This window comes from Cannabis sativa, chromosome 2 (assembly GCF_029168945.1).
Source record: "Cannabis sativa cultivar Pink pepper isolate KNU-18-1 chromosome 2, ASM2916894v1, whole genome shotgun sequence".
NCBI classification, from domain to species: Eukaryota; Viridiplantae; Streptophyta; class Magnoliopsida; order Rosales; family Cannabaceae; genus Cannabis; species Cannabis sativa.
The window spans coordinates 70894185-70966273 of NC_083602.1; the positions used below are offsets into that span (position 1 = coordinate 70894185).

Here is a 72089-nt window from a genome sequence, read left to right on the forward strand (position 1 = left end):
ATTATTTATATTTAATATGATATTTAGTTTCTATTTTATTGTATATAAATTTTTTGGTATGTATTCATATTTTAATGGTGATATATATAATTTTGTTAGCATGATAGCTATATTTTTTGAGTATTAATTTAGTATTGTTTAATTTCTTTGTGGTATATAATTTTATTACTACGGTATATTAATTTTCTGTACTACGATATATCTAATACTGCTATATATATTTAAATGATCTAATATATATTTATTTTTGTTGCAATATAATAATATGCAATACTAAAAAAATTATGTAACTTAATTTTGTTATTATATATATTTTTTTTAAAAAAAAATATGCGATAAATCTATTTTTATAATTTTTATTAGCTAATTTATTAGATTTGACAATTTTCTTAATTTTTTTAAAAAATGGACATTTACTAACTTAGTTACCAAATTAGGACTATTTTACATCTCAACCCAAAAAAACATTGTCTAATGGCCCATAGTCACATAACAATATCAATTAACACTAAATTCTAGATATGGTGGCTGGCAAGGAACAACAACTTTCTAATCGTTACTACTACGTGGATTTAGTAGATGATTGATAAATAACCTATTGAATAAACATTAATCAAATATAATCAAATAAATAAAAGTTAAATCATATATAAATGAATAATATTAAAGATATTGTGATTTGTGTGTGTTTTTTTTATTCTGATAGAACGAAAAAGCAAAGAAAGGCTATATAAGAAAAATATTTCATGTAGACTTATAAAGATGAGTAAGATGTAAAGATTAAAAATATAATGATTCAAATGAACTTTTTAATTTGGTGTTTTAAGTTTAAACTTGTATCCATGGAAGGTGAGAGCAATCATAAATTAGTGGGTTAAAAGATCTTGTTTTTACTAATTCGATACTAAGAAAATTGAAGTTGACATTCATAAAGGCAATTCCATTGGGTGAAATTTTGAAAAACATATATTAGGAAAACATTAGGTTTCTTGCATATACTCATAACACAGTTGGCAACAAAAAAAATCAACATTGAAAAAGATTGGGAGGCATAGAAGATTAACCACAAAGCTAATGTATTTACATATAGAAAATTGGGGAATTGTAAGTACCATATTACCATAAATTTTGAGTCTATTTTTGAGTCCCCTACAAAGCAGAATGTGGCCTTCTTCACCATCACTAACAAATCAGTGCTAGGATCACAAATACTCCAACCACCATAAGAAGGTTCTTCAAGACATTATCAGCATTTGAACCCCGATTAGTCAATGGGAAAGCCATGATGAGCATGACCACCATGAAAGGAATGGAATTCATAAGGAAAACCAGAAGTTGTGCCATAAACAGTAGCATCAGGGAAACCATGAAAGTGCATGTTAAACAATGATGGTATTAATCCACCAAAGGCAGTAGCCAAAGTGAAGTTTCCCATTCTTGCAGTTGCCATGGGGACAAACCCTCCCATAAATCCAAACCCATTATTTGTAAATTGATTTGCATCTGACGGAGGAGTTGTTGGAGGTCTCTTGCTGGCGGGGCGATGAGGAATATCGATACCCGAATAAGATTTCGATCTTGGGTCAGACTGAGTTTTGTCGCGGCCATAGAGGGGGGCCAACTTCTCCTCTTGAATAAGAGCCTTACAAACAGGGAATTCCTGTGATTGTGAGTGGTGATGAAGCCATTTGTATAAACAAGGCCAACAAAAGAGGTAGCCACAAAGAGTAACGATAGGGTCTTGAGCTAATTCAAAGCAAATATTGCATTCAAAATCACCAGCATCATTGGCTCCATTTCCCGAGCACGAAGGGATTTGAGGTGAAACACTTGTTGATTCTCCAAACCCACTTTCCATCTCCAATTTCCCTCAAATCTTTCAAAACCAATTGCCTGAAATGCATTCAAACCACAATCGTTGGTCATATATACCCAAAATAAATAGATCACAAAATCAAAAGGGAACAATACAAATCTGACAAATCTAAAAAACATTCAAATCAAATCCAAAATCAAACACTCAAATCTTCCCCAAGAAAAAAAATATATATATATATATACGTATATCAACTTAAAAGGAAGACGCAATTCAATACGAATATCAAGAAATCAATTATATCAGGCAAAGGAAACGAAAACTGCTTCAAATTCAAATACATAAGATCATAACCAATAAATTAAAATACAAAAACAAATCAAAGCAATTAACAATTAATTAAAAAAAAAAAGAAGAAGAAGGAAAGCAGAGTAGCCACGTACCAGTTGAATAAAAACTACGGAGTATGAAAATTGAATATGAAGATCGAAGAAGGAAATTATGGAGAGAAAATATGGACCCAAAGATGTGTATGTATGAATTTTCTCAATTTCAGAAATTAAATTAGATAAAAAGAAATATTAGAAACTAAAAGAGAGAAAAGAGATTAAGAGAGGGAAAAGGGAAACGAACCACATTCTTCTTGGCCTCAATTCTTTCACGAAGGTCTGAAATATGAAATCACATTGGATCAAAACCCTCTTCCTCTAATCTAAATCGTTGATGTGTGAGAATTGGATTTGCTGCAATTTTTGGGCGACAATTGAGAGGCCATTGAGGATCGATCAATTGAGATTTCTTCTTTCCCAAGAGTTTCACGATCATTGTTACAAACGAAGAGGATTGTTGTTGCAATCGTTCTTCAATTTTGATTTCTTGAAAAGAAGATAGGATCGTTCAATTGGGATTTTTTTTCCAAGAGTTTATCAATTAGTATTTTTACTTTTTTTTAGAATAATAAACTAACGGCGTTACTGAAGACGTTAAAAAAAAATAAAAAGAATCGTTAAACCAAGAATTGCCGTTACATAGACACTTTTAATATATAAAGATATATATTTATATATATTACTAATTTGTTTACTAGTTAAAATATATGGAGACATCAATTTAATTTCAAAAGTACCCTCTTTTCTGTAGGGGTGTTCAACAAAATTTTTAAACCGCTCAACCCGAATAGACTGTCCAAACCAAACCGAATAAATCGACAAAAAATACAACCTGAAATAATACAATAAAAATTCAAATCGCCCAATGAATATATTGGGTGGTTTACAAATTATTCTAAACCGCCTAATTAACCCGAATAAACTGAATTAAGCGATTTATATATTTTTTTTTACTAAAAGTGTATATAATATATTACATAAATTATATTTATTAGTCAAACTATTTTGTATTTAAAGTTTAGACATTTTAATGTTTAACTTAAAATCTAGACTTTATAGTTAATAGTTTTTATTGTATTTAAATATTGAAGTTGAAGTTTAAAATCTATACAATATTATTTACTTTTTTTATTATTTTATTTAATTATTTCATGTTTACTTAATTATATTTATCTTTTATTAAAGTTTTTAAAATTTATTTAGATTATAGCATTTTTTAACTTGAAATATAAATAATGTATTTTTATTTTTTTAAATCTAATTTTTTAAATTAGAAATTAAGAATAATAATCTATATATCTATCTATTCTATATAAAGTGTGTCTATATAACAGAATTCTTGCTTTATGAGAAATTTATGGGTGACTTTTTATTTATATTAAAACTAAAATGATTTATTATTAAAAATAAAATAGTTTATTAATTAATTAGTATTATATATATGAAACTCCAATAGCCAGTAGAGTTTTCCATTGCTACAAGCCACGAATGTACTCCCCCAATCCAACCAAACATCTCGAAACTGTGATGGAAATTTGATTGACAAAATTGACTCCTTCCATTCTCCTATCTCAGAAGAAAATACTTCAATACACACCTTTTCCACATCAAAAAGCACAACTGTGTACTCCATGCTAGTATGCTACAATAGCTATCGTTAAATCCTTCTATTTCCCCTAATTGACAACAAGACTTGGGCATGCAAACAAATCCAACCCTGCATTCTTCATATGAAGATGACTCGGGGAGTGAAACACACTGCTCTTTAATGGGATTGCAAATGCAGATTTGTGGTCTTGGTGATCTTGTTTGTTAAATAATCGGCTAAATAACATTGGGAGCCTGAAATTAGAGATGACCATCGCTTGCATACTAGACTGCACTGCATTACAGAACGGTTGTCAGGGATTTGGGTCAATATCCTATTAGAAATTAAATAGACTTCCACATTCCTCTTTTAGATATTGTTCACCATTTGTGGTTCTTTCTCCTTCCAATCAATTATATGTGTGCAAAAACCTTTCCCAAACCAAACCCATAGACGATTCAATTTTTTTTCTAATTTGAATCTGTTAATGCTCTATTTACTTCTTTTTAACAATTTCTAAAATGCATTCAATCGAATTCTTAAACTTTTTCTCTGGACAGATTTTTTAGAACAATGGAAGAAATGGATTTAAGAAAGTATGACATGATTGGATCATCCTCCAAAATATGTATGAGCATATGAAGATAGAATACCTTATGAATACCTTATGAAGATGGCCTCCTTTTCAACTTGCAATAATTAAGGTATATATAAATTTCTAAACTCTTCCATCTAATTAAAACACTTAATAGTTATATATATACATTATATGATATTTAGTTGATTTATTTGAGTGAATATAATTGCTTGATTTGGATTTTTATCTTTTAGCTAACTTGGAGGACTTTTTTTAATCAAACATCCAGAGGATATTGAATTGGTACAAATAGATTTAGAAAAATCTTGAATTTTGAATTAACCAACATTCCTATCTATTCATACGCATAAGGGTTATTTGGAGCCTAGCTACAAGGAAACTCTCTTGAGGAGGACAATGGAGACGAATAATACAATGTCGTTATGGGGATGTTGAAGATGAGGAAGAGGAGGTTTCTATTAGGATCAATAAAGTGGTGGAGAATCAACATGAGCTTTTCGCCATTTTCGATGGCAGTACCTTGAATTTTCTTCTTTTTTTGATGTTTCTCTTAGGTATTTACTTCATTAATTTTGTTTCTACCTGAATCTGATATCTATTTGGTTAGAGTCTGTCAAGCACAATTTTTTGTGATTGGCATGAAATTAGTTGATTAGATATGGTAAGGTTGTTCCACAAGCATAGAAAGCTCCTGCTGTAGCAGCCAAGAAAGATTATTTAGATGAAAGCTATGAAGAAGAGAGATATTTTGATGAGGTATGTTTGATGTTTTCAGTGTTATACTTCTGCTGAGTAATATAGTTCAAATAATCTATTGATAGTTTTCTTTTACAAAAATAAAATGATTGTGTGTAGAAAATTAAGGTAACAAATGTACCAACTTCTACTCCTAAACAAAAAATCGAATAGTGATGGCTTTGATTAAGAAAGTGGTTCCTCTCATGAGGAGGCAAGAAAATTATTCTTCTATGATTTAGAGGTTCTATTGTTGAGCTTTTATTTATTTATTTTTAATTAAAAGAGTTTGAGTTGTGTGTGTAGAAAGTGAAGGTTAAAAATGTACCAGGCAGGACTACAGAAGATTCTTGTATGATTTTGCTCGATATAAAGAACAAGTTTCTTTTGCATCTGAGTACAAGGTAGTGAACTCAATGTAAATTCTGTCGATTTGCGCCTACTGGGGTAAGCAACAGTTGAGCCAATTGAGTTGCGATTGACTCTTTCCCTTCCTTCGTTTGACCCATCGATTTTTGCCTCTCGATCTATCTTCACAGTTTGAATCAATTACATGTTGTAAGTTTACCAATTTTAGAAAATGTCCTCTTTTAAATTTGATATTTTTCCTCTACTTTAATCTCATTTCTTCGTTTATATGACTGATTTTGTTTATTAGCATAATTCTTCTTTTATTGCTACTTTGGGGATATTTTAATAGAATTTATGTGTGAATGCTTTGTTGGGTAAAAATAATTTCAAAATATAATCAATAAATTTTTTTGTTCAATTATTTATCGTATCATTGCATCAGAAAAAAACTAAGTATACGTGTTTCACACGTAACTTTCTTCTAGTCTATATCTTTATATATTAAAAGTGTTTATCTAACGGTATTTCTTGGTTTAACAGAATATACTTAAGAATATTCTGTTAAATTTAACGATTAGGTTTGATCTGCCGTTAACAAATAAACCCAATATAATTAAACCCAAAAAATTAAACAATCTTTTAAATATTAATAATCTCTTTTTAAATTAAAAAAAATCATCTTAACCACATATCTCTCTAACAAACCTATCTTGGGAGAATATTAATAACTTTTTTTATTTATTTTTTAAAAAAGAAAAATCTTTATATATTAAAGTTAATCTAATGTTTTTTCTGGATAAGCATAGGAAGCAGAAATACCACTTGTATCTTTGTGTGATTGCAGATATACTATTTCTGTCATTGACCCACTTTTTAGCTTTATAAATGGAGATGTTCATATAATATTAACACTTTACAGAATATTTATAGATATAAACTTACATTACAATGCTATGTTAAAAAAAGAACTAAATAGAATAATCCACTACTCCAATAATAAATTTATTTACAATTTTATAATTACACTAATATTATTTTTAATACATTATTAAATAATATTTCAAATATAAATATTTAATTTTTTCACAAAAAATTTGCAATCTTTAAAAATAAAATACATTCAAAATCTTAAAAAGACCAAAATCTTAAATAAAACTAGCAATACGTGGCTCGACACGTACATTCACCTAGTATATATATATATATACTAGTAAAAAATTACGTGCGAGACACGTATACTAAATTTTATGCTAATTTTTTTTTTTATGTTATTTGAAAGTTATACAATTAAAAATTAAAGAAAAAATATTATTAGTTATTCGGTGAGATTATTATTATTATGTGTATAGGAAGAAATTACAAATTAATTAATCTTATAATCTTAACTTTAATCAAATAGGATCTAGATATATGAACAATAAATAATCACGTAAAAATCAAAAATAATTATTTGAATAAAGAATTCAATATACACAGTTATATATATGAATCCCATTAATCAAAAATAATTATTCAATATATGAACAATAATTTGTCACGCTATATGTTTCCCAATAAAGAAATCCACCTCCTCATAGTCAAAAATAAATAATACATGTAATACAGATCTTTGTAATGGAGTACCTAAAAGAAACAAAACTTTAGTTATCATAATCGGAAAAGGTTTAAGTGAACTAAATAATGACTAAGAAGATCTAAATTACAAAATGAAAATAACATGTCTATATGAGTATGATTTTTTTGCTATATGAGCATGATTGATCTAAGAGAAAATAGATAAACCTATAAACATATAAATATACTTAATATTAATTTTGACAAAGAAGCAATTCAATTATAAACAATTCTAAATATCAGCTTGACAATTTCAACACACTAATTACTCATTAAATAACCATAATGTATACTTCATGATAATTTTGTTTTATTTAATATCAAATGATAGAGATTATTGAGGTTTTCAGCCATAGAAAACACACTATGATCAACAAGTAATGCTCATTAATTGTATATTTCAAAGAAACCCTAATTTCCATGAATGTCCCTAATAAGATATAAACAATCAAGTTGTAAATTAAAAAAAAAAAAAGAAGTAGCAAATTTTCAGTTAATATAAGAAATAGAACAAATTGAAGATTTATACAATATTGGAATTTGAACTTTTAGAGGCCATTAGCGAAAGGGCGAAACTCGTTAGATCCCCTAGGAGAACACTACCTTAATAGTCTGAACACAAAAATTGTAGAAATCAAAATATGAATAAATTAGCATCATCAACAAAAGGAAAATTAAAGGGAAAAGACTTAATAATTACGTGACAAATAATTATTGATTGAATTAAAAAGTTAAGATTATAAGATTAATTCAAATTATTATTCATATATTGATTCTAAAAAGAGTAAGAAAAAGAAACATCATTTCTTTGTGCCCAAACTCTTTCGGATTTTACAAACTCTTTGATATTAACAAAATTGCTGCTTTAATTTTTCATCACACTGGAAACATATTGTTTTAGCTCTATTAGACAACCACATTTTCTCTCCTAAAAAGTCATTTTTTTTTTTTTATAATTGAAAGATGTGATGTTTGAGTAATTACATGTATCGTGTAGTTGAAGATTTGATGTTGAGTAATTTACATGCTGTGTAATTGAAGATTTGATGTTGAGTCATTTCACACTGGAAACATATTGTTTTAGCTATATTAGACAACCATATTTTCCCTCTTAAAAAGCCATTTTTTTTTTTATAATTGAAAGATGTGATGTTTGAGTAATTACATGTATTGTGTAGTTGAAGATTTAATGTTGAGTAATTTACATGCTGTGTAATTGAAGATTTGATGTTGAGTCATTTTTTTTGTTTTTATTTAATGATGTTTTTTTTTTTTTGGATTTTATGAGATTTATTTTATTATATATAAATAAGAAGTGATCCATGAATTTCTCATAAACCATTTTATTTTTCTATGAATTTCTCATAAACTATTTTATTTTTAATAATAAATTATTTTATTTTTAATATAAATAAAAAGTCATCCACGAATTTCTCATAAACTAAGAATTCGGTTATATAGGCACACTTTATATAGAATAGATATCTATCTATTTATCTATCTATATAAATGAGAAGTATGAGGCGGTGATGTGTCACCCTAAAATCTCTCTAATCAGCATTATTTGTTCTCTCCTTAATTCTCTCATTTTTTTAATTTTTTATTAGCTTCATAAATATTAAGTAATATAAAATATATACCTCAATTTATTTTCTCCATAATACTCTTTATTTATTATATTTAGTTTGTTTTTTAAAAAAAAAAAAATTAAAGTATCACATATATCACGTTCTCATGATATTTTCTTTTTTAAATTTTATAATACGTTTTCATGATATTTTCTTTTTTAAATTTTATAATATATTTTTGTATAATGTTCTACATATGTCTATTCTATATAAAGTGTGCCTATATAACTAAAATTCTTGGTTTATGAGAAATTCATGGGTGACTTTTTATTTTTATTTAATAAAATAATAAAATATTATTTATATAGAATAAAATAATAATAAAACAAATCCTATTAATATTTGAACTGATATTTAGCATATTTCAACTCTATATATAATCACAACTATAACTCTAGAAATTAAAAATATATATATATAAAATAAATTAAACCTTAAACCGCATATACAATTAGTTTGTTGAGAGAGATCAAGAAAATAACGAATTATATATGGAATTTTTTTTTATCAAATCGTTTAGGTTTTCTCTAGGTATTTATCTTCATTTATATATTTTTTTTTTAATCGCAGTCCACTCCCACTATTCAATGAACAGAGCAAGCAAATTCTTATTGCCGTCTAGATGGATGAGTGAATCTGCAAAAAATGGAGGATCTGACGCAAATTCGCCGTGAGAAATTCAAAAAAATCGTCCCCCAATTTCAGGTTCTGATCCAATTGGGTCTTCTTTTTATTCGTAAATCATCCCCCAATTTTTAAGATTAATTTTTCATTTTCTAACATTTTGGGATTTTTGTCTCCTTATTGAATCTTTTCAAATCTGCATTATTTCTATCAAAATTAATGAGCTCACATCGTTGTTGTGTTATACGGAGACTAAACTATGCCATTTGTATATTCATATACAGTCCCTTTTCTTTTCTATCTTCGAAAGGATAGTTAATAAATATAATATATAGCTTTTTTTTTTTTGAAATAATATATAGCTTTTTTTCACTCTCTAATATGAAATAACAAAAAAAAAAAAAAAAAACCTGAATTATCCATGCGCGTTGGGTCCACATGAGTCAAAAAAATCATAAAATTATCCTTTACAAAAATATACACTGATATTTTTTAAAATTTTTTTTGATGATCTTAAAAAATATTATAAAAATAATATCAAAACAAAAAAAATTACTTACCCTAATTTCGTTTTATCTTAAGAAAAAAGAAAATTAATTTTCTAATTATTTTTTTTTTCACAGGAAAAAATATTTTCGTGTACTCGTGTCCAATTAATGGATTATACTGCAGAGGTGTAGTTTCAACGAAATAAAATAACTTTACTTGTCTTTCATAAGTAAATTTTTTTAATTAAATTAATTATGCACACCATGTCTAATCATCTTAAATGAAAATAAATAACTACTTGCAGGAACACCGCCGCTTTGTCGACACTACCATATTCGATTTATACACAAAAAAAATGGACAATCCAGTTATATGCAGACTCGGTTAGAATGAAAAGTGCAAAATAAATATTTATACTATTGTCTCTGTCGAAGCAAATGTTATCTTCAATTATCAACAATTTAGAGATTAATTTTTAATTTTTTTTTTATCTTACACACATTGTGTTTCTTTTTAATTTTTAATTTTCTTTTAATTCATGGGTCACTTTTCATTTATATATAATAAAATAAATCCCATTAAATCCAAAAAAATATGATTGGGTTTTTGCTGTTGTACATCTACGATTAGGTTTTCTTTAATTATTTATTGTATTCCTTTTCCTATTACAATTCGGACATTCCTATGGGATCACACATAATATTCCGATCCGCACTTCTCTTTTTTCTTCTTTACAACTTAATAACAAAATATATAAGTAATAATAATAATAAAAAAGAAGCGTGACTTTTATCAAAGTTCACAAAACCAAGCATCAATGGCGAAAAAAACCCAACAAAGTTTACTTAATGATTCTAAGTGCTCGGCATATGCATTAGTTTCTAGGAGCAAAGTTTTTTAAAGTTACGTAATAATTTACATATATGTTGCAAACACAATATACAAAAAATAAAGAAGAATATGGAAGAAAAAAGATACTATTATTCACATCTAAAAAGGCAGTGGAGATAATAATAGAAACTTTTCATTTTTTTTTCTTTTTTTTTATCAATTTTTTTTTTCTTTTTGAGTAAAGATAAATATGAAATTTTAATCGTATAGAGTTTTATTTTAATAAAATATAGTATTTTAAAATAATTTAATAGTATTTTGTTATAGAATACTATCACTTTTTGTTAAACATGGTTTTTACTTTTTGTTGACACTACCATATTCAATTTATCAACAAAATAATGGACAATCCAGATATATGCGGACCCGGCTAGAATGAAAAGTGCAAAATACAAAAATTACACTATTGTCTCTATCGAAGCAAATGAAGATTGAAATCCACTAATGACTATCATTAGTTTTCTTATCTACAATTTTTAAACAAATGCTATCTTCAATTATCAATAATTTAGAGATTGATTTTTAATTTTCTTTTTATCTTACACCCATTTAAGTAATGTTTCTTTAAGTATTGGAACATCAATTTTTAATTTATTTTTAGATTAACTTAAGAACATATTTAAATCATCAAGCTTTCTTAAACACTAATATATTGCATTCGGTATTCACTTTTAATTGACAACATTATAAAATATAATATTTAGATACACATGATAATAATCTCACCTAATAATTAATAATATTTTTTCTTTAATTTTTAATTGTATCACTTTCAAATAACATAGAAAAAAAAACTAGCATAAATTTAGTATACGTGCCTCGCACGTAGTTTTTTACTAGTATATATATAATCATACATAATTAAAATTAAAATCTCTAAAAAACTAAACATAAGCTTATTAATGTCCTGTTTCAACATTTTTTCTCTTCATGCGTGGACGTGGATGATTAATAGAGCAATACACTCAAATTCTTTCTCCCATGCAAGTATGTTTGTAAGTTTCAATATGCATTAATTTTTGCATTAAATTTGTATATATGCATAAAATATGTATGAATATTACTACATTATTTAGTTTAGTATACATATTTATGTCATACGTGATGATCTAATAATTTGCTTCTTGGTTGTTCAATTTTTATGTAAATATATATTTTATAGTATATCTATTTTATTATTCTATATGTATGTGATATGTTCATTATGGTAGGGTGTTTATCATATACTATACATATATATTCATAACTACAACCCTTTACTGTGATCTTTCAATATTTATAATATTCAATACTTATACTTATACTAGGTAGGAGTTACGTGCCGAGACACGTAAATATTAGTTTTAGGTAAAATTTAGTTTTTTTTTTTATCTCTTCTTATTTAGATTGTATGTGAAAGTATGATCATACGAATGATTTGTTTTATCAAATTAATATTTGTGCTATTATAATTGGTTGGTAAAATATAATTAGGTATATAAAAATCATAATAAAATAATTAATACTTATTATTTACTTCTAGAAAATTGGGTATATGAAATACTTGCATACACTACTCCATGTAAATTCATAAATAACAAGTCAAGAGAAAGAAAAAGAAGCTCGGCACCAAGAAAAGTCTCAACACTAAATAAAATAAAATTACTGTAAAAAAAAAGGGTAACTTCTGCCTAATCTTCCATTAGTTCAAGTGCTTGAATGGTGAATTGATTGTACTTTGAACTCATTCAGGGTCGGCCCTGGGCATAGGCGGGCTAGGCCTGTGCCTAGGGCCCACCTAGTCCAGGGGCCAAAAAAAAAAATTTTGCCCTTTTAAAATTACACAATTTTTTTGCTGATTTTGGAAAATACCATTTTTTTTTTCTAAATAAGGGCCCAAAAAATAATTTTTACCCTATAGCCCACTACATTTCAGGGCCGGCCCTGAACTCATTGTTCGGTTTGCATCTGCGTACAACTGAATTCTCCATTTTTAGCTGATAATTGCTTCGTAGTTTTTTGGACAAACAACTTATGTTTCTATAAAAAAAATGATTAGTTATAAGTTGTAATGTATTTCTATGTATGAAAATGTATAAATTTTACATATTTATTTTTTTATAGTTACCTCGTCCAAATATGATCTTAATTGAACTGCAGTACATGAGAATATGTTTTCTGCAACATCGCCGAACATCACAGCATCTAGCAACTTTGTACTATCGTCGAGTTGTACATATGTCCTTGCACTAATAATTTATACAGAATATGTAACGGTTTGTATGAATATGCAATAAGTTCAAATATTAATTTAGTTATGATGTGCTTACCGTGGTGTAGGAAGACATCTTTTTCTGCATTTTGGATTTTCACAATCTGTTTCTTCGTTGTCGTTGTAGAACATAAGTTTCTTATTACAAAAATCACACGACATGTAATAAAAATCTTGATTGATATTTTTTAATATGATTTCAGCTTCAATCCAATAATATGCTTTCTGCAAACAAAAAAAAAACTATGTATGTAATAGAATTCAATATTATATTAAGTACAAAAAAAAAAAATCAATGATTTTTAATTAATTTTTTTGTGTATATTAATTACAAAAAAATCAATGATTTTTAATTAATTCAATATTATTAAGCTCTTAAAACACCTAAAATAAATAAATAACTATACTAATTATACAGTCTGAATTGGTTAGTAATAATAAAATAGGAGCAATGACAATCGAATATATAACTTTATTTTTCTTGTTCTAGACTGTTAAATATAATAACCACAAACAAGTAGTGTGAAAATGAGTTCCAATACAGCCCCAAGAATAAACAACACAAGTATGGGTAGGTGATTAGTAAACATCAAATAGTATGAAAACAAACAGCAAAGAGTATAAATACATAATAAACAGCAAAGAGTATAAAGACAAAAATCAAGATAGTAATTAGTAATTACTAAGCAATATATATTATACATTTAAAAGTGTTAAGTAGTACTATATATCTTCTTTTTACCTTAGTTGGTTTTAATTGCTTTACCAAATCGGTAACTTCGTTGTTCTTAACATATTCTCGTTTTGCAGCAGATGAATTTGGAGAATACGGATATGTAGGTGCTTGAATAGTAATATTATTTATGTCTGCTTTGTTATTTTCAGCCCTTGACATTGTAATTTAAATGTTAGCTTACTTATTAAAGTAATAAACAATCAATATTATTTAATCAAAAAATGATATTTAATGAAGGTAAATCAATTTGTTTAAGAGTCGTACCATTGATGAAGAGTAGTTGCTTCGTAATTGTCAGGATTGATTTCGATTGTACTTGATTCACGGCTTGACAACGACAGTCCTGTAGGAAAATAATATTTTCAGCCTATTTAAGTGTACGAAATTGATAGAAATATATATGGTGGTAGTTAGTATATAAGTACCTCTCTTAGTTTGAACAATCATCTTTGTTCCCATTATTATTGGGTTGTTTTCAGTAACTTCAGACAATTTTTCACTAATATCTTGTACCAAAGCACCCCACAGAGTTAAACATATCGGGTGGAAGCTACAACTGTGATTGAAAATAGTAATGGTAATTATTAGTTTTGCTATGTATCATAATTTTAAATCCATATGAAATTATTATGAGTGCTCCAATGAAGATTATCATTATGTATTTGTATGTTATATTATATATACCTGTCATCGATTAGATAAATTTCTTGTATGGTTCGCTGTCCATACACTGTGTTCACCACTTTTGTTGGATTTATTTTGACAGCTACTCCTATGGTATCTAAAAATTGAATGTGATGTTAGTTAAAACTTCGTAAATTATTTGTCATGTTGGTATATCGTTGGGATCCGAAGTTACCTTGTGGTGTGTTGGAGTATTTGTCAGATGACAAGTTCTTAAACGAAACGAACTCATGGACTGGCTTAGAAAATTTCTTCCCTAACTTTAAATTATAAGAACCGGATGATTAATTAAAATTCCTACAGAAACTTAGTTATGCAAAACAATCAAATTAACAATTTTCACACAAAAAATAATATGAGTAAATACATCACAGTAAATACATTAATAAATATAAATTAATATGAGTAAAAAAATACCTGATATTCAAATGGAGAGTACGACACAAATAATCTAAACCGACATTAAATGGCAGCAACCTACAAGAAGAACGACATTGTAAATAAAAAATGACAATGACCATACAAACGCTCCACATCCAATTCTATTCAAAATGTATATTTATTTAATACAACAAATAAATTCCAATTCAAATTGCAGAGACTTCTCAAACACCAAAGAAATAAAAAAGCCAATAGGACTTAGGAAATAGTAAAACATCTAAAGAACATCATTGATTGCATTAAGAAAAAATAGAAAATAGTAATGTAGTACACAGTAATAAAATAGAAAATAATAATTTGAAATGTTAGTATAGACAGACAAGGATATATACCAAGTTTTGGTCTTCAAATAAGAGCTTTGCTGAGGAAGAAGGATGGCCAATTGTGTAACATTAGGATTGCAGACTTTACTGAGAAATAACAGAAGTTTACTTGTGTCAACTGATAGAGGCAAAAATAAATAAGAATGCGTATAAAAGCTTGTACGCATAAAACTGCTTCCTAAATTCATGGTGATATTTATAGGCCTAACTAAAAATATCTAGCTGCTTCAAAAAATTAAAAAAAAAATACTAATTTAAATATAATTGAAATAACTTTTAAATAGAAAACAAATGTATATTTATTTAATACAAAAAATAAATTCTAATTCAAATTCATATTCATATTCATATTTAAACAAAAACAAAAAAACAGAAAAATCTATCTAAGTGGAACAGTTCAGTGAATAAGAATGATTTCAAAAATTTAAAATGAACTGAACTTAAACTATTTTATATTTTTATTTTTATATGAAAGATATTAAGACCTTGCCAGTTTAGAATCGTCCATCTTTATGCAAATATTCAGTATCTAAATAGCCTCACAACTCTCTAATAAATGTTCGGTTATGCCCTAAATAAAACTCTTTACAATCTGATTAGTTATCAACACAAGAAATTTGAAGTGATTGATGTTTGCATGAATTCTACATGCTAATGGTTTAAATATGTTTATTACTTTTACACACAGAATCAGTTAAATCCAGATCATATGTTTATTCACAATTACAGTATCGTCAACACAGTGGAATGTGATTGTGATCATATGAATCAAAAGACTTGGTCCCTGTTTCATCAGTGTTATTGGATTTACACTAATGTGATAATCAGCGATGATGTGTACTTACACTTGGAGTAAGTGTTATGTTTTTTTCAGGACATTAGTAAAGTATATTAGTTTCGAATGTATGGAGTATACATTGAACTGGACCGATATTGCAACTAAGTTAAGATATTACAAACTTACCGTTATACATATCTTTTCAAGTCAATATCAGTAGTTGATCTTAAGATTAAAAAGAATCTAAATCCTGATATGCTTAGGCTCAACTCAGGAGTGCTATTCATGTTCTTTGATTTATTAGTTAAGCCTAGTTTTAGGTCAGGGTGATACGTATATTTTGGGAACATGATAGTATGATTGAGTGGGAGTGCTGAACATAAATATGGAATCTATAGCTTCTACTGATGTTTAGAAGTAAAGTGATGATTCCCTTCGAGCTTAGCAAATAGAAGTAAATGGATGAGCTCTTGTTTAACTGACTAATTATTAGATCACTAAACATCATTTACAGGTAGCTAAGTGTTTTAAGGGGCAAAATACATTGAGGGGTGAGAACGGTAAAGAAATCCCATCTCGATGTAGATCATCTATATAGAGGATCTTTAAATCACAATAAGATTATAACAATGGTTAAATGAGATAGCATATTGATATCGTGGAACATACAATATGCTCTATATAAGTCTGAGAGTGCAATTCTAAGTTCTAAGAGTGGATTCAACGAAGAATTAATAAGTATGAATTTACTTGGTAAATTTGGTTCACTTATTGGAAGCTCAGCATATAGATCCATGGTCCCCATTCTAGTTGAGAACATTCTGCTTGTAATACTCATTAATTGATTCGTGATTGATCAATTATAATTCTAAAGTTAGACTATGTCTAATTTTATGAATTTTCACTAAGCAGGGGTGAAATTGTAAAGAAAAGAGTTTCTAGGTTTATTTATTTATTAATGGACTTTATATGTCTAATTAATAATTAATTTAAATGACAATATTATTTAATAATCTATTTTAGTTATTAAATAATTAGTTTTGGCATTTAAAAGGTTAGAATTGGAAAATTGGCATTTTTGAGAAAATAGAAATAAAATTTGATAAAACTGCAAAATCAAGTGGGGCCCACTACTACACCTTGGTCGGCCACTTATTGTGGAGTTTCAAATTGATTTTTTCATTATTTTAATGCCAAATAATTCCTAACCTAAACCTAGTAGTTGCCTATAAATAGAAAGTGATGGCTCAGTCAAATTACATGCTTTTCATTAGCCTTTCTGACAGAAATTTCTCTCTTCAGAAAAACTGAGCCTTCCCCACTTTCTATACCTGGCCGAAACCCTCTCTTCTCTTTTCCCTTCATCAATTTCGACCCTAGTGAAAGAGTGAGTGCCCACACACAGCAAGCAGTAACTCAATCATAGATTGGAAGACTGTGAAGGATCAAACTTGAAGAAGAAGGACATTCGGGCTCAGATCTTATGTATACTCTGCTACAGAAAGGATACGAGGGTTAGTGATCTGAGCGGAAGGAGACATTAATTCCGCTGCATCAATGTAAGGTTTTCCTAACTTTATATGTGTTTAATTTATCGTTTTAGAAAGTTCATATATAGGGTGTTTAAACAACATACTTGTGAGTAGATCTAAGATCCTGGTAAAATAAATTCCAACAATAAAATCTTAATCCATTGTCTAACCTAACATGCCAAAAAAAAAAAAAGAACCAGGAGCACACGCACACTCACCGTGGCCATGAAGTTTAGTCTGAATTCTGTACTTGTTTTGGGGATCCAATGCAAGCCTTGCTTCATTATCGACTAAACAAGCAACTTTTTCCTGTAGTTAAAAATTCATCAAGTATATTACGAGTGCTCTTCCATCAGTGTTAGTAGTAAGGCATCAATGGTTCAATCAATGAATGTTTATAATTATACCTGCTTCAAAAGCTTTACTTGCTTAGGCTCCATCCCAAAATAAGAATTTGACTTCAGTTTTATTCTAATGGTGAAAACTGAACTTGATATCTCTTTCCACATTATTAAATCCACTAAAAAAAATAAAGAAATAGAGACTATCATTAAATACCCAAAATTGAAATAATTGAAAAAAGAAATTTGGATAAAAGGATGTTGGAGCTATACTTTACCAATTGGGTTCGATTGAGCTTCCCCAGCAGTGATATCACGCACACATACCCTTTTCCAAATTTTCAACTCTAACCCAAGTCTCATGCCCAAAACCACTATCTTCTACACATGAAACCACGCCAGTCCCTTTTCTGTCTAACCCCTTATCACCATCACTGTCAACACTCTCATTTGTTGGTCCATAGTGGTAGAGATTATGAGGGTGAAAAACAACATCAACCCCCCCAGGAATTGCCATAAGCTGCTCAATATCACCACGAAAATTAGAAGGGTATGTGGAAAGATCCTCTGTGGGAGAAAACTGACCTGGGTTTACATAAATGGAGACCACTATGAGATCAGAATGGTGTTGAGCTTCTCTAACGAGTGATATGTGACCCTGGTGGAGATAACCCATTGTGGGTACGAAGCCAATGGTTTTGCCTTGGGATTAATTTTTGAATAAAAATTAATAGATTAATAGATTATTGATTCAAAAATTAATCTCAGAACAAAATTCTTCCCTTAAGAACTCTTAAAAGATTAATTTTTCCTCTAAGTTCTTTAGTTAATTCTCGACACAAAACCTTCTCCAAATGTATAAATAAAGCAACAGAAACACCTCAATAACAATTAATTCAACCAAATAAAACAAAAATGAATGAGAACCCTAAAACACCAAGTGCACAAAAACATCATACACTCCTCATCATTTCCAGGATAGAGATCCAACAATGGCAGAATATATATACGAAAATCTAATAAACCACAAAGTAGAATACGCGTACTCCAAATTCCAAACGCTTAGGAATTAATTCCAGTAAACTTCTCAACAACCAAAAGAATTCATCCCAAAAAGCAGAGCAAGAGAGATAGAGAGACAGAAAATCAAAAGGGCATCCATGAATGAGTAGGTAGAGTAACTAAATTGACATACCTGGATGAAGTTCTTGGGCGAGGCGTCTGGAGCAGGAGCAGCAGAAGAAGAAGAAAGATGATACGCAGAATGTTCTTCAATCGTTGACTCCAACTGAAAGTGAGAAAACGATTAAACGAAAAGACCAGGATGAAGTTCTTGGGCGAGGCATCTGGAGCAGGAGGAGCAGCAGAAGAAGAACAATGATACGCAGAATATTCTTCAATCGTCAACTCCAATTAAGAGTGAGAAAACGATTCAACGAAACGACCAGGATGAAGTTCTTGGGCGAGGCATCTGGAGCAGGAGCAGCAGAAGAAGAACGATGATATGCAGAATATTCTTCAATCGTCGACTCCAATTGAGAGTGAGAAAATGATTCAACGAAAAGGAAAGTTTAAAGGGAAAGGAAAGTTAACAGCGTTAAAAGGAAAGTTTAAAAAAAATGGTGGATGGTTCCTTTTGGGGTTAAATTTAACAGAATATTCTTTTATTTGTAAAGTATATTCTGTTAAACCAAGAAATACCGTTAGATAGACACTTTTAATATATAATGATAGTAAATTTTTTGTTTATAGATTTTTCTCCACAAAAAATTATAACACACCTACATTTATTGATTGGCAAACCTTGAATTGATCAATAATTTTTTTTACTTTTCTTTTTCATAAGGATGATTACATGTACTTAATTTCATACCAAAAAAATTATTTCTATCTTTACTGAAAAATATATGCTATTAATAAAAGTAAAATTAAAATTACCTCCTAAATATACATTTGTAAAGATTTTGGTGAATCTCTTTAATTACTCTAAATTAATCTTTTTTAATAATCTATATTTTAATTTATAATCAAATCAAAATAAACATTCCAAACTAATTCAAATTAAAATATTATAAATATTTTTAACCTAAAAATACCTATAATTAGTTTAAAAAGAAAATAACACCAAAAAGACCCAATTCTATTCTTTTTCTTTCTCAATTCACTTTGGCAATGTATTATTATTATTATTATTATTATTATTATTATTATTATTATTATTATTATTATTATTATTATTATTATTATTATTATTATTATTATTATTATTATTATTATTATTACAGTTATTAGATATTTATTTATCTCCTTTTATTCCTTTCTTATGATATTTTATTATTATCAAAAATTAATTTTTTTTTCTTTCTAATTATTTTACCAAAACCTCCCAAAACAAAAGAAAATTAAGTATTGGGTTTTGGTAAAATAATTAAATTTTTATTTATTTATTTATAAAATACATGCAACTAAATAAGAAAAAATAAAACATTTGAAAAACAAGAAATAGTTATTAATTAATTTATTTTTTTTAAAAAATAAGTTAATTATATAAGTTTATATAATTAATTAAGTAAATTAATAAATTTATATTTATATATCACGTACTAACTTAGTTTATTACATTTAGTTGATTGATTATTTAATTATTTGAAATTAGTTATTGCTAAAATTTATCATTTTATTAATGCAAGATTAAATATTAAGAAATTATTAATTTTAGGCTTTTTTTTAAGAAAATAAATTTAGGCTAATTAAATATATTTCTTATAATATTTTATTTTTATTGAAAATTGAAATAAAATACAATTCTTTTTTAATTATTTTACTCAAAGCTCAAAAAAAAAAAAAAAAACGTAAAACAAAAAGAATTAAGTATATGAGGTTTTGAAAAAATACATGCTACTAAATAAGACAATATATAAAGAAGAAGTCATTATTGATTATTTTTTTTTAAAACAATAAGTAGTTATATACGTTCATATAACTAACTAACTATATTAATATATTTATAGTTGTATATCACGTAATAATTTAATTTATTTTAGTTATTTGATTAATAACTTAATTTTAAATAATTAATTTAAATTAATTATAGTTAAAAAAAATTATTTATTAACGCAAAATTAAATTTTAAGAAATTATTAATTTTAGATTAATTAAATGTAATACTACATCTTTATAATAAGTTTTTGTAGTATTTATATTATTTAAATTAATTTGATAGCGTAACAAGATGATATGTATGTATTAAATATTTTTAGTTAGCTCAAGTTTTCAATTTTAGAAGAAGTATTAAGAAAATGAATGAATGTCCAATAGTTTAGGCTCAAATTAGAAGAGACGGGACTCAAATTAATCTCTGTATTGGAAAAGAAAGATCGACATACTCATATTTGATAATGTATGATTAGGAAATTATTAAGTGATCAATACTAATTAGTAAACACATCAAGTCATAAGGACAATAGTGACAACTATAAGTAAACTGATGATTACAAAATGTGAGATATGATGATGACAATGGGTAAAATACAGACAATAGAGAGATTCAACAATGACAACCACTTTGAATGATCAATATAAAAATAATTTCATTTGCAATGTTTCTTTTTGTATACATATATAGGACTTCTAAATATATATATATATACAATTATAATAAAAAAATGATAAGAAATACGTATGGTTAATAATTGTGCTTTGTATTACAGAAAATACTCTAAGTTAAGTTTTTCATGCACCATCCTATTTATTTATTTTTATAATAACAATTTTTTTTTATAAAGCAATTTAAAATTTTTTAGTATAAATTTTAAACTTCATAAATAAATAACATTTAAATAGTAATAATTAATAATATAAAATTAGGTAATATAATTTAATTATTATTATATATCTGAATTATTATTTCAAATAATTATTATCATATTAATAAAAAATTTAAATTAGTTATAAAAAAAAGTGAAAAAAGGTTGAATCTTTTCTAATTTTTAATTAGGTTGCTTACAATTAAATATTTACAAGCTAATATGAGTTAGTAAAAATATACTATAACCAAACTAAAAAAAAATAAATAAATAAAATAACTAGACTAAATACAAAAAAAAAAAAAAAATCACTAAATACACGCTACTTTTCTCATTAATCTTGCTAGTCAAACTTCATATACAAAAAGAGAAATTTATTGAATCTAGAATTCACTAAATAAAAAAAAAATTGATGTTTTTGGTAAGCACGGTGTTCGAAAGCTTTATGTTGGTGGACGGATGAAAATAACTTCCCTGGTTTGCTCGCCATCGCTGGGAAATAGAGGAAGAGAACAAAAATTAGTCATTATATAAATTGTATTTGTATGAATGATTTACTTCATAAGTATATGCAAAACATGGTCATGTTAAAATTTAGGAACCAGAGTATAGAAATAGCTACCTTGAACACGAGTCTGCTATACAAGTAGTTTGAGCATATTCATTCCTCATAAATAAGCTGCCCAGGATGTGAATAGCCAAAGTTTGTACTAATCCGTGGAGCCTTATCGATAAAATGATGTGTCCAGTGATGACTCCCACCATAAATCCAAATCCATATCCTGTCAATATTGACCTCCACTCAAAACCATCTCCGAATTCTGATTCGTCCCTTTCCTCAAAAGGTGGTGTCTTCACCTCTTTGCATTTTTCTGACACTGGAAAGCCACATAATCCTATGTTCCCCTCATATGAGGAACTTAAACCTGTATTGAACATTTTACCTTGGGGTATACGACCTGTAAGTTGGTTATGAGAGAGGTTTAGCAATGAAAGAGATTTGAGATTTGCCAATTGCTCTGGGATTTCACCAGAGAGCATGTTTCGAGATAAATCTATTGCTTCAAGCTCCTCCAAACGTCCAAGAGATACTGGGATGCGTTTGGTGAAACCGTTGGTTGACAAGTTGAGGACAACTAGAGATGTAATTTCGCCTATACTATCTGGAATTTCTCCCTGAAAATGGTTGTTTGAGAGATCAATGGTCTTCATGATGGATAGGATTTTCAATTTATTCATATCATTGTAGTCACTTAATGAGTATTGATAATAACCATCATTTGCGCTCTGATAATGGAAGTTTCGAACAGGTTCCTCGTTCACAGTACTCCAATTCCTGAAATATTCTGATGGTATCTTTCCACTGAAATTATTTAAGGAGATGTCAAAAACACGCAAGTCTCCAAAATCCCAATATGTACAAGGATTCCATATTGATCCATAGAATTTGTTTGATCTCAAGATAAGAACAGCCAGCCTTGGCAAAGCTTGTAATGAAAAAGGAAATGTGTCAACTATTTGATTATGCCCCAGATCTAGAATTCTTAAATCTCTACATTTGGTCAATGATTGCGGAAATTTCCCTTCCAACTGATTTGAACCAATGTTCAGCACCTTCAAGTTGCATATATCAGTACAAATTTCAGATATGCTTCCATGGAAATTGTTATGACGTATGTCTAATTGTGAGAGCAGATTGCCAAAACATTGAGGAAGTGTACCATTCAAGTTGTTATTCGACAGGTCGAGAACACTTAGCTTGGAAAACATGTCGAACTCACAGTTTCCAGTTAAATTATTCGACCCTAGAAAAAGAGTTCTCAGGTTCGTCAATTTGGATATGGAGCTTGGAATTTTTCCATTTAATTTGTTCCTATTTAAGGAAAAATATTCCAGTCGAGAAGAAGAAACATTTTCTATTTTGAGAGGACCTGTAAACTGGTTGTCGTTTAGATTCAGGTAAACTAGAGAAGGCATTGTGAACATGGACAAAGGAATGGCTCCACCAAACATATTGTTAGACAGGTCTAGTTTATTAATGGAATTGAAATTTTCAAAAATATGAGGTGGAATGGAATCAGAGAACTGGTTTCCTGAGAGATCCAACGAAAGAAGTTGGGTTAGGTTTGCAAGTAATATTGGAAACATGCCATCGAATCGGTTATCAGAAAGGTGCAAATGAAGCAGTTGACTCATGCTCCCAAATGAAGATGGAATGGGACCACGAAAAAGATTAAAACCAAGGTCAAGGAAAGTGAGCTCGGCAAGATCTTTGCCAAATGATAATGGAAGCTGACCAATGAATTTGTTATGTGAGAGATCAAGATATGTGAGTTTAGAAAGGTTCCTCAATACAACTGGAAGATGACCCTTAAAGTTGTTGTTTGCTATGTCAAGATATGTGAGCTGGGAAAGGTTCCCTACCCATGAAGGAACAGTTCCCGATAGGGAACAAGAATTGAGATCTAAAACATTCAAGGATTTGAGTTGTCCCATTGTGTCAGGTAATTTCCCTGTAAAACCACATTGCCTAAGATTCAAAATATTTAAGGACTTGAGGTAGCCAATGGACTCAGGTACTTCTCTTGAAAGTTTTGTGAAGGAAGAATCCAGTAGCCTCAGAGAACTGCCAGACTGAAATTGAGGTAGAACAACAATAAGATCATCGTTGTTTGACACATCAATGACTTGTATGTTTGGAAATAGAAATATATCATTTGGAAATTCACCAACTAGACTACATCCACGAAGAGATAGAGACACCAATGAAGATAGATTTATTAGGGATTCAGGTACTGGTGAATAAAAGTTGACCCCATTTAAGTTAAGGTCTTTTAAACTTTTCATATTTTGAATAAGGTTCTCCATGTCTAATTGCTTTTTCAAATATAAATAGTTTTCAGAAAGATCAAGTGAAACCAAATTGATCAAAAAAGAGAATTCTGAGGGAATGTTCCCGGAAAACACGGAGTTTGAGAGATTGAGATGAGTTAACCTTGAAAGTTGGCGAAAGCTTGATGGAATTTGGGAGGAAGAGAAGTTGTTGAAAGCCATGTTGAGTTGTTGAACTTGATCCAAGCTGAAGAGGCTACTATTAGCCCTTAAAGGCCCTTGGAGCCCATTGTTGCTTAGATCAAGGCTTAGTACATGACCAGTTGACATATTGCAGCTGACTCCACTCCACAGGCAGCAGTCTGTCCTATCATTCCAAGTAGCCATAACATCCCTCTTTTGCTGGGAATCAACACTATTGTAAGACTTAATAAGTTCAAACTCTTGTTTCAGCTGCAGCAAAGCAGAGCTTTGATCAGAAAGACATTTAAAGCTGACCAAAGAATGTGAAACATCAAAGCAGCAAGAAATGAAGTAAAATATGAGGTATGGATTGCGGTAAATGAGCTTCTTCATGTTTACAAAATTAAAGATTGTTGCGATGTTAGTATGAGACAATATACCAAGAACGATTTTTGTATTAAGGAGAAAGAAAAGAAAATGTGCAATGTAGAAATTTATGGTTGCTTGGCTTTATATTGGTAGAATCATTTTCTATGTAAAAGATGTGATTATTGCCTCAACGACTAAGTTTAATTTGTTGTCAATGCCTTGTACATCTGTCATTCTATTGGACCATTTTCACTCTACAGGCCACACAGTATCTCTTTCAATCTGTATCTCTTACTTCTAGGAAATGAGGCAACAATTTCACAAACAAGAATCTTGTAAACTATGTACTCTCTTACATAATTCCAAGTATGTTGTCTCAGTAGAAAAAGACAAACACTGATACAAGGTAAGTGTACAAGATACCACATGGATGTGCTTGAGTCACTTTCTTCTTATTCTATTTTTCTAAACACTTTTCCAAAATTACTGTCATCATGTTCCGAAAAATTTCCTAGCAGAGAATGTTTTACTTTTGTTTCTTCATAAGAAGTACCCTGGCCTTTACAGATGAGTTTTATTATTTATTTTGCTAAGAGTGCCCTTTACAGAGTTATTTGAGGAAAGTAGCAAGTAATACCCTTTACTTGCCGTGGAAAAACGCTCAACGAATGAACTTCTGGGAATTTTCATTCCTCAACATTCCTAGCTTTTACTTAGGTAATTCACACGCTTTATTTCTTTTCTCGACTATTTCCATTCATCTAATCCGAAAACAAATTAAATCTGAAGTTTTCCGTAATACAATTGGATTTGGAAGAATGAAAACACTGGCCCAGAACTGTGAACAAAAAGTGAGAGAATTAGAAAGAGATCTCACGCGGTGTAAGTGGAGGTGAAAGGAAGTTTTCACCACAAAATTCCAGAGTTTCGACTCAACCCTAAACCCTTGCAGGTACCGCCGAGAGCTAGGGAAGTAAAAGAATGAAAAGGCGTCGTGTTCTGTTCTCCCCGACCGTGGAATAAGTCACCGGAGAATGACGAAGTTCACATCTACCCTGTTTTCTTCGAAATTACGGAAATGTCCCGCACTCAGAATGAACACAGGGCAATGAGCTTGCCAAAAGAAGAAATCTCTTTATCAATTTGGAGGGAACAAATTACTATTTCAATTTTTTATTATTTACCATTAACTAAAAAAATTAAAAAAAAAATTAGTGTAAACTAATGCTCGTTGCAGAAAGACTTTTTTGCAAATCAATTCTGGTTAAACTATCACAATTTCATTTCATAAATAGATTGGGTACTAAAAATTGTTACACACATAATTCTATTGATACTTGAGAGCTTGTTTAGTATTTTTCTCGGAAGAAGAGACTAAACTCTCTCTACCTAATACCTATCACATACCCCGAATTTTGTTGGACAATATTGGTAAGCTCGTATAATTTATTATTAGGTAGAGAAGAATGGCATTTATAGTAGTATTAGACATAAAAAGCTTTAGATTGACACACTGTTGGGAATTCCTTTCCCAGTAAGCCCTCCTTCACTGGAAGGATAGAGCAAAGTATATGGCATCTTCACTGGCCCAACTCTGTTCTTCAACTTCTGATCTTTGTTCATCTTCTCAATTTTTAGCTCAATTTCTCTCAGCTTATTTCCAAATTTCTCAAAGGCTTTTTCTGCTTCCTTGTCTGTTGTCCACTCTGGAGTGTCTCGCTCCCCAAGATACACCTCATCAGATGAATGCCTAGATAGTATTTCAACTAGGGAAATGCCGAGTACTGAAAGCAGCTGCCCAGTTATTGTCTTTAAGAGAGCCTTTTCGGGGTCTGTCTTGAGCTCATTGTATTCAGGAGTACCCTCTTCAGGTATGAAACGGCGGCTCATTGAAGGGCGGTTTGGAGGGAATCCTCCATAGGGGTACTGCCCAAAATTTATGGCTGCGTGAAGAGCGGAAGCAATCCATATAATGATGGTGCATGTTTCTATTAGGTCTTCACGAGTCTGCATTTCTGGCCACCAGGGCTCATCTTTCTTGTCACCGTGGCCCTCTTCTCTGAGCTCTTTCCACCATGACTGGAGTTCATAATCCTCTTGAACCATCTTATCTGTTTTGTAGTACAATGAGCAGTAGTCCTTCACCCATGTTTTAATGGCTGACCATATTTCAAGACCATCAACAGCAAATGGATAGTCATCTATCAGTAACCGCAGACCATGTGGGGAATTTTCATCCTCAACGGCCACTCCCCTGAAAAAGATCAAGAAGGTTAGCATATAACCTTTGTTTTTAAGATCTTAAATACTGCTGGACTGATTTTTGTTCAACACTAAGATTCACCTCTTGATAAGATCAACAGGAAGTGCTTGGCCAGGAAAAGTCCACTCCTTGTAACTTGCAGAAGTCATTTCCATGCAATACCTTCCAGGAAAAACTGTAGCCTCAAGCGCTCCCCCAGCATTAATCAGAATCTGCCTAGCAACTGCATTCAAATTCATTGTGTCTCGGAAATGAGGATGCAACAGCTTATTAATTGGATGAACCACGCTCAGCTGCCTATTTGTTGCTATCACAAATGGCTCAATTGCTGCATGCGTTTTCAGCCTACATATAGAGATATGGATTTATATTCATTTTATGGAATATAAGAATATTAAAATTAATTCTTGTAGATAAGTTATAGATATATACCAGTGGCTTATAAGTTGATGATAGCCAGAGTCGTTCACATTAACATAAGCTTTGGCGAGTTGCCAAAGGGATCCGTCAACACCTTTATCAGCTGGAGTGTAAACTTTGCTAATGCAGCCAAAATGATCTCCTCCAGGATGTGGCAAGCTGAGTTCAATTGCTAAAGGCTTAAGAGTCCCATCTTTTTGCAAGAAAATTATTGTCCTGGTAGCATAAATCTTTGTGTTGGTTGCATTTATCCGCCTAAGGAATGGAATTAGCGTGTCATGGTGGTCTAGTATGAATACTTTGTTGTTCCTTATTGCCTATTGATCCATATAAAACAATGCCCAATAAATATGCTAGGAAAATGCAACAAAAACTATCTGCTTCAAAATTTTATGTCAGAGGAAAATACAAAACTTCACCTCATCTACGCTGAGTCCATCTAAGTTGTGTTCTATGTAATTTTTTGTTATTTTACTAGTGTGATCTCCATAAACTTTGGGATCTAGCTTGCTTCTTGGAGGAAACTCCTGCAATTAATTCAAAAACACGATGAATGTTACAGATAAGGACTTGGGATCGTATCCACATTGATTTTGTTTTCAAGATTGAAGAGCTTGAGCGTTAATTTCTTTACTCCTCTCCAATTGCAAAGTAAAAAGCATAAAGATTAAATTATTACTTGGAGACGATGAATCATGACAGGATTTATTCCAGCCAGCATTTCCCTTGCAAATTCTTCATCAGTATCCCATGCAGTCTTGTTCTCTACTCCACATCAATGAAATTACCAATTAACTAACACAAAGAGTATGTAATGGTATGTAACTGAGAATAGAAAGCACAATAAAATATACCAAACGTTTCTGAACTAAGACATAACAAAATAAGACTTTATAACATTTGTAAGGGGCTACTATGTACCTTTGATCACTTGAGGAACCGGAAATTTGAGAAACCTTTCGCCATCAGTTCTGAAAATCTCCTTGAGCATCTCTGCGGGAATATTATCTCTAACACTCTTAAGTAAACCCTCGGGCACATCAACTCCTCCTTCATAGAGTTTAAAAACATCATCAATGCTGTCGAACTCGTTTGGAGTACTATTGAAGAGGTCTTCTATCTCAGGTTTCAGGAACTGCCCAATGGATTTCAGTGCATAAGCAAGAAAATCCGCCAACTTCAAATGACCAAATCTCTCATCCCTTGGAGCATAAATGTTTAAGCTCAAAGCAAGATTCAGACGGGTCTCAGTATTGCGATCTAATTATTATTATAGCATAAAAACAAAAATTAACACCTACCCAGAAAATATTTTCTCAAAAATCAATTAATTCGAAAAATAAAAACCTGTATCTGTTCGTTTTCGCCCAGTTCTTCCTCTGCGAGGATAAGGATACTGAGGAGAGCCTCCAAGAACAGGACGAGCATATTTAGCGCCTTTATCAGGATTCCCCAAATCATTATAGTAATCATAATCATAAATCCTATCCCATTCCTGACGCTCACCCGTTCCATTGCCCCTCAAATTCGCCAATTCTTCTTCTCTATACTTCCGTAGCGATAAGGGAGTTTCACTGGGAAGATAAGTCTGCAAATTCACCCAGTGCCCATTTCAGTTAGCCCTAATTTCGCAAACAATGACTCGAATTCCATTTCCATACAACGAAAAAAAGATTAAAGATTTCAAAAAGGTGAAAAATACCTTATTAGCGAAGAAAATTCGAGGGGAATGGTACTTATCAGACGGGTAAACCCAAGAGTTGCAGACGAAGTGGATTCTGCCATGGCCAGGAACATTGTCGAGAGTGAGAGTCTTGAGGTAAAACTCGCTGTGATGGTAATTTTGGATGATGAAAGCTCCGGGTACCCCGATCTTCTCATCCCAATCGAAATTAACGTCGAAAGCGGAGTCTCCTGCCGTTAAGGGACTGATTGTTGTAATCCAGTCTTCTAAATATGCTTCTTTTCCAAGTTTCCCTCGCATTCCATTTCCTATCAAAGCAAAATTCAATTTCAGCAAAAATCAACGGCTATTTTGTGTATTTTTGTTTTAATTTTTTTTTTTAAAAAAAGGAAAAGAAATAATATATATTTTTTCTTTGTAAGAGAAATAATAATCAATTTATTTTGTTTGGGCTCACCGATTTATTATTATTATTTTGCAAAGATACCGATTTTTGATTATTGATATGGTTGTAAAAATAAAATAGTCGATATTAAATTACATATTTACATGTAACATGACTGATGCTGAGTATATTTTATTACTTAAAAGAAAAAATGACACTGGTAAGTTTTAAAAATGGCAAAATTTATTTGTTAAAAAAAGAGCAAAATATTGTTCGGTAACCATTAAAAAATTAATTTTTTGATTAATTAATCAAAAATTATGAAAAAATTATAAGATTTTGTTAAATAAAATTAAAAAAAAAATAAAAAAAAAACAAAATAGTTCCCAAACAACTTTATAAATATAAAAAGCTACCAAAAACTAAACATGAAATCATTAGGAAAAAACAAGAGTGAACTTGAATTTTAGATAAATAATGAGAGCATAACCACATAATTTCATGGTTTTTGTAAGACTCATTTAACTTTTATTTTATTTTTTATTTAAATGGATTTAACATTTATTTTTGGTATTACATTATTATTATTTTTTTAACAGGATTTTTGTCTTTTATATCATTTCAATTTTTTTTAATATTCAAAGCAAACAACCCATAAATGATTCTATTTATATTACAGTTGATACTTCATTGTCACATAATACAAGAAGTTTAGCCAATTAAGATCCAAAATAAATAAATCATAAAGAAAGAAAATGATAAATTTAACTTCTTTTCGTGTCATTTTAAATTTGTTACGAGTCACATCTAATGTTTCTTATAATAAGTAAAAGTAATCCACATGCAATCATCATCATCACCATCACCATCATCATCTATTTAGAAATGGTGATGATTGATGAGTATACCTAACCAAACAATATCATAGTTATTACTTTATCAAAAAAAAAAAGAAAAAAACTAATAGTAATAGTAATTAGTATCAACAAACCCATATATAATAACATAAAAAAAAGTAAAAGTAATTACTTATTACAAAACTTTAGTAAACAAAAATGTCGGTGTTTCAACCATTGGTTTTAAGGTGATTAAAATACCGAAAAAATGAATGAATAAAGTCTGTCGGGTCTAATAATTATATTAATTATAAATTCAGAAATAAAAAAAGAATATCCTCAAAAAAAAAAAATAAATAAATAAAAAAAGAAAACTGACCAGGATCACCGTTTACAGCACTGACTAGTTGTAGAGAAACCCTTTGACCAAAGAGCTCATGAACCCGATCAAGAAACGACGCGTTAAAGTCATTAAAATCAAGAACGTTCTTCTTCATCAAAACGACATTCCCTTTTATCTTACCACTCCCTTTCGTCGTTGTCGTTTTCCCACTCCCATCTTCCTTTTCGATACTAATTCTGTTATGAGAGTGGGACCCTGTGTTACACCTCACAGACATTTTCTCACCACTACTACTAATACTACTCTCCTCCCTCCGATCACAATGGCCACCACCAACCAACGGCTGAGATCGAGTCAGGTCGATCAAACACGAACTCTTCAGCACTCGATCGTGATTTTCAGAATAAAAACCAAGTGAGTTGTGGCTGTTTTTGAATACTAGTGAAGTGAGAGAGTTCACCCCAGCTCCGAATTTAAGGAGTGGAGAAGGAGTGTTGAGGTTCCTGTAGTGAAGCATCTTCTTAGTTAGCCCTTCTAGAGCTTGGTCGAATCTTTTGGATGTTGATTTTGATCGAGATCGAATATCTACGGAGATAGCACTAGAGAGAACAGAGTTATAGTGTGGTATAAATAGAATGATTGATTATCTTTCTTTTCTTTACTCTTTTTATAGTGGTGTCTTCATAAAGAGGATTTGGTGTTAATTATATTTATATAGCAAAAAGGTAGTGATATTTGAGTATTGACTAAGAAGCTAATTTAATGTGTTCAGATGGGAATTTGTTCCTTTATACTCAAATTTATTATTTTGTATAATTAGAAAGAAAAAGAAAATAAAATACTTGGGAGATTAATTAAGGTATCACCCACTTCCACTTCTTTTCTTATATAGTTATATGTCTTTGTCCTCTTATGAAGTTGACTTAGGACCCCAAGTCCTATATAAAATTGAACCCTTTTTTTTCCTTCTAATTTTTGGGTTCATTGTTTTACCATATGAAAGGAATTAAAATGTGTCATCTATATAAAATGAAACCCCTTTCTTTTCTAATTCTTCTCATTTTTGGGTTCATTGTTTTACAATATGAAAAGAATTAAAATGTTACCTTTTTTTTTTTTTTAACCTTTTAAAGTGTGAAAAAAATAGATGCTGAAATGGGCATTTGTTATAAAGGAATGTGGATTGGGATGGGGGTGGTGAAGAATTGTATTCCAAATGGGTTTTAAAAACTACTTTTGATTAGAAGTTGAAGGAATAAAGATAACTTAAGAAGGAGCAAAGGCAAATATGCTTCAACTAAGGATATTAGATTTTAATCTAGAATGGTAATCTTTTAATTTCTATTTTTTTTGTCAAGTGTATTTAGTTTTATATTTTTTGAGGGGAATGTGTATTATTTACTCAAATACATGAAAGTTCCAAGAGGAAAGTCCTTTCGTTTTATACTTTTTAATAAGATTTAATTACTTATTGGCACTCCAAATTTGTTATATCTAAAGATTATAGTGGGTCCGTACAAAATGGATCACATGCACACTTGTTTGTGTATAGGAGGTGCATACAAATATTGATATAGATAGTGAGAGAGAGCTGACAGTCAATACTAATTTTTAGTAAATATGGTGACATTAGTCTGTAGGTATGAACACATTAATACACATAATTATTAATGCATATATCTAATGCCAGTTGTAGTTCTTGTGCTTGCCGTTTGAACTTATCCTTAGATCAATGCCTAGCATTTCTTGACTTCCATGTTAATAATTTATTCATATAAATAAATGAAAACATTTCTATCAACTGTGATGTATGCAAATGCAATTAAGCCACCTTTAAAAAAAATACAACTTTTCTTGTTAGATTATAAAAGTGTCAGCAAATTCTATGGTCAGTCATAGTCCACAAGGAAAAATACAATTAGATAATGAATAGCAATAATGAAAACAAAAGTCTTTTGTTAAACATATATATGGTATAGTTCATTTAAATAAAAAGATTTTCAAAAGTTTAAAAGTTAGATGTCTTCTGGAAGGGTGTTTTCAGAAATCTAACTTGACTATTCGGAAGAAGTCTCGTGGTATGATAGATGTCATTCGAAAGGGCATCCCCGAATGTCTATCGTGTCCACTTGGATGGAGTCTTTAGGAAAGCTAGTCTTCCTCTGAAAAAGACCGGTTTTGAATGGCTAGTTGTTCCTCTTGGAAGGGAGTTTCAGATAGTCAACTTCAGTTGTTGCCTTTCCTATTCGGGAAGTCCTTTCATCGTACACTTTGATCTTTCTTCCAGGAAGCATATGTCTCATTCGAAAGCACTTTATCTTATGCTGATGTGGAGAAACTATTACGAGGAGTTTGTTAAGTCATAACTAACTTAACAACTTAACTCTTGCAGTCACCGACTTTAGGATCTATATCATGGACCTGTAAATACCACCAACACTTATCATTTTGGTATGAACGAGATCAGTCGAGTTTCGAGAGGTGATCCTAAGAGAGAAAGATTGAGGGTAGAGAGAGAGGTACATAGAAAAGAGAGAAATTGGGTTTGTGTTTTGTATAAATAATCTTCTGTAGATGAAGAAGATTCTTGGGCAAGAGTGTGAGAGATAAACACTGTGAGAGAATCCAACAGAGAATAAGGCTCGATTGTAGTTGTACCCTATTCTTGCTCAATCAATGAAGAAGTTTCGGTGGTGTTCTAGAACTGGAGTAGAGCCATAGGTCACATCGATCTATAGGACTTGAACCAATATATATCTTGGTGTTATTTTTCATTGTCTTGCTGCTTTAATTGTTTCTGGTTTTAATATTCCGTTCATCCTTATTTTTATCTCTGTTTATTGTTTGTGGATTTTTAATCTTGTCATAGCTAATTATTTATTGATTAAGATTTAGTTGATTTGATTTTGCACTTCTGTTGAAATTTTTCCACAAATTAGAACTTGGTAATCGATTAAGAACACAGAATCAAGATTATTCCCGCAGTCATTATTCTTGAAGAAAAAATCAATGTTGTCAATGGCGAGATTCGAATTGGAGAAGTTCGATGGAATAGGGTGTTAGCCCAAGATATGTTTCCAAGAGGGGAGTGAATTGGAAATTTAAACTAATTTCGGTAGATTAAAACTTTTAACACAAAATTAAGCAATTAAACACTTAATCAAATAAATGAAATTAATATGGCAAGCAATATATTATAACAAATAATCAAACTTGTAAAGTAAAGAGTTTAAGGGTTAGAAATTATAAACTCTCAATTTTTACAAGGTTCGGTAGAACTAAGCCACCTACGTCCTTGGTCTTCAAAGCTATGGACCTAGCTTTGAGTTCCAATATCGAGCCAAGTTAACGAGCTTGACTAACCCTTACAACCGAGAAATTTTCACCAAGGTGTTTCCAAACCTCTTACAATAGTTTTGCACCGCCAAGGACTATTTACCTCTTTCTTAGATTATTGTAGTGTCAATCTCACTATAACCGGATTGTTTACAATACCGGTCCCAACCTCACCTCAATCACAATATGAAAATGTATTTGAAATTACAAGCAAAATCAATCTAGAAGTATGATAATACAATGGAAATCTAGAGTGATAAGCAACCACGCTTAAGATGAATAAACATAAATTTTGGCTCAAAGTGTGTGAAAAGTGTTTGTTAGAATTTTAACTTGGAAGCTCATTAATCTCACTTGGATAGGTTAGGTGTAAGACATAAATGCTCAGCCAACTTAATTTTTTGAGAGAAAATTGAGTTTATATAGTGTTGGGGTGAAAAGTAGCCGTTTATAGCCGTTAGCACGCATTCTAAGAGAAATTCTACCGTGAACTAAAATTTTAGATGCGAACGAGAAATCTAGATTGATGACAACCGAAATTTCGCATTCCAACTGGAATTTTGGATGGCTTGCTAACAGTGGAAAAATTAGCATTATTCCGGACTAAAACGTGCATAATTGCTTACTCAATTATCCAATTTCAGAAATTCCAATTTTGTTCTCTTAGTTAAATGAAATGTGATTTGGAAAATCAATCAAAAAAATTTTGAACCATCGGGTGAGAAAACTTGTTGCACAAGTTAGTGAGTGGGCCAAAATTTGAATTTATAAATCCGAGTGTGCTATGCAAATCACTTTAACAAGACTAAAGTAAATTTATACCATTTGATTTTGGGTAGTCTTGATGTAGATGAGCCTCCTAGCTTGATTTGCATGTTTTTGATTCCAAGTTGACTTTTCTCGAGAGTTGACTTTGACTTTTCAGGTTGACTTTTGACATCGAATTTCGCATCAAATTTTCCAAGGCTGTCCTTGGTGTTTAAAATACAGCATTGGCATCCAAAAACTCTAAAATAGTCAATGTTGGGTTTTCTCCCTTTCCAAAGCTCATAAGGGATTTTATTCATGTTGGGCCTGAAAATACGATTCAAAATATAACAAGAAGTATTAACGGCCTTGGCCCAAAAATATTTTGGTAATGAAATTTCATTTAGCATTGACCTAGCCATTTCTTGAATTGTTCTATTCTTCCTTTCGACAACTCCATTTTGTTGTGGAGTTCTTGGAGCTGAAAAGTTATGGTTAAAATCATGTTCATCACACAACAATTCTAAGGCATCATTGTCAAACTCACCACCATGGTCACTCCTAATAGAAGTCATAGAATACCCTTTTTCATTTTGCACACTCTTACAAAATTTGACAAGATTTCCCAAAACATCACTTTGGAGTGTCAAGAAAATAACCCATGTAAATCTTAAAAAGTCATCAACAATTACAAATGCATAATATTTACCACAAGGACTAGAAATTCTAGAAGGACCAAATAAATCAATATGAAGCAATTGCAAAGGTCTAGTAGTTGAAATCTCTATCTTGGAATGAAAAGATGCTTTAATTTGTTTTCCAAATTGGCATGCATCACATAGTTTATCTTTGACAAAAGGAATAGATGGCAAACTAATAACAAGATCTTTTCTAACTAATTTTGAGATAGAATCCATACTAGCATGTCGTAATCTTCTATGCCACAACCAAGAATTATTATTCATAACGTTTAAACATTTATTTTTACTATCAAATGAATCAACATCAATAACATACACAATATCATTCATTTCTCCAAGAAAAATAACTTCATTGGTTGAAGCATTTTCAATGGATCATTTTGAGGATTCAAATACAATATGAAAACCTATATCACATAATTGACTAATACTAAGCAAGTTACGTTTAAGATTATCAACAAGAAGCAAATTTTTGATACATGGAAAGTATATATTACCGATATCACCAATGCCCAAGAATTTCCCTTTTGAATTGTCTTCAAAAGTGACAAAGCCACTTTCCTTGCTTTTAAAGCTTGAAAATCTTGATGGATCACCGGTCATATGCTTTGAACGTTCACTATCCAAGAACCATAAGCTTTGGCTCTTTCTTGTTGATTCCTACAAAAATAAGTTCATTTGTTGGCTTTTAGTACCCACATAACTTTGAGTCTTTTCTTGTTAGTTCTAGAACCCTTTGGTACCCATTTAGTCTTGCCTAGATGTGCATATTTCTTCACATGACAATAGAAAATAGTATGACCATCTTGGTTACAATATGTGCATGTAAAGTGAGATAGACTAGATGATTTCACAAAAAAGTTTCTCAAGAACTTTTTTTTTTCTACTAGGATCATAACCAATGCCACTTTTTGAAAAACCACATGATTGACTTCCTAGTAAGAGATCATAACCTTCTTTACCTCTAGTGAAAGTATATATGTCATTCTTTAGGATTTTTATATAGGCATTTAAATCAACAATTTCTTTCTTATATGAAGCATATGTAGCACATTGAGATTTAGCATAAAGTTCTTTTTCATTTATTTTCAAAATCTCAATTTCTTTTAGAAGCACGTCGGTCTTCTCTCTAAGAGTTTGGTTTTTAAAAAGAAATTTACCAAAATCATCAAATAGTTCTTTAAATGAATTAGACAACTCATCATATGACATATCTAAGTTATCATCATCATTTTCACAATCACAATCATTTTGGCTAGAAATGCTTACCCCATCATCGAGTGCCAACATGCACATGTTTGCTACTTCATTCTTTCCTTCATCCTCGAAGTTCTCTTCATCACTACTGAGCCAATCCGCCAACATTGCCCTTCCTTTGTATTTGTTTTTCTTCCTCATTAGACAATCCATTTACATGTGTGACAGGCTTCTTGCATTCAAAGCAAATTGGTGGATCATCTTTGCTCTTTCTTTCTTTTGAGTCATTCTCTCTTTGTGGCTTCTTCCCAAAGTTCTTTTTGTATTTCTTGGAAAAGAGTGCCAAGTCCTCCATGTCACTACATAAGCTATCCTCATCTTCTTCACTAATGGCATGGGAAGAGGAAGACTTGAATGCAATAGTCTTCTTTTTCTTCTCAACCTCCTCTTCTTCTTGAGCACTCATGAAAATTTCATGGTTCATGAGTGAGCCAATTAATTATTCCAAGGGAAGTGTTGAGAGATCCTTGGCTTCTTGAATGACAACCACCTTTCCTTGATAAGCCTTGGTGAGACTTCTCAAAATCTTGGTCACCATATCCTTTTGAGTAAGTACCTTGCCAAGAGAATTCAAACCATTAATAATTGTAGTGAAGTGACTATACATGTGTTGGGTTTTATGCCCTAAATAAAACTCTGTTTCAATGTAATCCAGATTATTCAATATCAATAAAGTAACAGAAGTAATTTTTCATTCACTTGTGTATGTTTTGGTTCACTTAATCAATTTCTTGTCTATTTGATTTATAAATTCATCCAAACCCTTTTCACATACTTGAACATGTTTATTGTGTTGTCGACACAGTGGAAAATAAACATGACTATGTGAATAAAGTATTCCTAGATTTATCAGAACACTGGGTTTCACTGATATGACAATCTACAACAGAGTTTACTTACATTTGGACAAATGTTATGTTCTTTCCAGAACATAGGTTAAAGTAAAGCTCAGGTTGGATGCATGGAGTATGCATTGGAATGGACCGATATTGAACTTTGAATTAGATTTTGAAACTTACCGTAAACATCTATTCAATTCAATATCATAAGTTGATCCTAGATCACATGATCGAAATCCTGATATGGTTAGGCTTAATTTCAAGAGTATTATTCGTGTTCTTTGATTTGTTAGTTAAGCCTAATCTTTAGTCTGGGCAATACATACATTTTGGGAACACGGTAGTGCGATTGAGTGGGAGCGCTAACATAAATATGGAATCTATAGCTTTTATCTGGCGAATAGTAAGCAAAGGGTGATTTCCTTCGAGCTTAACCAAACGAGATAAATGATTGAGTACTCATTTCACTTAGTTGAAATATCATTTATACAGGGTTAAGTGTTTTAAGGATAAAATACATTGTAGGGTGTTACGGTAATTTAGTCCCTTTAAAGTGTAAATCATCCATATAGAGGATCATTGATCACATTAGGATTATAACAATGGATAACTAATAATGTGTCTATATGGTGGAACATATAGAGCATTCTATATACTGAGAGTGCAATTCTGAGTTCTATGTGTGGATTCAACGAAGAATTAATAAGTCAGTGAATTTAAGTGGTAAATTCTAGATCTGCTTATTGGAAGCTCGGATATATAGACCCATGGTCCCCTCACTAGTTGAGATGATATTACTTGTAAGACTCATTTAATTGATTTTAATTAATCAATTAAAAATTCTCAAGATAGACTTGTCTATTTGAGAATTTATCACTTATTAAGGGCAAAACAGTAAATAGAGATTTTGAAGGGCATATTTATTAAATAGGAAACTTTAATTAGTTTCATTATTAATAAAATAAATGATAATATATTATTTGATAATTAATTTTAATTATTAAATAATTAGATTTGTCATTAATGTGGTTGAACAATGGAATTGGCAGTTTTTCACAAAACAGAAAACTATCAGTGTAAGAAAAGGAAAGTTGGAAAAGTGGCAAGCCTTGTTTCCACAATGCCTAGGCCGGCCACTTAGCTTCCTTTTCTCTTTGATTTTTTCAATTCCAAATGTCAATCATAGCCCTTGGTGGTCTTCTATAAATAGAAGGCAAAGGCTTCAGAGTTGCACACAACTGTACAACCTTTTCACATCATTATTCTGAAAGAATTTTCTCTCAGAAAATTCTCTCTGAGCCGCCACCCTCTCTCTCTCTCTTCCTTCACTATTTCGAAATGTATAAGTGCTAGAGTAGTGCCCACACACATCAAGTAATACCTCAATCATAGTGAGGAAGGCTGTGTAGAATTCAGAAACAACAAAGAAGGACTATCGGGCTCAGATCTTGATTATACTCTGCTACAGAAAGGAATCAAGGGTTAGAGATCTGAGTGGGAGGAGACATATATTCCGCTGCAATCACTGTAAGATTTTTGATACTCTTATGTGTTTAATTTCCTATCGTTTTAGAAGTTCATATTTAGGTTGTTAAATCAACATACTTGTGAGTAGATCTAAGATCCTGGTAAAATAACTTCCAACAACTGGCACCAGAGCCATGGTAATTGATTTGCTTGCAAGAAATTTGGACTTAAAACGATTTGCTTGTCTTTTTGGATGGTATCATGTTGCTTTGAGTGTCATATTGATGTTTGATTGTTGTTTGTGAATTCTGGGAAAAATGGTTACTGCTCTTATTCTGTAATTATTTTTGTTGGATAGTTTGGAAAATTCTAAGCAATTTACTTTTTTACAGAACTCGATTTCGATTTAATTTGAATTAGTTATGAATTTTTGAAAATTGGAAAAATCGGGGTGACGAGCAACCTCATCACGCGCGCGGAATGGCTGCTTGCAGCCTTCCTGCGCCGTGATTTCTCGGTCAAGCACCCAGGATACGCGTGCGGATGGCCATGCATGGCATGCCATCCGTACAGTTCATCCAATTTTCCAATTTTTCGATTTTTCATGCTATTTCATGGAATTAAATTTCGATTTTTTGTGTAGTTTTGTATATTGATTTTTGTTTTTCAAATTTCAAATCTAATTATCAGAAATAAATTAATTTTAATTTTTAAAATTAATTTTAGATATTAGTGTAATTTGATTTTGAAAATAGGAAAAATCAAGTTTTGCTTACCATTTTTTCTTGTTTCCTTTAAAATTTGATTATTTTATTTTTTTTAAGGTCAGATATTAATTTTTTTTGGTAACTTGACCTTAATTAAAATAAGATCAAGATAATCATGATAATTTTAAAAGAGGAAATAAGGTATTTTTTTGTTAACTTTTAAAATTTTGTTATTTTTTAATTAAATTAAATTGTAAAACAAGAAAAGGGTATGTATTTACCATTTTCTATTTTATTATTTAATTTATTAAATAACATGAAATTTAAAAGAAAAGTTAGCAATTTAATTTTGAAATGACATTTAGGTTACCCAAAACCTAATTTTTTAAAATGGTAGGTTTAATTTTATTTTATTTTCGAAATAAATGTTTAAAATTAAATAAATCCTACATCCAACTATCTAAATCTAACCTTGTTGCAGGAGTATGTGTTTTAGATTGTTTGTAAGTTTTCTAAAACCTATTATTGCTTGATCTAAATTGCCTTGGTTAACTTGATGATAGATCCGATGATCTAATTTTAACCAAAGGTTCAATTGATGATAGATCAAGTAAATAATTTGTAACAGGTAATTTTTACAAACTTCTTTCATCTGTGTATGGCCTAGCAATATGATAGGATCCATCCAAATGTGTATGCCTGTGTGAGCCTATATGTTTAATTTCTATTATAGATACATATAGGTGGTTGTTGCTAAATAAAATATCATAACTGATAGATTTTATTTAGGCTCATTTAGTAGTGAGCCTATTCAATTAATAACAGTTATTCATTTTGAGGTTAAATTCCTCTCTTTTGGGCCTTGTGTGAGAGTTGGGAGCCTTAGAAGTGGGTACGACATACTGGACCCAGCCCCCCCTCACATGAACAACCCCAATTGTGAAGGCCCATTTGCTCGATTTGGATAATCGTGCTAGGTTAATTATATTAGTTTGACCTAATAAAAGATTGATTAGCAACATAATTAATTTCATTCTTCCTTGAAATTAATTTAAGAAAAACATAGTTTGAATAGTTATATTCTGGAAAGCTATATGTATTTTTCTTGTTTTTTAATTAAATATGGAATTATAACCATACAATTTCTTTCTGAATCTTAATTTTATAATTTCATTAAATATTCCTATTTAAGTTGAGATTTAGTTAAATCTATCAAATCAACTTAGATTTGAATATTTTTGAATTTCCTATTATAAATTAAGTTGAGGAATTTTGGGAATTGGTTATTAAGATTCTTTAGATATTTTTTAAGTTGATATTTTCTAAATATGGGAACTTAAAATGGAATATCTTCTAAATTAAGTAGTTACTACTTAATTGGTAATATTTAATTAAGTCATTGTTTGAAGAATATTTTAAGTTGGGTATTTAGATTTTTTCTAAACAACTTAAATAAGATATTTTTCAAAATTATTCCATTTTTGAAATTTAATTAAAGTTCTTACTTTAATTTGTAATATTTCATTATTGAGATATGGAATATAAATGATTAAACAAAATACATGTTTAAATAATGAGCTTTAATCAAGAGAAATTCGATCTCCATTGTTGGTTTTACATAGCTATTGTTTTAGTGAGTAATCCTCCCTAATGGAGGAACGTTCATTAGCAAGTTAGTGCCGTTTAATCTAGAAAGATAAGTATTCTTATAGGTTTATTTATATGGTTCATGACCACCCTAATGGTGGCGACTATATAAGACTTACAAGAATGCGAAACAATGGTAGAAGCTCATAAGATAGAATTGTTTTGACTCTCGCCTAAACTGGACAACGCTGAATTCCAATCTTGATCGAATAAAAGGTTGCTAGAATGTTTGACATTTTAGATGAATTGACAACTCTATTCAATGGATGATGCTTTGACTCTCGCCTAAACGGGACACTGTATCAGTTCGTTGGAAACCTTGGAAAATAAACTATGTTAGATTTAGTATTTTTATAGCATAAGTGATTATTTGTTTTCTGAACCTGTGTATGAATTTATAGAACCAAAACCTTACTTCTGTTTATTGATATGTTGTAGTGCCAATATGAATAACCCTCATCCCGATCCACTCCTAGTTAGTATCTTTGCAAAAGAACTCAATAGTGTGAAAATGCATCCTGGTAGTTACATTAACTCGCACCTATTGTTGATGAATCTGAAATTCCAAAAGGCAAATCTACTAGGAATTGATTTATCAAAGGAACAATGGGTAAAACTCATACTTTATAGCCTTCCTCAGGAGTTTAACAGTTTTGTTCTATATTATTTATTGAACAATCCTAACTCCTCCGACATGGACAAACTCGAGTCTGAGTTGAGGGCCAATGAGCGGGATCTGATTGCAATGAGACCTCCTAGCATTGTAAGCTTTAATCAGAGGAAGAAGATTAAGCATGAGGGCTCTAACAAAGCTGCTTCTTCAAGTACAATTATCAAACATCATGTTCTATGTGCGAATTGTAATGGAAAGGGACACAAAGAAGAACAATGTCCCAGGCTTCTAGACAATTCAACTGAAGGTGATGCTTTTGTATTTGAATCATGTGTTTTAGAGAACGACAAATCCTCCTGGATTGTTGATTCTGGATCTACTAACCATGTATGTTCTTCATTGCAGCTGCTTGAAACTTGGGAGAATCTTCACCCAGATGAGTTAAAGCTTAAAGTTGGAAATGGCGAGTTGGTATCAGTTAAAGCAAGAGGAACAGCCCGGATCAAGTTTAGTTCTAAGAAGTTTTTACTTTTAGAGAATGTTTTATATATTCCTAATTTTAGTAGAAACTTGATTAGTGTTTCATGTTTACAGACACAATTTTATATATTGAATTTTTCGAGTTCAAATTGTTCAATTTCTCATAATGGATTTCATATATGTGTTGCAAACATGGAACGAGGGCTTTATGTTTTAAGACCTGATACTCAAATCTCACTAAATACTGAACTTTTCAATGTAGCTAAACCTAGAAGCCTTTAGAGAAAAGAGATTGATAATGATGATCAAACTTATCTATGGCATTTACGTTTAGGTCATATAGGTTTTGATAGACTCAATAGGCTAACCAAAGACGGTCCATTGAAAAATGTCGTCTTAGGAGAACTGCCAGTCTGCGAGTCTTGCCTAGAAGGAAAAATGACCAAACGTTCTTTCTCTGCAAAGGGAGAGCGTGTCAAAGAACCCCTAGGGTTAGTACATTCAGATGTTTGCGGACCGCTGAATGTAAAAGCCAGAGGAGGTTATGAGTATTTCGTCACTTTCATTGACGATTTCTCTAGATATACTTTTCTTTACCTAATGCAAAAGAAATCTGAAACGTTTGAAAAGTTTCAGGAATTTCATGCTTTGGCTCAAAACCAATTAGGTAAAACATTAAAGATCTTGCGAACTGATAGTGGTGGAGAATATATGGATATGCAGTTCAAAGATCATTTAATTGAACTTGGAATTGAATCCCAATATACTGCCCCAAGCACTCCACAGCAGAATGGAGTTGCGGAAAGAAGAAATCGCACTCTCTTAGAAATGGTTAGGTCTATGCCGAGTTATTCAACTCGTCTACGTCCTTCGGGGATATGCTATTCAAATGGCAAACGACATTTTAAATGTTGTTCCATCTAAAGCGATCCCTAAGACACCCGTTGAACTATGGAATGGTCGCACACCTAGTTTGCGCCATTATAGGATTTGGGGGTGCCCGCTCACGTCTTAAGAAAGAAAGAAGGCAACCGGAATCGCGAACTGAGGTTTGCATGTTTGTCGGAAATTCTAAAGAGACTAGGGGTGGACTATTCTATAGTCACAAGGATAACAAAGTGTTTGTTTCTACAAATGCTACTTTCCTTGAAGATAACTATATGAAAGACAACAAACCGAAAAGTGAAATTGTATTAGAGGAAATGCTCACGATATCGTTCCTTCAAATGTACCATCTTCTTCTACTCAAGAAGAGGAACATCCCACTCCCTCAGTTGTAGCAACTGAGAAAACTACTACTAAAGCTCCTGTTCAGAAGGTCACCGCTCCTCGTCGTAGTGGGAGGGTTTCTACGAAACCATCTCGTTATGGCTTGGATGGTGAAATCAATATGGTCGTTGGTGACGGTATTGATGACGACCCATTGACCTATAAACAGGCAATGGCAAGTCCGCAACGGAAGCGATGGTCAGCCGGTATGGATTCAGAAATGGATTCCATGAAAAAGAACAAAGTACGGGAATATGTAGAACCACCGAAGATTTTCGTCCAATTGGATGTAAATGGGTCTACAAGAAGAAAAGAGGTCTTTGGAGGCGAAGTCGAAACTTTCAAAGCTAGACTGGTCGCCAAGGGTTATACCCAAAGAGAAGGTGTGGACTATGAGGAAACTTTTAGTCCTGTTGCCATGCTCAAATCCATCCGAATTCTTCTCTCCATAGCTGCCGCTTTAGATTATGAAATTTGGCAAATGGATGTCAAGACAACCTTTCTTAATGGGCTTCTTGAAGAAACCATCTATATGGAGCAACCAGAAGGTTATGTTCTTCCTGGGCAGGAGAATAAAGTTTGCAAATTAAATAGGTCCATATATGGGCTTAAGCAAGCTTCTCGCTCATGGAACAAAAGGTTTGATGAGATCATCAAGACCTACGGCTTTCATCAGAATGAAGATAAACCTTGTGTTTACCAACTCAAGGAAAACCAAGTAGTAGTATTCCTGGTCCTTTATGTTGATGACATTTTGATCATTGGAAACAATGTCAAGAAAATGACTCACATCAAGGAATGGCTTGACACTCAATTCAACATGAAAGACTTGGGTGAGGCAGCCTATGTTCTTGGTATTCAGATTGTCAGAAACCGGAAGAATAGATCCCTTGCTCTCTCTCAAACAGCTTACATTGACAAAGTTCTAGAGAGATTTTCCATGACCAATACCAAAGGGGAAAACATGCCCTCTAGACATGGTATCCGTCTATCTAAGGAACAGTGTCCTACTGATCCTCAAGAGATAGAAGACATGGCAAAAATTCCTTATGCTTCTGCAGTTGGAAGTCTAATGTATGCTATGCTATGCACTAGACCTGACATCTACTATGCAGTTGGAATCGTGAGCAGGTATCAGTCAAATCCAGGTAGGGTACATTGGAATGCTGTTAAGTATATTTTGAAATACTTAAAGAGTACAAGAGATTATGTATTAGTCTACAAGGGTGGTGCTTTAAATCCCTTAGGCTATACAGACTCAGATTTCCAGGGATGTCTTGAGGACAGGAAATCTACATCTGGGATGGTGTTTACTCTTGGGGGTGGAGCAGTGGTTTGGAGAAGTGCTAAACAAACTGCGATTTCGGATTCTACCATGGAGGCAGAATACATAGCGCTACGAAGCAGCTAAAGAGGTTGTCTGGCTTAGGAAGTTCTTCACCAGTCTTGGTGTAGTTCCTGGAATGGAAAAGCCTCTAGTCCTGCTTTGTGATAACACTGGAGCTATAGCCAACAGTAAGGAACCTTGGAGCCACAAGAGAAGTAAGCATATAGAAAGAAAGTATCATATTATTAGAGAATATGTGGCAAGAGGGGATGTACTGGTGGAGAAAGTGGATACGCAGGATAACTTGGCAGATCCATTCACCAAAGTCTTGGCAGTAACTTCATTCGAAAAGCACCGTCAGAATTTAGGATTAATTGAAATGTACTGATTTGTTTTATATTAGTGCAAGTGGGAGTTTGTTGGGTTTTATGCCCTAAATAAAACTCTGTTTCAATGTAATCCAGATTATTCAATATCAATAAAGTAACAGAAGTAATTTTTCATTCACTTGTGTATGTTTTGATTCACTTAATCAATTGCTTGTCTATTTGATTTATAAATTCATCCAAACCCTTTTCACATACTTGAACATGTTTATTGTGTTGTCGACACAGTGGAAAATAAACATGACTATGTGAATAAAGTATTCCTAGATTTATCAGAACATTGGGTTTCACTGATATGACAATCTACAACAGAGTTTACTTACATTTGGATAAATGTTATGTTCTTTCCAGAACATAGGTTAAAGTAAAGCTCATGTTGGATGCATGGAGTATGCATTGGAATGGACCGATATTGAACTTTGAATTAGATTTTGAAACTTACCGTAAACATCTATTCAATTCAATATCATAAGTTGATCCTAGATCACATGATCGAAATCCTGATATGGTTAGGCTTAATTTCAAGAGTATTATTCGTGTTCTTTGATTTGTTAGTTAAGCCTAATCTTTAGTCTGGGCAATACATATATTTTGGGAACACGGTAGTGCGATTGAGTGGGAGCGCTAACATAAATATGAAATCTATAGCTTCTATCTGGCGAATAGTAAGCAAAGGGTGATTTCCTTCGAGCTTAACCAAACGAGATAAATGATTGAGTACTCATTTCACTTAGTTGAAATATCATTTATACAGGGTTAAGTGTTTTAAGGATAAAATACATTGTAGGGTGTTACGGTAATTTAGTCCCTTTACAGTGTAAATCATCCATATAGAGGATCATTGATCACATTAGGATTATAACAATGGATAACTAATAATGTGTCTATATGGTGGAACATATAGAGCATTCTATATGCGAGAGTGCAATTCGAGTTCTATGTGTGGATTCAACGAAGAATTAATAAGTCAGTGAATTTAAGTGGTAAATTCTAGATCTGCTTATTGGAAGCTCGGATATATAGACCCATGGTCCCCTCACTAGTTGAGATGATATTACTTGTAAGACTCATTTAATTGATTTTAATTAATCAATTAAAAATTCTCAAGATAGACTTGTCTATTTGAGAATTTATCACTTATTAAGGGCAAAACAGTAAATAGAGATTTTGAAGGGCATATTTATTAAATAGGAAACTTTAATTAGTTTCATTATTAATAAAATAAATGATAATATATTATTTGATAATTAATTTTAATTATTAAATAATTAGATTTGTCATTAATGTGGTTGAACAATGGAATTGGCAGTTTTTCACAAAACAGGAAACTATCAGTGTAAGAAAAGGAAAGTTGGAAAAGTGGCAAGCCTTGTTTCCACAATGCCTAGGCCGGCCACTTAGCTTCCTTTTCTCTTTGATTTTTTCAATTCCAAATGTCAATCATAGCCCTTGGTGGTCTTCTATAAATAGAAGGCAAAGGCTTCAGAGTTGCACACAACTGTACAACCTTTTCACAGCATTATTCTGAAAGAATTTTCTCTCAAAAAATTCTCTCCGAACCGCCACCCTCTCTCTCTCTCTCTCTTCCTTCACTGTTTCGAAATGTATAAGTGCTAGAGTAGTGCCCGCACACATCAAGTAATACCTCAATCATAGTGAGGAAGGCTGTGTAGAATTCAGAAACAACAAAGAAGGACTATCGGGCTCAGATCTTGATTATACTCTGCTACAGAAAGGAATCAAGGGTTAGAGATCTGAGTGGGAGGAGACATATATTCCGCTGCAATCACTGTAAGATTTCTGATACTCTTATGTGTTTAATTTCCTATCGTTTTAGAAGTTCATATTTAGGTTGTTAAATCAACATACTTGTGAGTAGATCTAAGATCCTGGTAAAATAACTTCCAACAACATGTTAGCAATGTTTTCATCTTAAAGTTCTCATATTGAGTGGAATAAATTTGAATTTTAGTCTCTTTCATAGCACTAGTTCCTTGATGAGTAATTCAAGCATTTTCCACATATCAAAAGCGGTAGAGGCTTGTTCAATATTTTTAAATATGTCTCTATCCAAACCACATATAAGAGCATATTTAGCTTTAGTATTTTTAGAAAGTATATTCTTATCATTTTCATCATATGCCTCATAAGTCTTGATTACTTCTACACCATTTATAACATGTTTAGCAATGTAAGGACCACTAGACACAATATGCCACAAATCATAGTGTATAGATTGAACGTAAGTTTCCATACTAATTTTCCAATAAGGGAAATGTACTCCGTTGAAGTATGGTGCTCTATTTGTGCTAAAACCTTCTAACATGTTATTTTCTGAATTACTTGGAAACGCCATGCTCTAGATTATGAAACCTAATCAAATAATTTGAGCCCTTGCTCTGATACAAATTGTTAGCCCAAGTTATGTTTCCAAGTGGGGAGTGAATTAGAAATTTAAAATAATTTCGGTATATTAAAACTTTTAACACAAAATTAAGTAATTAAACACTTAATCAAATAAATGTAAGTAATATGAAAAGTAATATATTATAACAAATAATTAAACTTGTAAAATAAAGAGTTTAAGGGTTAGAAATTGCAAACTCTCGATTTTTACAAGGTTCGGTAGAACCAAGCCACCTAGGTCCTTGGTCTTCAAAGCTATTGGACCTAGCTTTGAGTTCCAATATCGAGCCAAGTTAACGGGCTTGACTAACCCTTACAACCGGGAAATTTTCACCAAGGTGTTTCCAAACCTCTTATAATAGTTTCGCACCGCTGAGGACTATTAACCTCTTACTCAGATTGTTGTAGTGCCAATCTCACTATAACCGAGTTGTTTACAATATCGGTTCCAACCTCACCTCAATCACAATATGAAAATGTATTTGAAATTACAAGCAAAATCACTGAAGAAGTATGATAATACAATAGAAACATAGAGTGATAAGCAAGCACATTTAAGATGAATAAACACTAATTTTGGCTCAAAGTGTGTGAAAAGTGTTTGTTGGATTTTAAACTTAGAAGCTCATTAATCTCACTTGGATAGGTTAGGTGTATGACATATATGCTCATCCAACTTTATATAGTGTTGGGGTGAAAAGCAGTCGTTTATAGCCGTTAGCACGCATTCTAAGAGAAATTCTGTCGTGAACCAGAATTTCAGATGGGAACTGGAATTCCGAATTAATGACAACTGGAATTCTGGATTCTAACCAGAATTTCGTATGGCTAACAGTGGCAAAATTAGTATTTTTCCAAACTAAAACGTGTATAACTTTTTACTCGATTATCTGATTTCAGAAATTCCAATTTTTTTCTCTTAGTTAAATGACATGTGATTTGGAAAATCAATCAAAAAAAATTTAAACCCATTGGGTGAGAAAATTTGCTGCACAAGTTAGTGAGTGGGCCAAAATTTGAATTTATAAATCCTAGTGTGATATGCAAATCACTTTAACAAGACTAAAGTAAATTTATACCATTTGATTTTGGGTAGTCTTGATGTAGATGAGCCTCCTAGCTTGATTTTCATGTTTTTGATTCCAAGTTGACTTTTCTCAAGAGTTGACTTTGACTTTGACTTTCAGGTTGACTTTTAACTTTGGGCTTTTGAAGACCTCTTCTGAATAAGGTCTTGAGTTGTTGATCTCTTGATGAATCTTTTGCTCTTGATATGCTTGTTGAATCCATTTTTGGTCACTTTAAGAAGTTTGGTAAAAATACCAATTTGTCTTGAAAAATTTTATTTTCTCTTTTAATTTTGCTACAAAATCAACAAATCATTAGTAACAAATAATAATAAAATATTTATTAATCATCAAAATAAGGAGACGTAAATGTTTGAGTTAACATAGGGGACTTTACACTATGGGGAGAAAGTTCAAAAGGGATCGTATTGCACCAGAAAGTCTTCAAAGTTCTTGAAGATGAGAAATTATTGGCTGAAAAGAAACCAGAAGATAAAGTAAGATGAAGGAGATGGCTTATTACACGATCATCATGTACCTGTCCAACAGTGTGAAGAGAAAGCTTGTTGCAGAAAAGAAAGCTAAAGGAATTTGGAGCAAGCTTGAAGAACTCTATATGAAGCCATTAATTGCTAGCAAGATTAATTTGCTAGAAAGGTTATATGGTTTTAGAATAATTTTTTTTTTCTATGGATGATAATATTGGCAGGCTTAATGATATTATTGTAGGATTGGGTAATATAAATCACAAGGTTAATGAAGAAAGCCAGACAATCATTTTGTTAATCAATCAAGGGTAGGAACTTGCTCCAAGATCCCTCAAAATCTATCACACATCCTCGCAGCATGTCTTCCAATATTTGAATAGTTCTCTCAGACTGACCATCTGTCTGAGGGTGAAAGGCTGTACTAAATCTCAACTTGGTTCCCATGGCTTTCTGTAAACTCTCCTAAAACTTCGGAGCACCATGAAGTCTCACTATTTCTTTAATGTACAATTAGCCATACTGGTAAAAGTATTGACTTGGTGAATTTGTCTACTATCACCCATATGGAATCATGTAACCCAATAGTCCTAGGTAAACCCTACTACAAAGTCCATGGTTATGTCTTCCCACTTCCACTCAGGTATCCTCAAAGGTTGAAGTAAACCTGCTAGCCTTTGGTGTTCAGCCTTCACTTGCTGACAGGTTAAACACTTCGAAACATATTCAGCAATATCACTCTTCATTCCTGGCCACCAATGTAATGCCTTGGTGTCATGATACATCTTCGTTGTTCCTGGGTGTAGGGAATACAAAGTAGTATGGAACTCATTAAGGATTTCCTTTCTGATTTGGTCATTTGTCAGAACACAAATTCTATCTTTATACCTCAATAGTCCACTTGGAGTCACAGTGAAATCCTTTGTAGCACCAATCTCAACTTTCTTTCTGAGTTCAATCAATTTGAGATCATTTTGTTGGCCAATCTTGATCCTTTTCGGTAAATCAGACTGCAATGTAATATTTGCCAACTTCCCGAATGTTGGGTTTTATGCCCTAAATAAAACTCCATTTCAATATAATCTATTTTATTCAACATCAATAAAGAAACATAAGTATTTTTCATTCATTTGTGCATGTTTTGGTTCACTTAATCAATTGCTTGTCTATTTGATTTATAAATTCATCTAAAACCCTTTTCACATACTTGATCCTGTTTATTGTGTTGTCATCACTTTGGAAAGTAAACATGACTATGTGAATAAAGTTTCCTAGATTTATCAGACACAGGATTTTACTGATATGATAATCTACAACAAGAGTTTACTTGCATTTGGAGAAATGCTATGTTCTTTCTAGAATATTGGTTAAAGTAAAGCTCAGGTTGGATGCATGGAGTATGCATCGGAAGGGACCGATATTGAACTTTGACTTAGATTTATTAAACTTACCGTAAAATCTATTCAAGTCAATATCGCCTAGTTGATCCTAGATCAAATGTTCTTAATCCTGTTATGATTAGGCTCAATCTTGAAAGGCTATTCGTGTTCTTTGATTTGTTAGTTAAGCCTACTTTTAGGTCAGGGTGATACGTACATTTCGGGAACACGGTAGTGCAATTGAGTGGGAGCGCTAACATAAACATGGAATCTATAGCTTCTATCTTGCGAATAGTAAGCAAAGGATGATCTTCGTCGAGCTTGATGAAACGAACATAAATGGTGGAGTACTCATTTCACATAAGCTGAAATATCATTTATACGGGGTCAAGTGTTTTAAGGATAAAATACATAGTAGGGTGTAACGGTAATCTAATCCTTTTACAGTGTAGATCATTCATATAGAGGATCATTGATCAAATTAGGATTATAACAATGGATAACTAATGATGTGTCTATATGGTGGAACATATAGAGCATTCTATATACTGAGAGTGCAATTCTAAGTTCTATGTGTGGATTCAACGAAGAATTAATAAGTTAGTGAATTTTAGTGATAAATTCTTGATCTACTTATTGGAAGCTCGGTTATATAGACCCATGGGCCCCCCACTAGTTGAGATAATATTGCTTGTAAGACTCATGTAATTGGTTTTGATTAATCAATTATCATTCTCAAGTTAGACTATGTCTATTTGTGAATTTTTCACTAAGTAAGGGCGAAATTGTAAAGAAAGAGTTATTAGGGGCATATTTGTTAATTATGATACTTTGTATGGTTCAATTAATAAATATGATAAATGACAATATTATTTAATAATTATTTATAGTTATTAAATAGTTAGAATCGGCATTTAAATGGTTGAATTAGAAAATTGGCGTTTTTGAGAAAATCAGATACAAAAGTGATAAAACTGCAAAATTGCAAAAAGTGAGGCCCAAATCCAATAAGCCATGGCCGACCACTTTTTTAGGTATTATCCTCTGATATTTTCATTATTTTAATGCCAAATAATTCAAACCTAACCCTAGTGGAATGCTATAAATAGATAGTGAAGGCTTTAGGAAAATTACACTTTTCATTCAGAAAAACCTGAGCCTCTCTTTCTACCTTTGGCCGCCACTCTCTCTCTCTCTCTCTTCTTCCTAAATATTTTGAAACCCCTTAGTGATTAGAGTAGTGCCCACACACAGCAAGCAATACCTCAATCATAGTGAGGAAGATCGTGAAGAAAGATTTTCAGCATCAAAGATTCAGAGAAAGAGATCCAGGTTCAGATCTTGATAATACTCTACGACAGAAAGGATACAAGGGTTAGAGATCTGAATGGAAGGAGTCATTTAATTTCGCTGCACCCAATGTAACGTTTCCTAAACTTTATATGTGTTTATTTTATCGTTTTAGAAAGTTCATATTTAGGGTGTTAATCAACATACTTGTGAGTAGATCTAAGATCCTGGTAAAATAATTTCCAACACCGACTACAACTCAATCTCAGCCTTGGCCATATCCTTGGCCAATCTGGGAGAGATTTCCCTCAATTCATAGATTTGTCCCGAACCCTTCTTACTAAGTGCATCTGTCACTACATTTGCGTTACTGTTGGGTTTTATGCCCTAAATAAAACTCTTTACAATCTGATTAGTTATCAACACAAGAAATTTGAAGTGATTAATGTTTGCATGAATTTTACATGCTAATGGTTTAATATGTTTATTACTTTTACACACAGATGCAGTTAAATCCAGATCATATGTTTATTCACAATTACAGTATCGTCAACACAGTGGAATGTGATTGTGATCATATGAATCAAAAGACTTGATCCCTGTTTCATCAGTGTTATTGGATCTATACTAATGTGATAATCAGCGATGATGTATACTTGCACTTGGAGTAAGTGTTATGTTCTTTCCAGGACATTAGTAAAGTATACTAGTTTCGAATGTATGGAGTATACATTGGACTGGAGCGATATTGCAACTAAGTTAAGATATTACAAACTTACCGTTATATGTATCTTTCCAAGTCAATATCAGTAGTTGATCTTAAGATTAAAAGAATCTAAATCCTGATATGCTTAGGCTCAACTCAGGAGTACTATTCATGTTCTTTGATTTATTAGTTAAGCCTACTTTTAGGTCAGGGTGATACGTATATTTTGGGAACATGATAGTATGATTGAGTGGGAGTGCTGAACATAAACATGGAATCTATAGCTTCTACTGGTGTATAGAAGTCAAGTGATGATTCCCTTCGAGCTTAGCAAATAGAAGTAAATGGATGAGCTCTTGTTTAACTGACTAATTATTAGATCACTAAACACCATTTACAGGTAGCTAAGTATTTTAAGGGGCAAAATACATTGAGGGGTGAGAACGGTAAAGAAATCCCATCTCGATGTAGATCATCTATATAGAGGATCTTTAAATCACAATAAGATTATAACAATGGTTAAATGAGATAGCATATTGATATCGTGGAACATATAATATGCTCTATATAAGTCTGAGAGTGCAATTCTAAGTTCTAAGAGTGGATTCAACGAAGAATTAATAAGTAGGAATTTACTTGGTAAATTTGGTTCACTTATTGGAAGCTCAGCATATAGATCCATGGTCCCCATTCTAGTTGAGAACATTCTGCTTGTAAGACTCATTAATTGATTCGTGATTGATCAATTATAATTCTAATTAGACTATGTTTAATTTGTGAATTTTCAATAAGCAGGGGTGAAATTGTAAAGAAAAGAGTTTCTAGGTTTATTTATTTATTAATGGACTTTATATGTCTAGTTAATAATTAAATTAAATGAAAATATTATTTAATAATGTATTTTAGTTATTAAATAATTAGTTTTGGCATTTAAAAGGTTAGAATTGGAAAATTGGCGTTTTTAAGAAAATAGAAATAAAATTTGATAAAACTGCAAAATCAAGTGGGGCCCACTAACACACCATGGCCGACCACTTATTGTGGAGTTTCAAATTGATTTTTTTCATTATTTTAATGCCAAATAATTCCTAACCTAAACCTAGTAGTTGCCTATAAATAGAAAGTGATGGCTGAGTCAAAACACAAGTTTTCAATAACCTTTTCTGACAGAAATTTCTCTCTTCAGAAAAATTGAGCCTTCCCCACTTTCTATACCTGGCCGAAACCATCCCTCTCTTTTCTTCTTCATAAATTTCGACCCTAGTGAAAGAGTAAGTGCCCACACACAGCAAGCAGTAACTCAATCATAGATTGGAAGACTGTGAAGGATCAAACTCAAAGAAGAAGGACATTCGGGCTTAGATCTTGATTATACTGTGCTACAGAAAGGATACAAGGGTTAGAGATCTGAGCGGAAGGAGACATTAATTCCACTGCATCAATGTAAGGTTTTCTTAACTTTATATGTGTTTAATTTATCGTTTTAGAAAGTTCATATTTAGGGTGTTTAAACAACATACTTGTGAGTAGATCTAAGATCCTGGTAAAATAAATTCCAACAGTTACCGGGATGGTAGAGGATTTCACGGTCGTAATTGTTGACTAACTCTAACCATCGTCGTTGTCTCATATTCAGATCTTTTTGAGTGAAAAAGTACTTCAAAATTTTATGATCAATAGAAATCTCATACTTTTCATCATATAAATAGTGATGCAAAACCTTCAAGGCAAAAACCACTGCTGCTAGTTCTAGATCATGAGTAGGGTAATGCTCTTCAAAATCTTTCAGCTGCCTAGAGTCATAGACGATGACCTTCCATGATTGCATTAGCACACAACCCAAGCCTTGTCTTGAGGCATCAAAATATATCACAAACTTTTCATTACTGACTGGTAGGCTCAAAACTCGTGGAGTAATCAATCTTTTCTTTAATTCCTAGAAGCTATTTTCATATTTATCGGTCCACACAAACTTACAATTCTTTCAGGTTAGCTCGGTTAACGGAGTAGCAATCTTGGCAAAACCTTCCACAAACCTCCTATAATACCCAATCAATCCTAAGAAACTTCTAACTTCGGTCACTGTCTTAGGTCGTGGCCAATCCCGAAGAACTTCAATCTTTGTTGGATTTACCAAAATCCCATCCTTACTTACCACGTGTCCTATGAAACTCACTTGGATAGCCAGAACTCACACTTCTTAAACTTTGCATAAAGCTTGTGTTCTCAGAGACGCTGTAATATGATACAGAGGTGTTTCTCATGAGTTTCTTTCGATTTAGAATAAACTAGAATGTCATCAATAAACACAATCACAAAGTTATCAAGAAAGTCCTTAAACACCTGATTCATTAAGTCCATGAATGTTGATGGTGCATTAGTCAAGCCAAAGGATATTAGTAGAAACTCGTAGTGCCCATATCAAGTACAAAAAGCAGTTTTAGGAATATCCTCTTCCTGAATCCTTAATTGGTGATAACGAGATTGATGGTTAATCTTGGAGAAGATGGTCTTTCCATGTAACTGATCAAACAGATCATCTATCATTGGAAAATGATATTTGTTCTTTATTGTTAACTTGTTCAATTCTAAATAATCAATGCACATGCGTAGTGACGCGTCCTTCTTCTTAACAAATAAAACTGGTGCACCCCAAGGAGAGGTACTCAGCCTCGTGAGCTGCAAATCAAGCAGGTTCTGTAATTGGACTTTCAATTCCTTCAATTCTACCGGTGCCATTCTATACGGGGCTTTAGAAACTGGCTCAATCCTTAGTACCAATTCAATCTCAAAGTCAATCTCTCTCTTTGGTGGTAGTCCTGGTAACTCTTTCGGAAATACATTTGAAAATTAACATACTACTCAAACCTTCTCCGGTCCCTCAGATATATCTTTTGTGGTATCTAATACACTAGTCATGTATCCCATACATCCTTCTCACAATAACTCCATGGTCCCAAGTGTTGATATCATTGGAATCTAAGGTCCCTGAACCTTTCCCATAAAAACAAATGGGGTTTCACTCTCTAGTTCAAAAGTCACCATTTTCCTCTTACAATCTATGGTAGCATTGTACTTAGTCAACCAATCCATTCCCAAGATTGCATCAAAATCTTCTAAATCTAATTCAATTAGATCCACTGACAATTCTCTCCCTTCTACTAACACAGTTAGAGACCTTACCCACCTCATGGAGATTACCATTTCTTCATTAGGTAACAAGGTACCAAATCCACTAGACATGATATCACATGGTCTACTCAATTTTCTCAATAATTCTACTAGAAATATATGAATGTGTGGCACTAGAATCAATCAAAATAGTAAACATAATATCACCAATAGATATCTCACCTGTAACAATTGAAGGACCAGCCTCGGCATCTGCCTGGGTCAAAGCAAATACCTTGGCAACAACCATAGGGCTCTCTCTCTTAGTCTTGGGTTTCTGTAACTACGGGCAATTGTTTTTGAAATGGCTTGCTACTCCACATTAGAAGTAAACCTTGGACCGACATTCGCCCAAGTGGTGTTTCTTGGACTTTGGACATTACGGGAAAGACTACCAAGCTTAATTTCTATAAAAACCTTGGTTACCTTGAAACCTCTTGTTTGGACCCACAACCGGTGGCCCATCTAATGTCCTTTTTCGATCATTAGGGTTAAAACCCTTACTCATTCCAGTACTAGATGATGTTTTCTACACATCCTTCCTCTGATTACTCTTTTTACGAATCAAGCATTCAACCCCCTCAGTAGTGAGAGTTAAATCCACAATCTAAGGATAGGCCTTCATGTTGGGTTTTGTGCCCTAAATAAAACTCATTTCAATATAATCAGATTTACTAATTAATAAAGATCAGAAATCGCATTTTATGTTGCATGGTTCACATGATTTATTTCATGATTATGTTTAATGTATAAATTCTATTAGGTCCAGAACATATGTATTTATTCATGATTATAGTGTCGTCAACACAGTGGAATATAATAATGATTATATGTTCAAAAGTTTAATTCCCTGATTTGTCAGTTCACTGGATTTAGACTGGCATGATAATCAGCGCTAGGTATACTTACACCTTGGATAAGTGTTATGTCATTTCCAGGGCATTGGCAAAGTTTACCAGTATCGGATGTATGAAGTATACATTGGAAGGGACCGATATTGATCTTAGATAAGATATCATAAACTTACCGTTATATCTTTCTAAGTCAATATCAATGGTTGATCTTAGGTCTATGGATCTTAATCCTGACATGGTTAGGTTCAATCTCAAGAGTGTTATCCGTGTTCTTCGATTTGTTAGTTAAGCCTACCTTTTGGTCTGGGTGATGGGAACATGATAGTACAATTGAGTGGAAGCACTAATCATAGATATGGAATCTATAGCTTCTATCTAGACATAGAAGTGAAACGATGATCTCCTTCGAGCTTGGCTGAATAGAGATGAATGAGTGAGGCCTTATTTCAGTAATTATATTAGTTTACTGAAGTATCATTTATAGGTAGCTAAGTATTTTAAGGATAAAATACATTGAAGGGTAGAACGGTAAATTTATCCCTATTCAATGTAGATCATTGATGTCGCCCAATTAGTTACACTGTGATCGCGGTAGTAAACGGGCTATATGTCATATCCACAGGGAGGCAAATTACCACTAAAGATTAGTATAAATAATAAAAAAAAAAAAGATAGGAATGTGACAGTTAGTAATTTTACGAGAATAAAATAAGAACCTTAAATGTGATGAGAATATTGAGAAAATAATTTTTGAAAATTAAACAAGTAATTAAAATTAGAAGTGCTCAGAAAATGATTATGGAAGACACAAGCTTCATACATGCAATTATATTTTCTTAATAAAATTGATTCTTTAAACTCAACTATAATTTTACACCATTAATTATAGTTGAAAAATGTGTATAATTAAGCTCACTAGAAAAATATGTTCTCTAATTAAATTAATACTACTTCTAAAAATACTATCATATTATATAATTTAAATAGACAAAATACCACTGGAAGAATGCAGTGAAAATCATATAATATAATAAACACTCAAATAATTAAGAGCCTAACTTACATAAGAAAAGCATGATTGAACTTATATAAAAGGTACTATTAAATTTAAAATGCAATTTAGAAGAAGAGAAATTTAATATAACAAATATGGAAATAAAGAATAAAGAGAATCAATATATTAGAAAAATAAAAATTGCATGAACTTACACTTAAGTCTTGCCAAAGAAATTAGCTTAGAAAAGATATTGTTTTACACTAAAATTAATAAAGTAAAATAAAGAAGAGAGAAAGAAAAAGATAAAATTTTGGATTGTTTTTTACTTTCCAAATTGGTCTATTTATAGAGCTAAAATGATCCCATTACATGTATTTTCGTATACAATAAAGTGGATTTAGTTGCATGAAAAACTGATGAAGAGATAGAAAATGGGTCCATGCATCAACTTTGTTGGAGAACTAAAGGAACCTGTGGGTTATATGGCGTTTGGTGATAAGCTCATTAGCTGAAGTTGCGTCAGGCTTTAGTTGCTGAAAGGAAGTGGCTTAACAGGCCATACACACATAATATGAAGCTGAAGGATTCCAACACGTGGCAAGTTATTAGAGAAGAGAAGGAGACGTCATAGTTTAGCTTGACTTGGTCTAACTTGGGCCTTTGTTGATTCATAAAGATTGAAATGAAATTGTTGAGTAATGAGCCCACCCCTAACAATAACCTGTGCCTTGGACGTGGCTTCATAGCTTGGAATTAGAAAATTGATGGTGAAGAATGATATGGTGGGAACATGTTGGGCTTGGGCCATTGAATTGGGCTTTCATGTCTTCTCATCACTTATCATTTGTACTATAAATCTGAAAAGTAACACAAAATTAAAGTAAATTAAATATCGAATAAATTTACTATTAAAAATAAGAAATATTTAATTTATATTAATTATATGTGCACAAATAGAGACTGTATCAATTTGAGCCTTTATCAATCATTTATAGAGGATCCTTGACTATTAGGATTGTAACAATGGATAATCATAATGTATCTATATCGTGGTACATATAGAGCGTTCTATATAACTGAGAGTGTATTCAATTCCAAATCTATAGTGGAGCAAGACAGAATTAATAAGTTGAGAATTTACTTGGTGAATTCTAGATCTACTTATTGAAAGCTTGGTTAAAATAGGCCCATGGTCCCCTCACTATTTGAGATAATACTGCTTGCAGACTCAGTTAATTGATTTTAATTAATCAATTATAATTCTAAAATTAGATTATGTCTTATTTATGAATTTTCACTAAGCAATGACTTAATTGTGAAGAAAAGAAGTTTTGAGGTCCATTTGTTAATTAAAAGACTTTGCATGGTCTAATTAATAAATTACATAAATGACAATTTTATTTAGTAATTAATTATAATTATTAAATAAATAGTTTTGGCATTTATAAGGTTACATTGGAAAATATGGAATTATTGAAAAGAAGAATAAGTGGTTGAAAAAAGTGGCAAAATTGTAACTAGAAAGTGGTCCATTATAGTGGACGACACTTAAGTATTTTTGCCCAATATTTATTCTTTTTTAATCCATATAATTCAATCCTAAGCCCTAGTTGAAACACTATAAAAGGAACATGATACTCTCACTCATCAAATTAATGTCAACTTGACTATATAACCAAACTAGATGAGAGAGTTCATTCTTTAGTGATTCAAACCTCCTTCATTGTTCTTCACCATATTCGAACCTTGAGTGAATGAGTGCCATGCCCACACATAGCAAGTCAAGTACTCAATCATAGTGAGTAAGACGGTGGTAACCAAACTCGAAGGAGAGAAAGAGATCCAGGTTCAGATCTTGATAATGCTCTACTACAGAAAGGAATCAAGGGCTAGAGATCTTGAACAAAAGGAGTCATATTATTCCGCTGCAATCAATTTAAGGTTTTCTTAAACTCTTATGTGTTTATTTTATTGTTTTAGAGAATTCATATTTAGGATGTTAATCAACATACTTGTTAGTAAATCTAGATTCTGGTAAAATATTCCCAACAACTGGCCTCAGAGCCATGGTAATGATTTACTTTCATGAAATATGGATTTAAAACGATGAATATTGTTTGTGTGTTGATTTTGACGTGTTCATGTTGATTTATGTGATTATTTGATGATTGAATGTGATTTACGAAATTTTTCCATGAAAATAATTTTATTTTCGTTCTGAAAATATTTTACTTGAATTCCTTTTGAAAAATTTAGTAATTTTGGTTTTCACGGAACTCGATTCCAATAAAAATTGACAAAGTTATGGTGTTTTGAAAATCGGGGTACATTGCTGCACACGGCCGAGCAATCGCACGCACAAAGCACTCAGACATGGTGCATCTGCGCGCGCGGACAGGGGACAATTTCCTGTTTGAAGCCCGGATGTCCCCCTGCTCGCCCATGTGATGGCACGCATGTGAGGCTGCAACTCCCGATGTTTGCCGCCCATGAACCGTGCTGATGCCCACTCCCGCGCGATTAGGAGGCTGCGTGCAGCCTCCTCGTGTGCAGCCTTGCTGCCAGCAACCCCAAAATGCAATTTTTGTGGGATTTTTCCCAAATTTTGATTTTTTTGAATTTTCAAACCCTAAAATTAAAATAAATATTATTTTTAATATATTTAAACTTAAATATCAATTTTACATTAATAATATTTATTTTTTTAATAGATTATTATTAATCTTTGATATTTTGAGGTTTAAATTTAAAAATTGATTATTTTATTTTTTTAAATTATGGTGAGATTTAAAAATTTGTTAATTTCTTTAATATTTATATATTATTCAATTATAAGATCAGATATTTTAATATTGGACATATTTTAAATTAAATGATAGCCTTATCCTTTTAAATTGAAATATTATATTAAAATTATCTTATAAGATAAATTAAATAATTAATAAATTTGAAATAAACTTAGATATTTTTTATAGATATTCTAACCATAATATTTTCAAATTCAAAAATTTATTATTTTGTTAAATATTTAATTGTTTATAAATTATAAGTTAGAAAAATGATATTTATGCTATTTTATATCATTTTACTTATTAGAAATTTATAAATTGTATTTTAAATATTTAAATAACCTAGATATTTTTGTAGAAATTTAAATAATGCTTAATTTGAGATATTTTGACAAATAATTAGGATAATTATTATTTGTTTATTATTTTATTTTTAAAATAATAATTACCTAACCATATCTATTTTAAAATTGGTTTATTTTATTATTTTAATTTTATTAAATTATAAGATTAGAAAATGAAATTGAAAATATCTATTTAGTTATTTTCAAATTATTTATCTTATTAAAAAATTTAATTTAATTTAATAAAAATAATTTAAATAAACCTAGATATTTTAAATTAGTTTTTTTTTTTTAATTTTTAATTTTGATGACATATTTAAGGTTGTTTTTAACAACCCTAAATTTTTAAAATTTAGTTGGTTAGTTAAATAATAATTTAATTATATTAATATCTTATTTTATATTTGTTACATGGACAATGTTTGTTATATTAATTGTTTATTCAAAACTTTTTTTTAACAAACCTATTATTTATTTGATCTAAATTACTATGATTAACTTGTTGACAGATCCAATGATCTGATTTTAATCATAGTCCAATTGTCAATAGATCTTATAAATAATTTGTAACAGGTAAATTTTGTAATTTCTATCATCTTTGTAAATCCAGTAACATGATAGGGCCTATCCAAATTAACTTGACTATATGTTTACTTTTGGGCTTAGATGCATATAGGAAGCCCATTTATTTCTAGATATTTAAATATACTAGGTTGCTAAAATAAAATGTCACCTATGATAGTTTTATTTAAGTCCAATTAGTATTGGGCTTATTCAATGAATAACAATTATTTAATGAAAGGTTAAATTCCTCTCATTTGGGCCTAGTGTGAGAGTTAGGGGGCCATTAGTAGTGGGTACAACATACTGAACCTAACCTTCCCTCACATGAACAACCCCAATTGTGAAGGCCCATTCTCCTTATTTAAATAATTTTATTAGGCTAATTATACTTGTTTAACCTAATTAAAATTGAATTAGCAATATAATTAATTTTAAAATAAATGAAATTAATTTTTCATTGGATTATTTTAAAATTAATTTAGATAAATACACTTAGTTTAATGAAATATTCTAGATAGTGATTTCTAGTTTGTGCTCTAAATATAACTCATTTCAATATAATCAGATTTACTAATTAATAAAGATCAGAAATCGCATTTTATGTCGCATGGTTCATATAATTTATTTTATGATTATGTTTAATGTATAAATTCTATTAAGTCCAGAACATATGTATTTATTCATGATTATAGTATCGTCAGCACAGTGGAATATAATAATGATTTTATGTTCAAAAGTTTAATTCCCTGATTTGTCAGTTCACTGAATTTAGACTGGCATGATTATCAGCGATAGGTATACTTACACCTTGGATAAGTGTTATGTCCTTTCCAGGGCATTAGCAAAGTTTACTAGTATCAGATGTATGGAGTATACATTAGAAGGGACCGATATTGATCTTAGATAAGATATCATAAACTTACCGTTATATCATTCTAAGTCAATATCAATGGTTGATCTTAGGTCTATGGATCTTAATCCTGACATGGTTAGGTTCAATCTCAAGAGTGTTATTCGTGTTCTTTGATTTGTTAGTTGAGCCTACCTTTTGGTCTGGGTGATACGTACATTTTGGGAACATGATAGTACAATTGAGTGGGAGCGCTAATCATAGATATGAAATCTATAGCTTCTATCTAGACATAGAAGTGAAACAATGATCTCCTTCCAGCTTGGCTGAATATAGATGAATCAGTGAGGCCTCATTTCAGTAGTTATATTATTTTACTCAAGTATCATTTATAGGTAGCTAAGTGTTTTAAGGATAAAATACATTGACGGGTAGAACGGTAAATTTATCCCTATTAAACGTATATCATCTATAGAGGATCCTTGACTATTAGGATTGTAACAATGGATAATCATAATGTATCTATATCGTGGTACATATAGAACGTTCTATATAACTGAGAGTGTATTCAATTCCAAATCTATTGTGGAGCAAGGCGGAATTAATAAGTTGAAAATTTACTTGGTGAATTCTAGATCTACTTATTGAAAGCTCGGTTATATAGGCCCATGGTCCCCTCACTAGTTGAGATAATACTTCTTGTAGACTCAGTTAATTGATTTTAAATAATCAATTATAATTCTAAAATTAGACTATGTCTTATTTATGAATTTTCACTATGCAAGGGCTTAATTGTGAAGAAAAGAGGTTTTGGGGTCAATTTGTTAATTAAAAGACTTTGCATGGTCTAATTAATAAATTACATAAATGATAATTTTATTTAGTAATTAATTATAATTATTAAATAAATAGTTTTGGCATTTATAAGGGTGCATTGGAAAATATGGTACTATTGAACAGAAGAATAAGTGCTTGAAAGAAGTGGCAAAATTGTAACTAGAAAGTGGTCCATTATAGTGGACGACACTTATGTATTTTTGCGCAATATTTTATTCTTTTTTAATCCATATAATTCAACCCTAAGCCCTAGTTGAAACACTATAAAAGGAACATGATACTCTCACTCATCAAATTAATGTCAACTTGACTATTCAACCAAACTAGATGAGAGAGTTCCTTAGTGATTCAAACCTCCTTCATTGTTCTTCACCATATTCGAACCTTGAGTGAATGAGTGCCATGCCCACACATAGCAAGTCAAGTACTCAATCATAGTGAGTAAGACAGTGGTAACCAAACCCGAAGGAGAGAAAGAGATCCAAGTTCAAATCTTGATAATGCTCTGCTATAGAAAGGAATCAAGGGCTAGAGATCTTGAATGGAAGGAGTCATGTTATTCCGCTGCAATCAATTTAATGTTTTCTTAAACCCTTATGTGTTTATTTCATTGTTTTAGAGAATTCATATTTAGGATGTTAATCAACATACTTCTTAGTAAATCTAGATCCTGGTAAAATATTCCCAACACTTCACAATCCTTGATTGCTTGGCTGCCATAACCACATCTCTAACAATACACTCTTCAAGGCCTCTGATAAACTTAGCTTTTCTTACAGCTTCATTGGCTACTTCATCAGAAGCAAACTTGGCCAGCCTGTCAAACTTGGTAGCATATTCAGTCACAGTCATGCTACCCTGAACTAATTGTGCGAACTCTTTAGCTTGAGTGGAACTAATGTATTCATTATAATATTTCTCATAAATTATTACCCTAAATGCATCCCAAGTCATGGTATTCAGATTATGACATCACGAAACTATCTATTACCATATCCAAGCATCATCAGGTAACATGTAAATAACATAGCTACCCAGTCATTATCTTCGACCCACATAAAGTCAAAGATAGAAGTAATCATACTCATTCACTATTCGGCCTTCAAAGGGTCTTGACCACCCTCAAACATAGGCGGGGTTTCTTTCCTGAACCGCTCATAAAATGGGTCCATACGATCCCCCATATTCGGTAGCACTAACCGAGGTACCAGTATATGTGCAGGATGAGCCTATTGCTCTCTCAGGTTTCGAATCTGCTCCCCTTGCTGCCTAATCGTCTCCTGCATGGAAGCAAACATTTGTTCCCAAATCTGAGGAGGTGGAGGATGCTCTCCCTCACCACCTACCCCGAGCCCCAACTCGCAGTTCAAACGGCTAGATCGCCGCTGCATGATCCAATGTGCCTGTAACCCAAAACCTTCAACCATTTAGAATTTAAACAGATATCAATATCAATGTGCATAAGCCATCATATATTCTTATCATAGACATCTCTACACTTTTTTTTTTTCGTAACATGCATTATATTTGTATAAGCAGGTAATGCAATAACAATTAATATAAACACTTACTATACCATGAGTCAACCTGTCTTCACAACAATTGTACATATTCGAGTAGTCTTCAGGACCTAAAAATCATGGCTACTTTGAGACCAAGTTGTAACGCTCTAACCCATAGGAATTCCACATGTGTGATTTATAAACTAGTTTAATACTAATAGACTAATAAATTATTAAGAACCGTGATAATATTAAAAACTTGAATAAAGTAAAATATTAAAAGCGGACATCATAACGACACTACAAACGTATTCCAAAGATTCCTGTTATAAAAGTTTTACAAAAGTACTATATACAAGAACAATTCAAAACAGTTTATCAAGATACACAGCAGATACAACCCAAAACAATCCTGACAACTTGGGGCACAAGTTGGTGGGGTCAATATGTACATTGCTAGAGAAGACGGTCACCTCATGGCTGCTCTAACTTTTCCTTGCCCTTACCTGCACCACAAAGCACCCGTGAGTCACAAAGACTCAACAATAAAAGTAACAAAGAAGAATACATTAAATAACTAGTTATTGATTTCACTATTATAAAGCGATTTAACAATAATATTCAAGAGTGTGTAATTTAACCAACCATATCCATGGAAATAGAAATGATCATACATTGCATTGCCTAATCAGGCAAGCCCGTGTCATACTTTAATATCATACATAACATCATTACGTCACCTAATCAGGTGAACCTGTGCCACAAACTGGCTCCAATGTATTGCATCGTCTAATTAGACGATGCCCGTACCATAGCCTGGTACTCACATGTCACTGTTGCCTGTACCTAATAAGGTACGCTGCCAAGAAGAAACCCACATGCTCTTTGCAGACGATAGTTACTTGTACTGTAAAGGCACCCATGAAGAAGCTCTCCGAATAAAAGAAATTCTTTAGAAATTTGAATTAGCTTCGGGTTAAAGGGTTAACTTCTCTAAGTCTTCGATCTTCTTCAGCTCCAACTCTAGTACTGAAACGAAGGATAGATTGACTATGCTCTTAGGCATGTGCATTGCCCTCGAGGAGAGTTTGTATCTTGGTCTTCCGAGTTCTATGGGGCGGAACAAAGCAACGACTTTGGGTTACTTAAAGGAAAAGCTAAGGAAACGACTTCAAGCCTGGGGCACTAAATTTCTTTCCAGAGCGGGTAAGGAGATTCTTATTAAAACGGTGGCTCAAGCCCTTCCTAGCTATGCCATGAGTGTCTTCTTACTTCCTCTTGAGATTATTAGAGACATGGAAAGCATGATGGCAAAGTCTTGGTGGCAGTCCTCTAGTAATTCTCCTTCAAGTATTCATTGGATGTCCTGGAAGCGTCTTTATGGTCACAAAAGTAAGGGTGGTATGTGTTTCCGTAACCTTCGGGATTTTAATCTTTCTCTTTTAGGTAAACAAGGGTGGCGGCTTATGGCAAATTAGGATTCTCTTGTTTCCCGTGTGTTTAAAGCCAGATATTTTCCCCATGGTTCGTTCCTCACGGCTACTATTGGTCCAAACCCAAGCTTCATTTGGCATAGTATTTTGGAAGCTCAGTCACTAGTGAAACAAGGCTCGAGATGGGTTGTTGGTGATGGAAAAAACGTTTCTATTTTGGGGGAACCGTGGCTGTCTGATGTAGAAAACCCTCTGATTATTTCTAACTATCCTAGTCTCCATAATGCTAAAGTTTGTAATTTGCTCTCTATGGATGGTTTTGGGTGGGAAACTGCTATCTTAGAGGACTTGTTGGTGCCTTGGGGCGTCCAGCTGGTACAGAGTATTCCCTTTCAATCTCAGCCTGGTGAAGATGTTCTTACTTGGTTGAATGACTCTTCTGGGATATACATAGTTAGGAGCGCTTACAAGTTACTTCAGCAACTTAGTGGTGACTTCACTCTTGATGCCTCAGCTGAAGACAAGTTTTGGAAAAAGTTATGGCAACATAAAACTCCTCCGAAAATGAAAAATCTGGTGTGGCGTGCGGCTAAAGGTTGCCTTCCTACAATGTCTCAACTGTTGTAAAAAAAAGTGAATGTTATTTCGACCTGTCCTATTTGCAGTATGGATGCCGAAACCACTCTTCATGCCCTTGTTTCTTGTCCAGTGGCTGCTGCTGTATGGAACCGCGTGGGGATAGGAACTTTGTTGCATCAGCAAATGTCCTTCCTTGACTGGTGTATGGAGCGGTTTACAATGTTGAATACAGACCAATCTTACGTGCTTGTGGCGGTATGTTGGGCACTTTGGAATGCTAGGAATGACAAGGTTTGGCAAAACAAATCTGTAGGAGTCGAGAGCATTGTTTTTTCGGCTACAAACTACCTTAATCAATGGCATATTGCTCAAAAATTAAGCAATGAATTGCTTTTCTCTGGGTACATCCCGGGAGACGGTGCTGAGCAATGGAATGCCCCAATTGATAGTAGTATTAAGGTTAATGTTGATGCAGCGGTGTTTAGTGATTCCTCATCTTATGGAGTCGGCTTTGTGGCTAGAGATCGTGGTGGCCTCCTTGTGGAAGGTGGTATAAAGCTTTTCCATGGTTCAACGACGCCGGAAGTAGCAGAAGCTATTGGTGTTCGAGAGGCCTTAAGTTGGATCACAGACCATCCGTGGACCAACGTCACCTTGGAAACCGACTGTCTCTCGGTTGTTCAATCTATGCGAAGTTCTATGTCCATGGTTTTGATGTTTGGCAAAGTGATTAGTGAATGTAAAACCTTATTTCATGCTTTGCATAATGTTTCTTTTTATTTTGTAAAGCGATCAGCAAATATAGTTGCTCACTCTTTTGCTAGAGCTGCTATATCCCACCCTGATCATCGTTTCAACTTGGACAATGTTCCTGTTGAGTTGTTGCCTTGTTTGGTAACTGAATTAATCGTTTAATAAAATGATGATTTTATTTTAAAAAAAAAATCCCAATAATTCACCTAGGAGATGCAGTACCCAAGAGAAGGGCTACAACGTAATTTTTGTGTCTTGAATTGGGGACACAACGCCACCATCAAGACTGCAACGCCCATTTGATATGGAGAGTAGCTTTTTAGTCTCGCGATAGCGTTAAAACACTATAGTTCGAAGGGTTGCAGTGCCCATGTCCATACAAAAATAGTAAGTGATGAATTTTCAAGGGGGAAAAGAGGTCTTTTGTAGGAAAATAAAACGAAAAACATAATTAGGGTTTAATTACATTTTAGAGGGGATTAGAACTGACAATTACATGCATGGAAAGGGAGAATGAGGCTAAAATTCATCATCTCACCAATATTACATCTAGTTTCTTTCTTTGTCCTTTTTGTTTTAGGGTTTTTTTTAATCATGAACAATTACATTGCTATTATGTTTAAGTTTGTAATGGAGAACTATATTTCTTTTGTGCTAGAGTACTAATGGATATATTTTAAATAATGAATTAAGATTTTTATTATTATTTCTATGAAGTTGATCTTTTTATTTGGCTATCATTATTGTGAATTTAGATCTAGGGTTTATGATTGAGAAAGATACACTTAGATTGGACATAGGAAGATTTGACATAGAGTGATTGTGAGATTGAGATATTCCTTGAACATTATGAATTTCAATTAAAAGAATTAATTGCTTAATGACTTCTTAATTAATTAATAGAAAATAGAGATATTATATTAATTAATTGAGATAATTGCTGGTATTTATACAAATGCGAAGAATTGATTAAGATATTAAAAAAATTTGATATTTATAATTTAAAGTAGTGAAATTGTTACTCTAATATATTCATTATTTATGTAATAAATTTTTAAGATCATTCTTTTCCATTATTTTGTTATTTCATTTTTATTATTTTGTTTGAGTTACATGTTGAATTTTCTAATCAAAATTCTAGATTTAAAGTATAGTATTTAGCAAAATTTAAGTATTTAATCCCTGTGGGTTTGACATCTATTAAATTAAAACTATATTGCAATACACTGTACACTTGCAATTGAAAATTTTATATTAGAAACAAATATGGTTCGATTAAGTTGCTCTCTTAGCTATGAAGGCAGAACTCAAAGCTCTAAACTATTCCTAAAATTAAGAAGTTTAGCCCATGTGGTTACCAGAATGATCCAACACTAATGCGAATAATTAATTTTCTTTGTATCTTATGACAAAATAAATGATTAAAAATTGAATAATTTATGAATAAAAATACCGAAGTTCCAAAGTTTAAGTCAGTTTTTCCATTACAAATGCACTCAAAATATTCATTTAGTTTGGAAAATTCTTACATCTTAAAGTATTGTGGTCAACACAAATTATTCAGCAAACAACCAAGACTTGGAGGTGTTTGTGGTGACATAAGCTCTTGCATAAAAAAAAAGTAAATATAATTTCTAATAAAGAAATAAAAGACAGATAATAAGAGCAATCCACAGTATGGCTAGGAGAAATACATTTAGATTGAGACGCTGTTGGGAATCCCTTTAGAAGTGAGCCCTTTCCCACTTGTAGGATACAATAGAGTGTATGGAAACTTGACAGGTCCAACCCGGTTCTTCAAATTTGGATCAGTGTTCCGACTCATAATTCTATTTCCAATTACATCAAGTTTCTTTCCAAACCTCTCAAAGGCTTGCAGGGTATCAACTTCAGCTGTCCACTCAGGAGTGTCTGTCTGCCCAAGATACACCTCATCTGAAGTATGTCTCGACAAAATCTCAATGAGGGAAATCCCAATAAGGGTTTGCAGCTCTGCAGTAATTGTCTCCAAGAAACCCTTTTCAGGGTCAGTTCGAAGTAACTCATATTCTGCAGTACCTTGAACAGGCATGAACTGACGACTTACTGTAGGGCGATTTGGAGAGTATCCTGCGTAAGGGTACTGTCCAAAGTTTACTGCTGCATGGAGAGCAGAAGCAATCCATATCACTGTGGCACATGATTCTACTAGCTCTCCACGGGTTTGCATTTTAGGCCACCAAGGCTCATTTTTCTTGTCACCATGACCCACCTCTACGAGTTCCTTCCACCATGCTTGAAGTTCTGAGTCCTTTTGGATAATATCATCAGTCTTGTAGTAGTAGGAGCAATACTCTTCAACCCATGAATGAATTGCAGACCATATCTCAAGCCCATCAACAGCATATGGGTAGTCCTCTATAAGTAAGCGTAGACCATGTGGAGAATTTGGATCCTTGATTGCCACTCCTCTGTAAAGGCACGCTAATGTCAAATACAATATTTCTACTTCAAAAGATGTTTTCTAAAATTTTAGCTATATTTTATACTTGAAAGTAATTTCTTAACATTCTTTTCTAATCAAATATGATTTTTTTTTTTGACTTTTACTTATAACAAATCATAAGACAAATTCATAATGACGTCTAAGGCTTGAAGACAAACCTCTTTAAGAGATCAGCAGGGAGTGCTTGCTCAGGAAAGACCCAATCCTTATAGATTACTGCTGACATCTCCATGGAATACTTTCTTGGAAAAACTGTCAATTCCAGAGGACCATCAGCATTAATGAGAGCCTGCCTAGCAAGTGAATTTATATTCATAGTGTCTCGAAAATGAGGCTGTAAAAGTTTATAAATTGGGTGGACCACGCTTAGCTGCCTATTTGTAACGATCACAAATGGCTCAATCACGGCATGTGTATGCAACCTGTATAGACCACAAATAAAAATTATAAAACATTAAAAATTGACTGTATACTGAAAGAAGTGTATATGCAAAATTTCTTCCAAAGTCATACCAGTGACTGATCAACTGATGATAGCCTGAGTCATTTACAGCTACATAAGCTTTAGCAAGTTGCCAAATGGTATTTTCAACACCATTTTCAGCTGGGGTATATACTTTACTAACTGAGCCATATATGTCTCCCTTTGGATGTGGTAAGCTTAATTCGATGGCCAAGGGCTTCAAAGTACCATCATCTTTCAGAAACAAGAGTGTTCTAGTGGCGTAAGTCTTTGTCGGTGTTGTATTTATCCTTCTAAGATATGGCATGAATGCATCATGGAGATCTAATATAAATAATCTCTTACTTTTAAGTGCCTAATTCAGTTATGTCATGTTGAAAATGCATCAATATTAGTAGAAATAATACATTCAAATAATTATAACTGCAAGTTTCAATAGTTAGAAACTTTTGGCAAAAAAATCACTACAGACATTACCTCATGTACAACAAGCCCGTCCAAGTGATTCAGTATGTGTTCTTCAGTAATTTTACTAGTTTGATTACCATAAACTTGAGGATTTAACTTGCTTGTTGGTGGAAATTCCTGATATTAAATTAGAATCAACAAACAATTAATAACTTGCACGCATGCAATAATTGGTGAACTTATTACTATTATGAAAAATAAAATTACTTCGAGGCGGCGAATGACAAGAGGATTGACTCCAGCCACCATTTCTCTTCCAAATTCTTCATCAGTCCTCCATGCAGATGTATCCTCTAAACCAAGTAAGACGAAATAGAAGAAACAAGTTAGCAAATGAAAGAGTAATGTGCAATCTTAAGAATTGAAGAAGTATCATCATCAAAACAAGATTGGTTGAACCATCAAGATAGGCGAAACACCTTTAATCACATGAGGCAGAGGATATTTGATGAATTGTCCAGCCTCAATATGAAAAATTTCCTCAAGCATTTCAGAAGGGACATCTTTCTTGATGTTGTCAACTACTTCCTTCGGTAGCTTAAGTCCCCCTTTGTACAAGTCAAGCACATCCTGAAAGCTATCAAATTCACCTGGTGTCTCATCAAAATAAGACTCCAGTGCAGGTTTAATGGCCTGAGCTATTGACAACAGTCCATAAGCAAGAAAGTCAGACATCTTCACATGGTTAAATTGTTCATCCCGTGGAACATAAATGGTTAAACTCTTCTTAATATCCAACCTACTTTCACAGTTGGGATCTGTAAAAAAAAAATATGAATTAAAGTGTTAAGAACATGAACAAAAGATACAAAATTCCAATTCTTTATTGAAATAAATGAAAAAATGATAGGGGAGATAAAGAAAAATATCTAACATTTGACACAACTAACATGTAGAAAGAAATATCTTACCTGTTTGGGTAGGTGGTCTGCCAGTTCTTCCTCTACGTGGGTAAGGAAAG

General features: G+C 32.0%; 5 protein-coding genes, 1 long non-coding RNA gene and 1 pseudogene across 6 annotated transcripts in view; 2 read left to right on the forward strand and 5 right to left on the reverse strand.

The window, feature by feature from the left end:
* Positions 1–553: 553 nt before the first annotated feature.
* LOC133035111 (uncharacterized) lies at positions 554–3108 on the reverse strand (annotated as a pseudogene).
* Positions 3109–12240: 9132 nt separating this feature from the next.
* Positions 12241–16064, reverse strand: LOC115721085 (uncharacterized). The gene is made up of 5 exons (XR_009686386.1): positions 14570–16064; positions 14395–14491; positions 14136–14266; positions 13975–14053; positions 12241–13861 (listed from the first exon to the last, which is right to left on the reverse strand). It is a non-coding gene; the product is annotated as an uncharacterized LOC115721085 (long non-coding RNA).
* Positions 16065–21942: 5878 nt separating this feature from the next.
* On the reverse strand, positions 21943–26213 carry LOC115718898 (receptor-like protein 7). The gene is made up of 2 exons (XM_030647709.2): positions 22238–26213; positions 21943–22107 (listed from the first exon to the last, which is right to left on the reverse strand). Exons 1-2 carry the CDS (start codon positions 25021–25023, stop codon positions 22059–22061), a joined length of 2835 nt encoding a protein of 944 aa, XP_030503569.2. The 5' UTR covers positions 25024–26213; the 3' UTR covers positions 21943–22058.
* A 199-nt stretch (positions 26214–26412) lies between these two features.
* LOC115718693 (probable linoleate 9S-lipoxygenase 5) lies at positions 26413–31791 on the reverse strand. Its single transcript, XM_030647516.2, has 9 exons — positions 30967–31791; positions 29385–29674; positions 29030–29270; positions 28604–28942; positions 28362–28447; positions 28102–28209; positions 27695–27999; positions 27344–27607; positions 26413–27253 (listed from the first exon to the last, which is right to left on the reverse strand). The coding sequence occupies exons 1-9, from the start codon at positions 31445–31447 to the stop codon at positions 26500–26502; spliced, it is 2868 nt and encodes a 955-aa protein (XP_030503376.2). The 5' UTR covers positions 31448–31791; the 3' UTR covers positions 26413–26499.
* Positions 31792–66011: 34220 nt separating this feature from the next.
* Positions 66012–67007, forward strand: LOC115720155 (uncharacterized). Its single transcript, XM_030649313.2, has 2 exons — positions 66012–66348; positions 66454–67007. Exons 1-2 carry the CDS (start codon positions 66012–66014, stop codon positions 67005–67007), a joined length of 891 nt encoding a protein of 296 aa, XP_030505173.2.
* Positions 67008–67046: 39 nt separating this feature from the next.
* LOC133034486 (uncharacterized) lies at positions 67047–67874 on the forward strand. The gene has a single exon (XM_061109577.1). It carries the CDS (start codon positions 67047–67049, stop codon positions 67872–67874), a length of 828 nt encoding a protein of 275 aa, XP_060965560.1.
* A 1296-nt stretch (positions 67875–69170) lies between these two features.
* Positions 69171–72089, reverse strand: part of LOC115720291 (probable linoleate 9S-lipoxygenase 5) — a 6051-nt gene continuing 3132 nt past the window's right edge. The window contains exons 3-9 of the mRNA XM_030649445.2: positions 72040–72089; positions 71548–71886; positions 71336–71421; positions 71138–71245; positions 70711–71015; positions 70356–70619; positions 69171–70162 (exon numbers count right to left, since the gene is read on the reverse strand). The exon at positions 72040–72089 is cut by the window's right edge and continues 191 nt beyond it. Coding sequence (XP_030505305.2) covers positions 69409–70162; positions 70356–70619; positions 70711–71015; positions 71138–71245; positions 71336–71421; positions 71548–71886; positions 72040–72089 — 1906 coding nt within the window. The 3' untranslated portion in view covers positions 69171–69408. The remainder of the gene's footprint in view (positions 70163–70355; positions 70620–70710; positions 71016–71137; positions 71246–71335; positions 71422–71547; positions 71887–72039) is intronic.

Coding starts and splice junctions, on each gene's coding strand:
- LOC115720155 (XM_030649313.2), top strand. CDS start 66,012: ATGTGCATTGCCCTCGAGGAGAGTTTGTATCTTGGTCTTCCGAGTTCT. Junction 66,349..66,453: donor TGGTCACAAAAGTAAGGGTG/GTATGTGTTTCC, acceptor GTGTGTTTAAAG/CCAGATATTTTCCCCATGGT.
- LOC115718898 (XM_030647709.2), bottom strand. CDS start 25,023: ATGAAGAAGCTCATTTACCGCAATCCATACCTCATATTTTACTTCATT. Junction 22,108..22,237: donor ATAGCAGACTCGTGTTCAAG/GTAGCTATTTCT, acceptor TCTATTTCCCAG/CGATGGCGAGCAAACCAGGG.
- LOC133034486 (XM_061109577.1), top strand. CDS start 67,047: ATGGATGCCGAAACCACTCTTCATGCCCTTGTTTCTTGTCCAGTGGCT.
- LOC115718693 (XM_030647516.2), bottom strand. CDS start 31,447: ATGCTTCACTACAGGAACCTCAACACTCCTTCTCCACTCCTTAAATTC. Junction 28,000..28,101: donor ATGGACTCAGCGTAGATGAG/GTGAAGTTTTGT, acceptor ATGGATCAATAG/GCAATAAGGAACAACAAAGT. Junction 27,608..27,694: donor CATCAACTTATAAGCCACTG/GTATATATCTAT, acceptor CTCTATATGTAG/GCTGAAAACGCATGCAGCAA.